This window comes from Pelodiscus sinensis, chromosome 3 (genome assembly GCF_052426305.1).
Source record: "Pelodiscus sinensis isolate ZL-2025 chromosome 3, ASM5242630v1, whole genome shotgun sequence".
Lineage (NCBI taxonomy): Eukaryota > Metazoa > Chordata > Testudines > Trionychidae > Pelodiscus > Pelodiscus sinensis.
Window position 1 is genome coordinate 101,641,608 of NC_143054.1, and position 72,089 is coordinate 101,713,696.

General features: G+C 42.2%; 1 long non-coding RNA gene across 1 annotated transcript; it reads left to right on the plus strand.

Annotated features, from left to right (window-relative positions):
• Positions 1-15,589: 15,589 nt before the first annotated feature.
• LOC102443371 (uncharacterized) lies at positions 15,590-54,594 on the plus strand. The gene is made up of 4 exons (XR_331306.5): positions 15,590-15,755; positions 17,903-18,499; positions 18,771-18,902; positions 49,201-54,594. It is a non-coding gene; the product is annotated as an uncharacterized LOC102443371 (long non-coding RNA).
• Positions 54,595-72,089: the final 17,495 nt, after the last annotated feature.

The following is a 72,089-nucleotide window of genomic DNA, read 5'->3' on the forward strand; positions in this document are numbered from 1 at the left end:
TGGGAAATACCTGCTGGCATGCCCAAGATACTTGTTAATAGGTAGCTGTGTCCCCAGAGGGTGGGGCTATATCCCCAGCAGGCTGAGGACTGGATTATTCCTATTTGAGTATGTATCTTAATGGAGGCACTGTGAGTTGCTGGAAGCCCCTATCTGTTGGTTTCATCTTTAAGTCACTTATCATTTAATGCTGAGGACTGAACTATGTAGACTCCTTTTGTTACCTGGAACAACAATTTGCCAAGTTGGTTGGCTCATCACACGACTCTATAGCTCAAGCTCATCTAAGGAAGTGAGTTTGCCCACAAAAGCTCATATCACTATATATATTTTTGTTTTTCTCTAAAGTGACACGGGACTACTTGTTTTTAAAGTTATAGACTAACATGACTGCCCCTCTGAGACACTATGGTCATGACACACTCCTAAGCAAGTAATAGCATTCTAGCGTACTTAATTCTTTTAGTTAAATGGTTTTGCTTATGTTACCCCAACAGATGGAACCAAACCTGGGAAGTTTAGTGCATTAGCCTCTACAGCTTAAGCCATAAAGCCAACTGCAGCTTAACTAAGGCTGAAGAGCACACTCATTTTTTTTCTCTCTTGGCCTAAGTGCCACTATATGGGTCAGTGAAGCACACATAGTAGGTGCGTGGTTATATTTGTAAAGCACTTCAGTTGTCATTCCCAAATCCTTTCACTTTGTGGCAGCCCTGCCAATCACACACTTGCACAAATGAAGCACATCACTTTCTAGTCTGTGCCTCATCTTAACAAACTGTAGATTGGGTATAATAAATATTGCTCAGTATAGTACATTTTTAATGGTTTCAAATGTACAGAATTATGGGGAATAGCAGTGAAATGGGTCTGATATGGTTAAAATTTAGACACACAAATCCAAACAATTTAAGGCTCTCGGCCCCCGTCCCTGAGGATAAATGCTTGACTTGAAAGTCAGAAGGGACAATGATGATCATCTAGTCTGAATTCCTAAAGATTGCAAGCTCCAGAACCTCACCCAAGCCATATAGCCTGCCTGAAGTATTGTTTTGTTAGTATTTCCATGAGTGTTTTTCCATATGCCTCCCTGCATAATACTCTTGTGCAAAAAGGGATTTTTGCGCAAAATGGAAACATCCACACTGCTTGTTTTTGCACAAAAACCCCTTGCACAAAAACGGATTGGAAGAGATTATGCAAATGAAGCATGAGAAAATGCTAATCCATGCTTCATTTGCATTGACTCTTCTGACAAAAGTCATAGTGTAGACGTAGCCTGCCAGTAGACCCTCATTTTCCATTGCTCTACACCTTATATAGTCACTTTCATCAAGCTGTTTCATCAGAATATTAGTGTTCTACACTGTTTGCATGGGAGTGAACAACACTACAAATTGTAGGGCAATAGAGAATCATATCCAGGATGGCTGGGTCCATTCTTTACATACATACTACTGTGATGGGGCAGCCCTGCTCGGGGCGGGGACGCCCTCCCAAGCTGCACTGTATAGCGGGAGGCCGCGCGCCACCCGGCTCTGCCCGGGGTGTTCGGCGGCAGCGCGGAGCACGCCTGCCTTAAGCGCACCGGCTGATGTCATCCGGGCACCGTGGAGACGGGAGTCGCGCCGCCCGGACAACGGAGGGACGCCCCGGTGCGAGGGGCGGGGCCGCTGAGAGACGCTGGGGTTGCGACCCCGGCGCCAACTTTAAAATGGCCCCGGCAGCACCGAGAGGGGGAGGAGTGAAGGAGCCGAGAGGGTCGCCCCGGTCGAGATGAGGAGCGGCAGCAGCGCTCAGCCCGGTGAGCGGTTTGTTCCAGGCAGCTGGGTGCCGGGGTATGCCGGAGCCGGAGGGGAAGGAAGCAGCCCAGGGCAGAGTCAGGCTTGACTGGTGGGCTGATGTGTTAAGGGGTCGCACCCCGTCAGCCGGGCTCGGGTCAAACTGAACCTGAACCCTTAGGGCCCTGGGCTGGGGCCAGTGAGAGTGGGCGGGCCCGGGCCCCCCTTCCCCTCCCGCCTTGCCAGGGAGAGGGAAAACGAAGATAAATGCTTAAAAGAGGGGAAACTGAAGGACTCGGAGCTCTAGGACAGGAGAGAGCCCCTGGGACAAACACCGCGGGGCGGCCCGGGGCGTCACAACTACCGAAAGGAGTCACTTGTTTAGGATTAACAAACAAGGTGATTTCAATGGCTACCCACTTAAACTTTCAGGGATACATTTATCCAATGGGTAAAGAAAGCAAAACTGTCATGAATACAAGTGTGATTAACCTGTGTAGGATTGTTCATATTGGCAGTGTTCTCATGGTAATTTTGAAAAGCCTTTTGTCTTGTTCATATAGTTGTTAATTGTCAAAAAAATCTGAATGTTCATGAATAATTACTTCTGTTTATAAAGCCCAGGTTATCCAATTATGGGACAGAAACAGCGCCATATGTCTGAAGTGAGTAGCTATACTGCATGACTACTGACTAGTGAATAACTCATAAACATTAGTTCATGAATAAGCCATAGACCAACTCTACTTTGGGTTTAGTTCCTAGGGAACCACTTACAGAGAATTCAGTATTATCCTACTTTATTTACATTTTTCTTCCCTTCTTGTAACTATATTCAAAGATCAGAGAAAATCTCCCCATCCATCCTACTCATTTTTAAGAAACAAAAATAACTTTACTAGTAGTTCCAAATGATTGTGGTTACACTGTAAGCAGTAAAGTTTTTCATGAAACATGCACAATTATACTTTTTTAATAAGGAAAATTTGTGCTCATTCTTATTTGGACATGAATGTGGAACGTGGAAGCTCTATTACACCAATTGCTATAACTAAACACTATGAAATCTGGTTTTCACAAGTTCTCAGTTAAAAAAGGGGAAAAAGGGTTAAAGCAACAAATCTCTCTGTCCAAAATCTTTCAGCTGATAGTGTGGTGTTCTTTGCAAAATATTATTTTCCCAGGAATGCTTGGCTGGATGTAGCAAGTGTCTTACTGGAGGTTCTTACTTTTTAACCGAGTTTTACAGAGACCATGTTAGCTGAGACCCAAGAAATTCATGTGAACTTCCTAAACCCTGATTTGCACTAGGGATGTAAGCAACTAGCAAAAACTTATCAGATAGTCAACTAGTCCCTTGACTAGCCGCTTCCCTCCCTTGCTGTATATAAGAGGGAGCAAGGGGGCACAGGAGGCAGTGCTGGGGGGAGCTGGCTTAAAAGCCAGTTCCCCCCAGCACCATCTCTCTGTGAGGGCAGGGGAGGCAGGGGGTTAAAAAGGACTGGGCACTAGCCGGATATCAGCTGATTGCTGTCTCATGCCCAGTCCCAGATGCTGCGCCTCTGCTTTTTAAATGTATTTAAAAATCAGAAGTGCTGTGAGGGGACCTGGTGTGATCAGGGAATCAGCTGGCCTGTCTAGCACTGGGTCTCCCTGCTGAGTTTCATCCTCTTAAATGTATTAAGAGCCTGACAGGTCCCTGTCTCTGCCACCAGCCTTTTAACTGTATTAAGAGCAGTTAAACCGTGCTGCGGCTCCTCTGCTTATCAACTAGTTTATGGAAAATCCATCAACTAGTTGATTAAATGAAATTTAACATCCCTAGTTTACATCTAAAAGTTTTGCCAACACAGCTATGTTGGTATCCCTAAGGTTGCATCCACACTGAACCCTTACCTCGAAATAAGCTACGCAATTGGAGCTACACAAATTGCATAGCTTATTTCGAGTTAATTTAGAAATAGCTGTCTACACAGTGCCAAATTTTGAAATAGAGTGCTATTCTAAAACATCCCTTAATCCTTGTCGAACATGGTTTACAGGGATGTAGAAATAGCGTGCCCGTTATTTCAAAAGCTATTTTGAAATAACGGGTGCACTGTCAATATGCGAAAACGCTATTTCAGAATTCCGGAAGTATCCCGAAATAGTGCTGCTGTCTAGATGCACCCTAAGGGTACGTCTGCACTTGCCCCCTACTTCGAAGTAAGGAGGCAAATGAAGGTGACTGAAGTTGCAAATCAAGCGCAGGATTTAAATATCCTCTTGCAATGAGGAATACAGTTAATTCGAAGTACGGGGTTTTCCCTCGGAGTACCACGTCTACATGCGGTGAGTTAATTCGGGCTAGTCAACTTCCAACATGGCGACTGGACGCGACTATGCTAATCAAGCACGGGATATTTAAATCTGCACTTGATTTGCAACTTGGTCACCTTCATTTGCCTCCCTACTTCGAAGTAGGAGGCAAGTGGAGACATACCCTAACTGACATAGCTGTACTGGTAAAAAACACAGTGTATGCATTTATACCAGCAAATCAGTCCTTTTGCTCATTAGCAGCAAAACATTAAAAAAAAAATCCTTTCACTGATATAAGCTGCATCTCTAGTAGCAGAGTTTATTCACCGACAAACCATTTGGCAAACCATTTCTATTGTAGGCAAAACACAGGGGTGAATTTCTGAAAACCCATGCTAGAACCCAAAACTCTCTCTCAGCCTTAATGCTCCATCTGTAAATGTGTGCAATCCATAGATAGAGAGCTAGGAATCCTCTTTCCAACCCACTGGAATTCTATGAAAATTGATGCCCTAAAAACTGCTCTCCCCCACGCTCTCAAAAACAGATGCTGCAAGTATTTGTGGGACATTATGTTTCAGCTCTGGCAATTTCCACTTCTAAGAATAAAGTAAAGAATTCATTATTTATTTAAACAAGGCCCTTGTGCTATGGTTCAGTGGTTGCTGGACAGCCGTGTGATCTGTCTTGTGTAATGCCCTCGCCTCCGCCTTTCCCTATTTGGAGAAGGGAAAAAAAATTGTACTAGCTTGAAACATACTTTTACAGCTCACTGTTTCCTGTTGTGCTCTTTCGTTCTGTCTATTATGGTCCATTAGATAAACATGGTGTTCAACAGTCACTCAGTTGTTGATATGTACAGCCACACTGATAATATGCTCTATGTTTAGAAGGGAATTGGTGCATCATGCAGCATGTGGGATGTGTGTGTGTGTGTGTGTGCTTTTTCCTCAACAAAAGAGGATTTATAACACAAAGTCGCTCTGTCCTTGCAGGGAGTAGAAGGTTCTTTGAGCATTGTTTTTTTATTTTTTGTGGGGGGGATTTTTTCCACGTTACTTTTGAAATTGCTTTCTTTGGATTACTTTTGTAGGCAGCTGGGCAAAAGTGAAGTCAGGTGCAAATCCTAAATCCTCCTTCCTTCCGCAGGAGATAGTAATTTAAGTATCAGAAGGAGGGAATCTGTTGGTTGAATGCATTTGTTTCAAGCACAATCTAGTCTGTTAAAGTTTCTGTCTATATATGGTAGATCAGCACTTTCAGAAGTAAACTGGCTACATCGAGTGATGCTTTCAAAAGCACCTAAGTGAATTAGGAGCCCAATTTCCATTTTGAAATGGGACTTCGGCACTTAGGGGGCTAAGGCTTATTGACTTTTCACTAACTTAAAGCTTCTAAGTATCTCTTTTAAACAGGGCACTTGGACTCCTCACATGGGTTTGAAAATGTTACCTAAAACCTGTAAGTCATATTCAATGTAGTGTTGATATAGGCTCTTCAACTTTCTGGCTGAAATCATTAATGCAATATTTGCATAATTGTATATGGAAAATAAGTGAGCACAAACTGGCAATATGAATTGGGAGACATAAGGAACTCTAGTAAACTAAGGGGGACTGGCTTTCTTACTTTTTAGTTTCACTGGTATTTTCTACTTTATTACACAAAATAGGATGTAGAAGAGATCATTAAATCAAAAATTATCAGAAAATAGGCAAGATGTCCCATTGTTAATCAAGAGGAAGACTGAAGCTTTTTCTGCTTGTCCTGTGTCAGGAACAAGGAAGAGAACTCACGGAAGAAACTGTGATTCAGAATCACAATTTCTTCTCTGGCTCCCCTTCTTACTTCAGGGGAAACTGTTTATCAGACAGATAATCCTCCTTACATATGCTGGCTCACCTACCCTAGAATGAAATAAGTAAACATGACTGTCAGCTCTTACTGTGTAGTGAGCACAGGTAGTGTGCAATGTTCCCTCGTTTTTTCCCCATGCATTTAAGGAATACATTTTGTTATGTGCACCAAGGCATGTGCAGATGTGTACCATCAATGCTGCCAGTTGTGGGAGTTCTGTTTATCAGCTAAGTGGCAATTGGAATCTCTCCTAGGTGGCCACCCAAGCACTAAACTTACAGGGAACACTGGTGGTATATGAGTACACCGTGTAGGGAGTGTGGCTGGGGCAATATTACAGTGCAAAAATATTTTTAAAATATCCAAAAATTCATCTGAAAGTATCTAAAGATTAATTGAAAAGCACCAAATGTTAATGCTGTTGCACTGGACAGCAAAAGCCATTATGGCCAATAGAAATTATGGCTGTCAATAAATGTGTGTTAATGCCTGAGATTAATGCAGAGCACAATTAATGGGTTAATTTTTTTAATGCGTTAATTACAGGCATTTCTGCAGCACTGCCCCTTTGAAATGCCACCAGTATTCCCGTAACAAAAACCATTATCACTATGAGAAGATATGTATCAGCTACATAAGAACTATTCAATTCAATCAATTTCTATTAGGGCTGTCAAAGGGGCATTTCAAAGGGGCAGCGCAGTAGAAGCCTGGGATCAGCTGGAGTCCCCAGCTGACTCAGGGCTCTGGGGAGCACTGCCTCTTTGAAAGGGGCAGCGCCTGGGGTCAGCTGTGCAGCACTGCCCCTTTGAAGCGCTGCCTTGGCATTTCAAAGGGGCAGTGCAACGCAGCCCAGAATCAGCTGCATCATTTCAAAGGGGCAGCGTACGTGATTAATTGTACAATTATTTGTGCTTAAATTATTTAATTGCATGATAAATTGTGATTAATTTTTTGAATTGCTTGACAGCCCTAATAGAAATTGATTGAATTGAATAGTTCTTATGTAGCTGATACATATCTTCTCATAGTGATAATGGTTTTTGTTACGGGAATACTGATGGAAAATGAAGATTTGATTAAATAATATTTCAAAAATTTGTTTTTTTTTCATTTTGTAGAGGTTAAATTAAACCTATTTTGATTTTTTTCTCTTTCTCTTTCAACATTTATGTATTTGATGAATATTTTAATAGAAAATGTTATCAAAATAGTTGTTTTTAGTTTACCAAACAGTGATTTTAAATAACTAACAGTTCTGATAAAGATTTTGATAAAATATATTGCAGAAAATGTAAGAAAAATGCCATCAGTATATTTATGTATCATATATTTTTGGTATTAAAGAAATATCTATTCATATGAAAAATTTAAAGTAATTCTAATGTCCAAGTTTTTGTGTGCTAATCTTCTCTTTTCATGAAAAAATGTTACTGTTTAGAAGCATTGTGTTCCACTGTGGGTGCCTTTTCCACTGTTGTTTGGGTCAGCAGAGCATTGATTGAAATGTAATGCCAGTTTGTATTTGCTTGAATTACAGCCCATGCAGAGTTCTCTTCTAAGACTCGTTATGAGGGCACTATGTTAGTAATACGTTTTCTTTCTAAATGAAGAGGTTGCACAAAACTAAGATGTTTGGAATGTTTCCTGTTAACCTTTTTTCCTGCTTTACTGTAAACAGAGCTTGTTTTGCATCCACTCCACTTTTGCTTTTAAATGACATGATTTAGAAACTTCTTAAAGAAAGAGCGTTTTGGTTCAATTAAATGTAAGGAAAGAGACCAAACATATAAAGAATGAAATTCATCTCATAGTCTATTCTGGCTTTCTCATAGATGTTTAGGCCACACATACACTGGCAGATGTAAAGCAGGGTATGTCTACACTACAGAGGTTTTTTTTGGAAAACCAGCATTTTTTTCCCAAAAAAACCCTTCAATTATATCCACACTGCAATTGTGTTCTTTCAGAAAAAAAACTGAAAGAACTGAGGGGCTTTTCTGACATTGGCAAACCTCTTACTATGAGGAAGAAGCCTTTTTCTGAAAGAGCTCTTTCGGAAAAAGGTGCATATGGACAGGGAAGAGGGAGTTCTTTTGTAAGAAGAGGAAAAAGCACAGGTGTCCTGGTGGCCACTTCACCCATAGTAATCATAGCTTACATGTGAGATAGTGTCTATTCAATATGGACACTATCTGTCGAAAAAGCATATAGCTTTTTCAATGTGCTTTGGCAGTGTGGATGCTCTCTTTCGGAAGAAGTTTTTTTGGAAGATCTCTTCTGGAAAAGTTTCTTCTAATAGAAGCCTGCAGTCTAGACATAGCTGCACTGGCCATTACAGCACTGCTCACAGAGTGCAGCAGCGAAAACTCTACTGGGTGTCCAACTGTCAGCTGCCAGTGCAGTGGCATGACCACACTTGCAGCACTTGCAGTACCTTTTGGAATGCTGCACTCTGGGCAGCTAACCCACAGAGAAACTATTCCTCTTCTGCCACTGGAGTTTGTGGGAAGGCCAAGGAGGCATCCTGGGTCCTGTCCCAATGCCTCATGGTGCATCGCTTTGTATTCCAGCAATCCCTGTACTTGCATTTGGCGCCATCTTTTAATATCTTTTGTGCTGCGTGTTCTGCCTTTTTGGTCCCAGGGAAAAGCTGTTGAAGAAAATGCTGATAGGTCTCACTAACACGTCATGCATGGCAGTCAAGTTATTCCAGAAGCTGCAAAGTGATGATGATAATAGACATTTATAGACACTAGATTTCTTGTGCCATTCATGGAGGTGCTGACCACAGTGGAATTCTGCTTTTGGACTTGAGAAACAAGCACTCAGTGGTAGGATCACATCAACATCAAAGTCTGGGCTGATGAGCTATAGCTGCAGAACTTTTGGATAAGGAAAGCCACTTTTTTGGGACTGTGGGCTGAGCTCACATCCACCCGCAGTTCAAGGACACGCTTGCTTTGAAACACAAGAATTTTTAAAATTAGAAACAGCAAAAGTAGAACACACGTGAAGCATGACACATCTGCACTTGGTGGGTGGGAGAGAAGAAAGGAGAGGAGAAAGTGGGAGGAAGGCAGGAGGTGAGACAGGAGAGGAGAAAGTGGGAGGAAGGCAGGAGGTGAGACAGGCCCTGAATGCTTTATAGATTTTTGTATGTCCAGGTTTCATATGCAGCCCTGCCATGCATGGAGGCTGCAGTTCACCAAACTGTATGAGGATGGGTGTTGAGTGAATTGGATGCCTGTCGGAGTATTCATGGATGGAAGTTGAGGGGGCGGGTGTGGAGTGCAGTGGGTGTTGCCTGGGATAGATTGGTGGCCAAATTGTGTTGGCAGTTGGAAAACAGTTTTGGGGCACCGGCAGCAAACGGGGTCCACTGGAGTAGCTGCTCTATCAGCAGTGCTAGCAGCAACTGGAGTGAGCCCATTGGGTCTCCATAAAGTTTAGGAGCCGCTCAGTGCACACTTGCCAGTTATAGCTCTGGGGGCTGATTTACTGTGCAGTAACTTGCCAGTGTAAATGTAACTTTAGTTACTTCTGTAAAATGAATTGCAACAGTTCAGCTCTATGTGAGCAGGCACAAATATTGCAGACAGTATCTTTTGAGTTACCTTAAGCTAGGCAGGAATTGCACTGTCAATTTGTGGGAAATTCTGTTATTTCAATATTTTTTTTCTGAAATGGAACAAAAAGAAAAAACCCAACAACTTGAAATTTATCTCACAAATTAGTGTCTTGACACCTTTTCCCCGTTCATTGGTGGGTCAACTGACATGTTTTCATTTTGATTCTTTCATGTAATTAAAAAATAATATAAATTTCAAAATTAAATATTGTTTAAATGTGAAAAATTGAAATGATCTGTTCCAAATATAGAAATGCTTTCCAGGTTTCTAAAAAATTGTTAAAATTTATGTGTTTTTACAAAACATTTGAATGGGCATTTTCTGATGCAAAAATCTTTGGTGGAAACTCTCTGACCACATCTTGTTCTTCCAGATTACCTCTTATAAGTTACATCTATACTTAGGTCAGGTATGTCTCCTCCAACTCAAGCTTTGTTTGAGCTAGTGCACTAAGAATAGGATGTAGGTATGGCAGTGGGAGGGGATAGCCTCCTTGATTATGATCCCATTTGAGATGTGAGGCATATGCTTGAGGTAGCTAACCCCTCCAAACACTCCTACCAACACTGTTAGTTTTAGCATGTTCTAGAAGTGGGTTGTACCCACAAAAGCTCATGATACTATTTATATATTTTTGTTAGTCTGTAAGATGCTAAGGACTGTCGTTACTTTTTAAGTTCTTTTAGTTGCAGACTAACATGGCTACCTCTCTAAGACTTTTAGCTCTATAAGAATTAACCTGGTTGTATATTTCAAATTGAGAATTACACCCCCAGCGGAAAGTGCATATATATCAATTGTATGCCAGAGCTCTGTGTGTTCTTGAGAAACAGTGAGTGTGAAATTTGGCTATGTTGGCTATACAAAAATTGCCTAACCATATCACATACATTCCTTACATACTCAATTTTATTGCTTACCCTATCTGGTATGGTAGGATTGTACACATTCTTATTTCTGTTTTGAGACTGCAAAAATTCAAGATATTTGTGATCATATAAGAATAACCCTAATTAATTTTCTTGTTTTACAGGTACATGCCTTTTCTGGAACTGTGGTGATGGTGGGGGTTGATTACAAATTCAGTTTGAATCATGGCAAGTATCTTTGCTGCAAACACACTTCTTTTATCTTCATATTGCTTAATTCCCACCTAATGAGTTGATGTTTTTATTACTTAATCCCCTCTCTTCCTGCCAGTGTTATTTTCTGTGGAATGCTTCTGACAAGTATAATTACCATCAGGAGCTCTCTCTCACTTTTTTTTATCTACTTCAGTCATTACAAAATCAGAAGATGGTCACATATTTGAACTACCCAGTCTGTAATCCTGAATAACTATCAAGTTGAGGGAGATACCATGATTCCTTGAATGTGTGGCTTGTCTTGTCCTACTGGCAAAAACACATCCGTCTGTAAAAATAATGCATGGTGAAGCTAGATGGGTCATTCATGCATCAGAAAAGTTTAGTGGTGACAGAATCAGGAATCTCTTTGCATTGTGATTGTCCATATATAGGGTTTGTGTACAAGTCCAGAATAATAACAGGGTAACTGTATACATTTTAGTTGGATGTGAACATTATGGGTGTTGGGAAGTTCAGCTCAATATGTTAGTATCTTGAAAGGAAAATATGCCCTCATTTATACACAGGTAGGTCAGTAAAATGGTATATTAATTCTGCTTTGATATTGACACTAGATTTCTTCTAGCCTTTTAGTCAGGGCACTTACAGAAATCACTTCTAATTTTATCATAATTTGCACATTATATGGATGATAACATTTACTGCACGTATAAAGTATATTTTTATGAAGACTTCACATTATGCCAATATGGAGACCTGTAAGTGAGAAGAGAGAGGAATGTGGAACATTGATGGGAGATACAGTAAAACTCCGGTGGTCTGGCATCCAGTGGTCCGGTACGCCTGATGGTCTGGCACCAACTGCAACCCGGAAGTGCTCCGGCAGCTGCTTCAAGTTGTTAGAGTAATTGATTAACTGCGGCTGGATCCACAGCCGACACGCAGTTAATGTAACTTTCTTCTCTACTGCCGGGAGGGGGAGGGGCAGGGGAAGGAAGGGGTCGGTGGGAGAGGAGGAGGGGGCAAGGGTGTGCCAAAGCAGCCACATTCAGGACGTTCTGGTCAGTTACAGTCACTCCGGCTGGATCCACAGCCGACACGCAGTTAATGTAATTTTCCTCTCTACTGCCGGGGGGGGGGGCAGGGGAAGGTAGGGGTCGGTGGGAGACCCCTCTCCCTCTCCCTCCCCCTCTCCCACCAACCCCTACCTTCCCCTGCCCCCTCCTCCCGGCAGTAGAGAGGAAAATTACATTAACTGCGTGTCGGCTGTGGATCCAGCCAGAGTGACTGTAACTGACCAGAACGTCCTGAATGCGGCTGCTTTGGCACATCCTTACCCCCTCCACCTCTCCCTCCCCCTCTCCCACCAACCCCTACCTTCCCCTGTCCCCCCTCCTCCCGGCAGTAGAGAGGAAAATTACATTAACTGCGTGTCGGCTGTGGATCCAGCCGGAGTGACTGTAACTGACCAGAACGTCCTGAATGCGGCTGCCTGCCTGTCACCGCCTCTCCTCTTCCGCTCGCAGGCTCTGCCTCCCTGCAGCAGGAGGGAGGGTTTGGCACATCCCCGCCCCCTCCTCCGCTTCTCCTTCGATGAGACCCGCCCCTGGCAGAGTTCCTCCTGATAGTCCGGTATTTCTGATAATCCGGCACCACCTGGGTCCCAAGGGTGTCGAATTATCGGAAGTCTACTGTACTAGGAAAACATGACTTAAAAATATTTTAAAAGTGTAGTGCATAGTTTGGAAGAGATTTTTCCCAGATTTCAAAAGGGAAATTTCACTCATATCAGGAACACCTTCCATAAATGTTCTGGAAAAACATAACCTCCCTTCAGCTCAGAGTACACTCATTATATTTTTGTAGCTTTGTGTGTGAGAAAGGTCTCCCAAAGTTTCTTTCTCAGGCCAGTTTGCTGAAGAGATCCAAAGCTTCTGTCCCTTTCCTAGTCTCTCCCTCAATTGGGAAAACCAGCTCCTTCTAAACTCTTCACAATCATAGGAGAGAATCACCATGTTTTTCTCCTTCCTTTGTCTCCTTTAAATGCCGTCCTTTCCCACCATTGCTTGCTGGGAGACCTACAATTTCCATGCACCAAGAGAACTACTCCTAGGCTGAGACCAGACTCAGAGGTTTTTTCGAAAAAGTAGCCTTTTTTTGAAAAAACTTCACCTGCGTCTAGACTGCAGCTGCGTTCTTTCGAAATTAAATCAAAAGAACGCGGCTTTTCTTTCGACGGCGGTAAACTTCATTGCACGAGGAAGAATGCCTTTTTTCGAAAGTGCTCTTTCGAAAAAAGGCGTTCTTGACTGCAAACAGGGCTTTTTAGAAAGAGAACATCCAGACTCACTCGCTGCTTTCTTTCGAAAAAGCGGATTGCTTTTTCGAAAGTACTGCTTGCAGTCTAGATGTGCTTTTTCGAAAGAGGCTTTTTCGAAAGATGCTTTCGAAGAAGCCTCTTTCAAAAGAGGCTTGCAGTCTAGACATAGCCGTAGAAGGCCTCTGTTCTGTGTCAAAACCAGGAACAGTCTTGCGGGACCCACATACAGTCTTAAAAAGCAAGCAGCAACCTATTGTTATACCTTGTTGTGAGACCAGATTCTGTTCTAAAACCAGTGTAAATCAGGAGTAATTTAACATAAAGCAACCAGTCATTCATCTGAAGATGTAGGCTGTGCCCACAAAAGCTCATGATACCACCTACATTTTTTTGGTTAGTCTGTAAAGGTACATCTACACAGCAACATTAACTGATGTTATTTCAAAATAACAAAATGCACATCTACACAGCAAGCCATTATTTTGAAATAATGTTGAGCTGGAGGACTTCTTACTCCGACTCCTGTAACCCTCATTTCACGAGGAGTAAAGGAAGTTGAAGGAAGAGTGTTCTTCCTTCGACTTCCTGCTATGTAGATAGCGCCAAAAGCTGAATTAAGCTATTTTGACTTTAGCTACACAATTGATGTAGCTGAAGTTGCGTAACTTAATTTGACTTTTGCCCTGCAGTGTAGACATTCCCTCTGGTGCTGCAGGACTACTCTCTGTTTTTTAAGTTTTTTTCAGTAAGTGCATATCTATGCTGTCTTACAATACGCTGCTTAGGGCATGGACAGTGGGTAGCAAAGGCAGGAGAAGGCTGTGCCTCACTAAACAGCCTGGTGTGGCTCTATTCCTGATCCCCATATTTCTGGTCTAATATGCTGTATTCCTGGTCCCCTTCTTCCTGTTTCAGTTCCTTCCCATTCTTCTATGGCTGAGAGGTTGAAGCAGGTAGGCTGTGGCCAGTGCACACAAGGCTGAGGGACAGCTGCCTGCTCTGGACTCTGGCAGGAAAGGATTGGCAAAAGGGAAGGGCTGGGACCTTCAGGCAAGGTGGGATGGGACAGAGTAGCCTCCCCTAATGATGTGTTTACCTGCTGCCAATGGCTTATTCACACCCCTGCATAAGTGAAGTTATACAGCAGTAAGTGATAGTGTGTATATAGCCCAAGTCTCAAAACTTATTCCATTTCATGGAGCACTAAACAGTTGTGGATTCCACTGACACAAGGAAATGCCACATGGTGAAGATACCTGCCTTTTCTACAGCCCATAAAGCCTCCTTCTCCTGTCGCAGAAAGCATATCAGGGTGGGAGGGAATACATTGGAATTGGGAGGGGGCAGGAAGGAGAGTGGTGCACTCCAGTATTCCTCACAAGCTAATAGAGCTAGCAGCACTGGATTCATGTAACTGAAGAGTTAGACTATATAATCTCTTTTTGTTTGCCCATTTTTCAGTTTGCATTTACAGCCTCTAAGAATGTGCTGCATTATTTCTATACCCTCACAATTTTCTGTGCTTATGCAGATATAATAGTCTCCTTCATATTTTTAAATAATTCTTGCCTTTTTTATACTATTATAATGGAAATGTATTAACAAATAAGTGTTCTTTTACCTTGGAGTTGGTCCCAGTTGATGGAGATCAGTGCAGACAGACTCCAGTGCAAGTAAGAGAAGACTTAGGAGTAGAATAAAGATTTCAGAATTGGCTAGAAGGAGATTAGCCTGAGTAAGGATGTCAGGATTGTCAAACACTATTTTTTTAAGCTGTTCAGTTAATTTTGCCATTTTTGTCAAATAATGCATTTGAGAAATCAATTATTCTGGTATTTAACCAGCTCTTATAGCTGGTCTAATTCTAGTCACCAAGTATGTTATTTGACATAGAAACAACATTTGTCAAACAAATGTATTTGATGAATTTCTCTGGTATTCACCCAGCTCTCCATTTGGCTCACAGATTTACATTTCAAGCTTCCATTCATTCATTCTTTTCATTCAACAGCAAACAAAAAGAAAAATGTATTTCCATTTTCATCAATTCAGCGTTTCCCAGGGTAAAAGTGAGGGTGGAGGGAAATAGACAAGGAGAGGAAAGAACAAGAAGTTCTTATCTCACACTTGAGCAAATCTCTTTTTGAGGACAGCAACATTTTAAATGCATGTTTAAAAAGGAAATATACCGGTGACTCGATCAGCATTTCACAGAGCCCTTTGAAGCCAGGGAATATAAGTCTTTAAAAAAGAGCATTAGCTTAATTATTATTTATTATTATTTTTTTATTACAGCAGCACTCAGAATCAGGATCCTACTCAGCCTGAATGCTGTACAAAAATGGTAGATAGTCAGCTTATGGTTTAAGAATGCCATCTCTAGAATGAATGCTTTAGGGCCAGTTACTGGCAAATTTCTCTTCTTTATCTCAGATTGATATGGGCCAGAGGCAAAAAGTCTCTCCACTTAACCTTGTTCAGAGCTTCCCCCACCAAGTTTCCTTAACTGCTAACTCTACAACAAACCCTCATGGATACTGCTGCATGCACACATCTAACTGCCTAGTCAGACAGCTGATAGATCATCTGCATTTCTGTCCCATTTAAGAGGAAGCTGGAACTGTTTAAGCCTGTAACTAGATGACTGAAAGACCATATCAGTCAGATTCAGTTCTCAGCAATGCCTTTTAAAAGGGGATTAAAGAAATCCAGATTGACTAAATCCTCAGAAAATGCTGAACAAAATATCCATCAGTAGGAAGGAGACACCTATAGGGTATGTATTGGCTGGCAATCTTTTAAAGAGAAACAAGTAACATATTGTTTGTGTTGTTTATAGCTACTACCCTTGAATGCACCCCTCCCACAGTGATGGCTGCTTTCAAAGGAAGAGAATTGCAAGAGTATATTTAGATGATAGTGATCAGATTCCATCTCTCCTGTTAACTCTACAGTCCAACATTTTGTGCTAATTGTTTTTTCTATAGAAATGTTAAACGTGGTTACTGTGTATGCGCAACCCCTTCTATTCAGCCAGGAATGTAAACATTCAATAGCTCTCGCCAAGTATATTTTGTAAAGCATTTGGCTGTCAAGGACAGTAGTTACAAGCACAGTTGTTGTTTGTTTGTTTTTTTAATCACTGGTTTTGGACATAGAGCATTGGCTTACGTAGCTTGTCCTATGTCAAATGATGCCATCCAAGTAATTACATGATATGATATAGTGTCACACAAATAACATCTCAGGATAGTCTAAGAATGAAATTATATATATTAATGGATCATCTTTTCTGAAGGTTCAGATATTAGTCGCATTCTGCAACTCATTTACAGTAGTTTTTTTACATTAAAAATATTACAGGCAAAGTATGAAGTGCTCAGAAGTTACAATAATGGCTTGTGATAACTACAAATCACAAACCATTATTGTAACTTCTGAGCACTTCATACTCCATCCGTAATATATTTATTCTCTCAATATCCCTGTGAAGTAATAAAGTATCATCCTACTTTAGAGATGGAGAATTGAGGCTCAGAGAAGTAAGTGACTTACTAAAGGTCATGCAAGAGGTCTTTGGGAGATTAGAGCTCAACTCACCCAAAGCTAGGTTAGTGCCCGTATTACTGGACTATCCTTCTGAAATGTAAAATTAAATACAGCAGATATACCTTCTTCTTTCTGTTATATATTAAAAGAGGAGAAGGCTTCATTATGATGTAAAATAGGATGGCTTTGTTTCTATCTCAATAATATATTTTCTCTATAAGCTTTACTATGGGGGAAACGTATTCATTGTCATTTTTGTTCTCTCTCTCCTTCATAATGTGCCTGTCTGACTCTCTTCCACTTCTGTATCTCATTACACAAATCTTGATTGCCTAATCTTATTAGCAATACTTCATAATACAAAATAGTGCAAAACCATGTATATTCTTGGCTTATATATTTTGTGTTGGGACTAAAAAGGAATCTGGACTGATACTTCTTTCTCACTTGAAAAAAATTAGGTTTAGGCCAATTAACTTGATTGAAAGGCAAATAATTTGGGTATTTGGGGATTTAAACTTTACACAGCTTTATTTCCCATTGGTAAGAACTTTATCACTGTTTTCAAACAATGTATATAAGCTCAGTTGCATGAGGACATTGTATTGTGTTTAGACCCACTTAATAACTAAGGGCGTGTCTACACAGCAAAGCTTAAGTCAAAATAAGCTATGCAAATTGAGCTACACTAATTGCATAGCTTAAGTCAAAATAGCTTATTTCAAAATTGGGAGTGTCTACACAGCACTTATTTCGAAATAGAGCACTCTTCTTCTGAGTTCCTTTACTCCTCATGCAATGAGGGTTACAGGAGTCGGAGTAAGAAGTACTCCAGCTTGACAGTATTTTGATATTTTGAAATAACTGCCTGCTGTGTAGATGTGGACTAAGATATTTTGAAATAAGACTAGTTATTTCAAAATAATGTTGCTGTGTAGGCATACCCTAAATTAGCTGATACCATTCTGCTCACAACTTTGCGGTCCATATCTAGCAGATGTGGTTAAACTCTGGTCCCAATTGCACTTCATCATGGGTATTTGACATACTGCTGAACACAATTATTTTCCCAGATAAATCGCCCTAAAAAATCACAGCCAATGCAATAGTAAAAAAAATGGTGTTTAAAGTGATAAATGTCATACTGTAGACAAGTTCTTTAGAAATTTGTTTTAAGAAATAGTATTCCCCTGGAGTCCTCTGATGCTGAGCAATGGTGGATGAAGAAAAAAAAAAGGGCAGGAATATACAGTGTAACTACAAATCACAAACTGTTGCTTCATTCTGAGAAAAGCATCTGTTCTTCAGTATTCTCTTAAAAATATGTAACTTGTTTTTAAAAATAATGCAGCTTTTTTCTCCTCTTCCTTTAAGGACACTTCATTTCAATTTTAAATGAATCATTGGAGAAAACATAATCTGAAATTCATGAAACCGAGAGAGAACATAGCTGCTGTCCTTCAGCTTCCATATTAACACAGGAATGACATGCCCTCAAGGAGGTTGACTCAATTTTTTCTGAGCCATGAAGATGTATTAGAAACCCTGATGTAGTTTTTTCTCAAGAAAGAAAAAAAACCCCACCTTTCATTAGGTGACAGCAGAAGACTTTGTGTATGTTTATACTGTATTCTAAGCTCAGGCTCTGACTCAGGTTTGAGTCCAAGTCCTCATTCTGTCTACATACAAATCAGTCTAACTTGGCTCAGCAAGCACTCAGAACCTAAGTCCTAACCCCCTGTTTTGGGGATGGGGTATCAGAGCCCATGTTCTTCTCAGACTTGGGTCCAATCCCTGTCATTTTACAGTAAGGACACAGCTCAAACAGCAGACCTGAGTTAAAGGGTTTCCAGTTCAGTGTAGGAATCTCCAAAGTGGCCTGATTTGTGACTGATTTCTGGTGGTGGTCCCATACTGCCCCCAAAATGCTGAGATACAGTACTGGACATTGAAATAACTGGCAGAAATCAGGTAAGTCCAATAAACATTGTTTGCTATGTGATTTCTTGTTTGCTGTAATGTGATACTACCAGGGTTTGTTCAAGTCAAATAAGATGAGGGATACTGTAGCAGAGTTTAAATAGGGCAGAATAACTGTAAACTTGTCATAAAGAGTGATAGATTAAGGCTACTATTTATTACTAGTCACAGATGATTTTTGCAGAGATAGTTTTCACCGTATTTGCTCGTAAATTCCTCTTTCACCATTTATGTGCCATTTCTACCCTTTTCTTTCCTGCAGCTTGCTTTGGACAGTGGATCAGCTGAATATCTTAAATTCCCTGTTGAATCCTGGCATTATTATGTACTGTGTGTGTGCGGCCAATTCAGGGGTGCCTGTTATTGCTCCAGCAGCTTAACAGATGGATCTTCAGTAAGTCTCCTCTCAACCTCTCTCTTAAATATTCATGGAGCCAGCATGCAGATAGGTACAAGCATGCTCTGGAAGGTGGCAGTAAGGGTCTGTGAACTGGGGATGATGTCAGACTGGCCAGTGGAAATCTGAGGGCAGTAATGTTTTCTGCAAGAATCTATCCTTGAATGTTGAACATAGAGTGAGAGCCATATGTGCACCTGTGCTGATGAATATATCTGCAGTGCATGCTCACATAATCTATTAGTAGGCATGTAGCACATAGAATGTTAATGTGGGGAAACAAGAAAAGCAGGAAATACTTTGGATTAAGTTTAAACATGAATTTTAAAAATAAGTTAAAACCTCTTTATTTTAATTCACTATAAAGTTGATGGAAAGAAAATAATAAAGTAGTGCTTTTCTTAAAATACTAGATACAATAAGCCTCCCATTTTCAGAATATACTATAAATATTAATAAACATTTGTTACATAATATCTTTTGAATCCTCTGTTTTTATGGGATGCCTAGCACACAGTTAATTGTTTTTTATCAATATTACATAGTCCCATCTTTGGAACTATAGACATATATTTGGGGTCATCTTCTAGGGCAGGGCTACTCAACTTTGGAAGCCCCTGGGGCCACAGTGATACTCACAGCACATGCTGAGGGCCACAACTTAAGTGTGGTTGAATATACATGCAAATATATGCAAATAGCTTTGTTCACACTGACAGGCATGAATACAAAGCACTTCCCACAATACTCTGGCACTCCTGGGACCTCCTCCCTGGGGGCTAGAAACGTCGACACGCTGTACCTGTCAGTTCTAGACAGCCCATCCGCTTGTATCTTTTAATGCTCACCCTGCCTGGGAGATGCCTTGCTATTATGAAGTATGTTCCCAGTGCAAGCCATGTTCAAAGGATTCACCCACAGGCTTCATGTTGAGTAGCCCTGTCTTATGGCATCAGGATGTAAATGTGTATAAGTGTCGAGGAGTCCTGTGGCACCTTATAGACTAACAGATTTATTGGAGCATAAGCTTTCGTGGGCAAAGACCCACTTCGTCAGATTTGCAGATTCAGACTAACACAGCTACCCCTCTGATATGTGTATAAGGGCTCCCTTTTTCTGCTGTATTGTAGATCTCCATTCCAGATTTATTTATTTGTTTACTTATTTATTACTGTGTCGAAAAAAGCTGTTGAGACATACCTAAGTTTGGCCAAGATGAAGGGAAGATTAGGAAAGTCATCCTCTCTCTCCAAACAGCAGGCTTATCATAGGTCTCATAAAAACTCTTCTGAAGAGTAAATTTTGGTTATTTGGGATGGACCAGATTGCATCAAGATTGCATTCTGTTGTACTGTCAATATACGGTATATTCTTCTGGATCACAGGACATATATTTCACATGCATTTCATACAAATCTCTTGCCATGTGTTATATAAGAAATTGCTTTTTTAAAATGGGGAAGTAAATGAACATATCTTTGACTTTGTTCCATTATTCTCTGTAAGAGTTATGATTGCATGGATTTATTTTCAGTCTATTGCAAGCTAGTACTGTGGATGCTTTTCCTATTTTTAGCCTCTACTAAAACAGAATGTATTTTATTGGTGAAATAGATGTTTTTTGAATAAGGAACATGATGAAATAGTCAAAATGTATGATCACATGATATATGAAATAGCTGTATTCATGAATGAAATAATGAGTACCATTAATAAATCTTGACACTCCTCAAATGATCAGAAAAAGATGTTACACATTTTCAAATTCTCAGACATAGTGAAGTCCTTGGATGATTGTACAAACATTTTACGCTGCTTTGAATGGCACTCAGATATGATATAGATATTTGTCAGATTGTGAATAGCTAGACAGCCTTTCTCTGCATCAGATCCTAGGCTTTTACTTTTGTAACATCATATAATAAACCACAAGAAATGCAACGCATTTATTGTTGCATGAAGTACTCCACTTAATCTAAGCATAGACCAAGATGATCTCTTCTCATTGCTTAATACTGATTTTTTTAAAAAAAGATTATGCTCATGTTAATGAAATAAATTGTTCTTCTTGGTTGACTTACTGCCAATATTCACATTTGAAAATTGCATATGTTGAACCAATATTTTTAAAGCACTTTTGTCTGAATGATGAGCCCAAAATACCTGACCCAGCACACAAATCAGAGTAGTGCCACACCCTAATGTGCATGTGCACTAGGTGTTGTGCATGAAAGTTGGAAGAATGCAGAAGAATATTTTTAAAAATAGGCATGTGCTTATTGTGACTGTGCTTTACCTCCTTGAACATTACTGCTGCTTCTGTAATAAGATGAGATGGGATGGCGGTGAGAGTTAAAAAGGCAAACAAATAGAAACAAAGTTTTCTTTTTGTGCTTCCCAGAGAATCTGTGCTGTGCTACTGATTGTTGAGACATTCTGTGGAACTCACATGGCCACAAGGATGAGAGGAGTAAAGGTTGAGTTAAGGAATGACTAGACAATTGGTCTTTGTGTTTAATAGGTATGATTTAATTGGATCTCTAATTTCAGGGGTTTTCACTATTGCTAAGGAAGACGATTATTGGTTGAATCTGTCATGTCAGAACATATGAATAGGTGGCACTTTTTTATGCCTTGCAATCTAATGATTAGAGCAGGGAACCAGGAATAAGTGTTTGGTTTTGTTCCTTATTCTCTATGACCGTAATCATTTCTTAACTTTTCTGTGCTTCATTTTTCCCATTTGTTATGATCAATTTTGCTAGAATGTTTCCCATCCATGTGCAAAGAACAGGTCTATTTGTAACTTAGTCACAACCATCAGTTTGACAATGACTTTGTCCATGGGCATCCAGTATGTAAGGTGGGGGAAGGCTTTGTCTTCCCAAACCACCCCGTATAGTCCCGCCCACATTCCACCTCCAGAATGACTGCTTCATGGGACAGCATGCCCTGCGTCCTCCCTCCCCTGAGGCTGAGCGGGGCTCAGGCCGGGCTGCACAGCACACCGTCCTCTGGGGCTGGAGAGGCTGTGGTGAGTGAGTGCATTCTCCCCACCCCTTCCTGTGGTTGGAAGGGGGGCACGGGTGCACTGTCTTGCCTCCCAGGATCTGGGGAAGGCGTGGGGCCTAGCAGAAGGGGTGGGGCTGGAGGTTGGGCTCAAGGCTTGCCTCGCCCAGCCCTGCCTTCACTGCCCACCCTGGATTTGCTCCTTATATGCTAGCCATTATGGGCATGTCCACACTACTGAGTTATTTCAAAATAACAAGGTGAGCATCCACACAGCAAATCCATTATTTCAAAATTATTTCGAAATAATGGGCTTGCTAAAGCACAATAATAACCTTTCACTCTATCGGTGGCCACTCTGTTCACATTCTACCATGATGTGGCACCTGCTGAGCCTGGTGTTGTATCACTGTTTGGTGGAGTCTAGGTGTCCCGTGTACAGCTTCATTAGCCAGGGGAGGAAGGGGTAGGCTACATCACCCATATGCAAATAGGCATGTCCACATCCCCATGGTGCAGTGGATACAGATTCACCTAACTCAAAGGTGCTTTGGACAAACTGTCTCATGTAACCTATCAACCTTCATGTCATAATCCACCGGATTTGTTTTTCTTATTTCGGCATAGGTATCATCCTTGTGTATAAAATTTGACATATGGAATATGGAATGCTTTATGGTTTTAAATGTGCAAAGGAAAGTCATGAAGGGTGTTTCCAATGCTGGGATGTCTCAATGTCTGGGCAGCCGTATGTAAATAGCCTTTTGTCCTTAAGTCTTAAGAGTAGTTGATCTTTGGAAGTCACATGGCCTCCCCTAACTGCTAGGGACTGGCCACGTAACTTCTCATAAAAAAGTTGGAATCTTTAAAACAATAGGAAACTAGCAGGTCTTTTGTCTTTGCCTGGGGCACTCCCAAGAAAGGGATCCAAAGTCCTCAGGGTGAGGAGCTGCCCTGGTTTTGAAGGATTAGCAGAAAAAGGAACAGTTTTAGAGTGAGTTTGTAATAAGTTTGTACTGAGGTTTTAGTGTTAGAATGAGCTAAATGTTTTCTTTTATTTTAAGTTTGTAATCTACTTTGTTGTGCTTGTTCTCGCTTATTACCACTTAATTCCTACTGCTTGTACTTAATAAGATCACTTTTGTTTACTATCAAGCCTAGTGTAAATAACTGCTACCTGAAGGAGCCACCAGTGTGTACATTCCCCCTTTCATTGTTGAAGGGTGCTTTCCTAATAATTCATGTGGGGTTCTGATCCCATTTGAGGAGTTGTATTCCAGGAGGCTGGGCCCCAAATTGCATTTTCCTTGGACCTGAAGAATTTTAGTGTCTGTACTGCTTCTTGGGGTGGGAGGCAGCAATCTCAGCTGTGTTCCTTGGTTGTGGGAGACCAGGAATCTGGCCCAGCATGACAGAGTGGTGAGAAGTCTCAGAGAGCAGGAAGACGAGTGGCATTTGCCTTGTCAGCACTCTGGGAGGCACCCCCAAAGGGTGCGTACCCTGTCATAAAGTGCCAACGTCATCCTCTGGAAAAAGCTGGAGTTCCAGAATATGCGGGTGTCGTGTGTCTTCCCTGACCACCCGACATTAATGTCCGTGAAGTGGTCCACGAGGCCCTGCTGGACCATTGAAAAGTACTCCTTTCTATTTATATAGTTGGAGGCCTGGTGGTCAGGGGCCAGGATGCGGATGTGGGTGTCATCAATCTCCGCCACCCATCCCCCGCAATTGGGGAAGCCTATGGTGGCAAAGCTGGTGATGATGGGGTTGACGTTGCCCAGGGTGATGACCCTCCACAGCAGGGTGGTGTTGATGGCCCTCACCACTTGTAAAACACAGATTCACAGGAACACAGATTCACAGGGTTGCAGGAGCCTTTGGGAGGTCCCAGAGCCCAAGTCCTTTCCCACAGCAGGAGCAACCCCAACTACCCGAGCAGGGCTTTGTGATTCCAGGACTGCAAAACCTCTAGTGATGGAGATTCCAGCACTTTCCTAGAGAACCCATTGCAGTAGATTGCCCCCCTGGGACAATAGTAAGAGTCATGAGCATGGTCCTGACGGTCAATCTCCCCACCCCAACCTGGTTCCCGACCAAGTGCTAGCTTTCCGGCTTGGCGAGCTTCCAAAGTGCAATGGCCACATGCTTCTGGAGGAGGATTGCATGTTGCAGATGGGTGTCCTGTTGCTGGAGAGCCAGGGCGAGCCACTCGCAAAGCTCCAGGAAGGTATTTTTCCACATGCGGAAGTTCTGGAGCTACTGCTGGTCATCCCACTGCTCCATGACGATCCAGTCAGAACTGGTGTCCCCATGCCAGAAATGCAGGTCCACAGTGTCCTGGTGAGGTTGGGAGGGATGTGGGGTAGGAGTGCCTGAGTCAGGCTGAGGAGGTGCCCAAATCTGAACTGGCCATCTTGGTTCTGCAGTGTCATGAAGGCAGCCTACATTAACTGCACCAGGAGGTGCAGCAAGTGGTCTAAGAGTCTGGCACTGCTGTGCAGCAGGTCTGGCTCCATGGCAGGATTGCTGTAATGTCTGGAAGGGTAACCAGAGCGTGCAATGTAAGTTTGCTGTCCCTCAAGAAGGTAGGCAATGGAGAAGGGTATGAGACATGACTGTAGTGGGAGCCCTTTTTAAGCATAAGCCTCAGATAGCATCAGGAAGCGGTTTCAGGAAGTGACTGCTGTCCTCATGCCCTGCCCAGAGAGCTTCCAGGCACCATCTTAAATGTGATTCAGGCTCCAATGAGTGTGAATGAGCTATTTCAATCTGTGCTATTTCAATGAGGATTTGTAGTGTGGATGTGTTATTTCAAAATAGTTGTTTTGGGAGTTATTTCGAAATAACCTTGTAGTGTAGACATAGCTTAAGGGCCTAATTTTGAGAAACAGGATGCCGTGATTTGTCATTTTGAAAATTGTCCCATTTTGACACTTTTGAAAATGTTCATCATTTTTTCAAGTTGGAAAATGTATCAGAATTGATCTATTCCCACCAGCAGCTTAGTTTTCAATGAACCAACATTTTTCCCAACAAGCTTTAGTTTCAGTATTACTTTATTGACATTTGTCATAATAATATTAGTTTAGTGCACAGAATGAGTGAAAGGTGCATGACAAAAGATATGGAGTTCATAGTGTTTTCAGATAAGCACTCAAAGGTTCTCATTTCCATTTTGGATGGAACTGTTACAAAAATAGCTTGTCTTTTGATAATATGGTATATCTCTTTCTAGCTTTCCATCACACTAGAAATTTAAGAGGTAAATGTGTGTAAAGACAAGGAGGGAGAAGAAAAAAAATGTTTGTAAAGCTCTCAGAAGCTTAGGTATAAGTTTGAATTCTGGGTGAAGGGTCTTAATTTATCTGGACCCATTTCACCCATCTTTATATGAAACTGTCTCAACAATAATGACAAATACTTTTGTTTGAGTAGGGTGAAACATAACACAGACCCTAACAAGCATGTTGGTAAAGCCAGGTGGGGGGAGAGGGGGAAGAGGGATGAACATTATGATTTTAATTATTAACATTAAAATACCCAGAAGCATCAGAATTGGATGCTTATGTCAGTTCTCTTTGAAATAGCAGACTTAGAAAGACTATTCACATTCCAGTCAGGAAGACTGTTTTGGTCCTTCTGAAGAATACACATTAAGCAGTCAAATGGCAATACTGTCCATATGTTTCCAGATGCAAAGAAAAGCACTTTTCTTCATGCTCTTGTGCTTTACTAAATAGTACCCTGCACTGCTGTAAAATAGCTTTCATTGTTATCTTTTCAAAGGAGTCATTTTTCACCTTGTTTGGGTTTTATCTAGGTGTAGACTGCTTGTTATTTTCTTCAGTCTTACAGCTCAACAGCATCAGCAGGCTTGGCTGAGGTTTGTATCTTTTCAGAGAGCTCATCAATAGTTTATATAATGCTGTGTCAGGGCCTGGGGCTGGACAGGAATTTGTCAAGAGCCCAAAGTACAGCAGAGAAGCCTTCTTGAAGGGTTTCAGCTTCTTTTAGAGAGTTTCTTCTCTCCAAAGTAATACACAACTGGTGTGTAGCCTTGCTGTGACTGGTGCTGCTTGTGCTTATCAGTTGTCTCACTATTACCTTGTGCTCCACACATCAGTTAGACCAGTGGTGGGCAATGTTTGGAGTTCTATGTGTGTCCCACAAGACATTTTATTTACTGTTTCCCATGTGCAGGGTTGACAGATTCCACTAGTTTCTATTCACAGTTTTTTTTCCAGCTGGTATGATCAAAGTGATATGCAGGTGAAGCAAGGATACATAAAGTGAGGTGGATGTTGATTGTACACAATACTCACTGTAAGAGATGTGCACTCCTTCTGCATCCAATCAAAGCACTGCAACGGTTCAGTTGGCATCTCCCACAAATTCTAGTTACACAAGGGCAATTAGCAAAACTACCCTATCCTAAGAGGCCATCTTGGTTACAAGAGTCTTGTGACCCACTGAGATAGAGGGCCATACTCAATAGCTTAGGTTGCCCATTGCTGAATTAAACTATAAGCTCTTTGAGGGAGGGATCAACTTCTCATTATGTGTGTATAGCATCTGGCACAATGGGGGCCTACTCCCTGAATTATCCTAACACAAATAATAAAACCATTTAAGTCTCTGGCCACATCACCTTTAAGCAGCTTAACAATCTTTAAATACTAACTAGGGCTGGTCAAAGTCTTCATTCCATCCAAGTTAGCCTTTGCTTCTGTTTGTGAATCCATAAACAGACTTTGATTTCTAAAAATGCCTTAACTATTAAAAATTATTCAACACACACAATTTGTGTGAAATTTTTTCAGCTTGTTTACTTCATCTCATTGCGGTGTATGACCCATCACTTAAGCCACATGGTGTGTTTCATGCCTCTCTTGGGTAACTGAAACTTTTTAGAGCAGAAAATAACCAACAGTGAGTACCTTTGTTCACACGCAAATAGAAACATTCACATGAAGGATAGCCACTCCCCAATATTCATGTACACAAAAAATGTTTTCACACTAATAATGAAAAAAGGAGCATGACCATAGCTAAAACAAACAGCTGTTCAGAATTCAAATGAGTGTTTGTGAAGACTGCTTTGCAGTATTTGTACAGCTCTAGTCCAAACAACCAAATGCTGTATAAACACCCCCAACAAAACAATATATACAGAGATGCGCTTAGACTCCAGAGCTCCCTGTATTGGTTTCTAGTCAGTACATGTCTGTGTTCCCTCCCTGAAAGCAGCACACTTCCTTTTTAATGCTCCTAGTTTAACTGGGTTCAGCTGCAGCTGGTTATCTCAGGAGCACTTAAAAACCTATGGTGGCATGTTTTTGTCACCATATAATGTTTTGTTTAAGAAGAAAAAACTCTATTTCAGATAACAATGTTTCTTCAAGTTCTAACTCTGATACAAATACACACAATTTAGAGAACGATCTGTAACATCGCCCTCTGGTGTCTCCCAGTGTCACACTCAATTAAGGAAGGAATTTCCAAGTGGGACTCTGAACAGCATTCCTAAGAATTAACCTTTGTGAGGTTTCCTTTGATGTGGATCCCCTGCAAAAGGGAAGCCATGTCTAGGCAAGGCACTAAGCCATGACTTGGTTTCTGTGAGTTTAGTGTTAGGATAAGTCTCAAGTGTCTCATCTTCATTGAAAAATTTAAAAAACAGCAAATCTAGTAGCACCTTAAAGACTAACAAAACATGTAGATGGTATCATGACCTTTGGTGGGCGCAACCCACTTCTTCAGATGACCGGAGTGTTGGAAGTCTAGATCCAAGAATAAATAAGGGAAAGAGGAAGGGGGAGAGAAGAAAAAAAATGGAGGGGAGGAAGAAAAAAGAGACTGTGAGTAGATAAGCTTCAGAGGGATAGCCGAGTTAGTCTGCAACAGGAAAGACTTAAAAAACAACAAATAGTCTAGTAGCACCTTAAAGACTAAATAGTTACAAGAAGCTACTAAGAACCATTAGTTTGCATTAGGAAAGGAAGATGACCAACACCAGATTCTACACAGACATCAAGAACCATTAGCACCTTCGTTGGTTGGTTGATAATGTGCGAGCCATTCAATATCAAGATTACCATTCGATATCAAGATACCAGTTGCAGTAGAATTAAACTTGTGAATGAGATTAAGTTCTAACCCTTCTCTGTGCATTTGGCTTGTGGAATTGGTCTGAAACAAAACAGCGACTTGGAGATCCATTAATGAGTGTCCAGGAAGATTAAAGTGTTCTCCAACAGGTTTTTGTGCGTTGTCTTTTCAGATATCTGATTTGTGTCCATTAATTCTTTCCCATAGAGACTGTCCAGTTTGGCTGATATACATCACAGTGGGAGCATTGCTGGCATTTAATGGCATAGATCACATTAGTGGATGTGCAGTTAAATGAGCCTCTGATTTGGTGGCTGATGTGGTTGGGTCCAGTGATGAAATTGCTTGTGTAGATATATGTGCAGAGTTGGCACCGGAGGTGATGGCAGGGGTGGGTTCCTGGATGCTTATGATGGAGGTGTGTTGCGTGGTTACCAGAAAGAATTTGTTTCAGGTTAGGGAGTTATCTGTAAGCAAGAATTGGTCTTTTCCCCAAGGCTAATTCATTGGCTTGCATTATTTGAATTGGTTTGCTAACCAATTCTTCATTGGTTTGCATTGTTGCTGAAATGGCTTCACAGATGATCACCAAGTAGTGATATTCCTTGGCTTCCTGTGTGGGGAGGGGAGTGGGAGACTGAACCAGCACAGCGTGATACCCTGGGAGGGCAGACTGACAGAAGTACTGCTTTTAGGAGGGCTCTTGAAAATCTGACTTTTGTACTTCTGGGAACAGTCTCTAAAATGACCCCATGTGATGTCAAGACTGCAGGAGTAGGGCCTAAGGAGCCTTCATATCTTAAGAGGAGATCTTCAAAGGAAGAGAGGGAACTTCCTCTCCCATGGATTACAGTGAAATGTCATTTTCTTTCACCCAATCAAGATGTGCTTTCTGCTGAGATATGGGAATGGCAGATGATATCTGGGAGATTGGACCTCTGTAGTAGAACTGTGTTCAGAGATGTACAGCCTAAATTGAAGTTGACACCCATCTCTGCAATTGTGGATATGAGTTGTTACTTCCCCCAACCAGAAAGCCTTGGCTCTTTAGCTCAAGCTGTAGCAATGTAGTTTGACAAAGAGATGGGTAAAGCCCATTCACCATTAGGTTACATACACATGTTAAGAAGTCTCAGAAGGCAGATGCTTCTTCCAGACTGTTAGAACTAAGTTTTTAAGACTATTTGTGGTAGATAACACTGCTGCAGTGGGTGTCTATCAAGGGAGCAGGAGCTCCTTTGTGTATTCTGTCAGGTGAATATATAGTCTCTGGCATGTTACTGGGGAGGGTACCTGAGTTGAGCTATTGTTTGATCCAATATCGTTTCAAAGATGCAAGTGAGTACCCGTTTATAGAGACGTGTTGTGGTATTGTTCCTGTTATAGAAGTGTCTTTATGGTCAGCAATCTCAAAGATCTTTTGGAAATGTCAGTCTTTTCATTAAACAGCAAACAGTAGTGGGCATATTACTTTTTATGAGACTATTTATGTGGCATACTGTAGATCCACAGGAAACCTCTTCGATGCTACTGTGAATCTATATCACAGCATAATGGTATTGATTGAGCTATTACAATATGTGCTGCAAATGTGCATCATACATATTGGTTTGACATTTAGAGAATACTTCTTACCTGACGTGGTTTCATGGCAGTTGTGATCATCTGAGACATGTGAACTCACAGATTTAAATGAGAATTGGTGTCAGGCCATTGTAATCAAAATATCTTTGGAACCTGAAAATAAGGGTTTCAGTGCATACCTTAAGCAGTGGTTCTCAAACTTTTCTTGAAAATTGCCAAGGGTTCAGAGGATCACTTAATGATCTTTCCAAAGGTTGGTTGCACCCTTACCTAAGTATGGAAAAGTGCTTTGGATAAAAGTGCTATATAACCCCCCCTAATAATAAATAAGGTTTTTTTTTCTTCTACAGGTAAAAGCATTCAACTTATAGTTTAATAGCAGGAGGGGTCTTTCCCCCCCCCCAACAGGCACTGAGCAGAGACTGGGAAGGAGGGCTGTACCTCCCAAGCAGCCACAGTTCTAGAGCTGGGGAAAGTAGCCTCCATCTCTGGCCACCATGTATATTTCAAATTCCCCCCTCCCCTCAAGCTCTTCTCACCCCATTCCCTCCCCACCTACCTCCTATTCTCTCTACCACACCCCACTGCCACCTCCCACTTACCTACTATTCTCCTCAAGGTCACCACCTCACCTTACATGTGAGGGTCCAGAGTCTAGCCACCTAATTAAAAGAGCCAGGCCTGCAAGCCACTAATTAGATTGGTAGCTCTTCATTTTCTAGTGAGCAGCCGCCTAGGTGTGCACCTTGGAGGGAACTATCTGCAGATCATCTGAATAGAGCTTTCAGACCACTGGTAGTCCACAGAGTACAGTTTGAGAACGTCTTCCTTAAGGCTTACTTTTTCCCTTAGCCTTTCCTTGATGACGTGGGTTAAAAGAGTGAGAGCTGGCTAAGGGATCAGAATGTTGTGTGTGGTAGATTGAGAGAATATAAGTACCTGTATTAATGTTGATTCAAGATAAAGCTCTGTATATATATAAACATCTACAATTGTAGATAAGCTTTTCTGTTATTGGAATAAATAAATGAATCCAGGCAAAAACTTTCAGGGTTCAATGGTATAATGTTAGGTCAGAGGCAGAACTGTACTGTTTCAAAGTTGCATTGAGAAACGTAAGGCAGGCAAAATAAATATGGTGTATCAATTTAGGCAATAACAGTAATTCCCAGGTTCTTATTAATCTGATGGCAAGTCCCATAACCACTGAAATTCAAGTTAATGTTCTAAAAACCTATGCCCATTTTGAAATTTCTATGAGGCTATATACTCTCTTTTTCTCTGAAGTACTTAGCATCAGCAAATCAGCTTCTTAGATTGATGAGAACTGGGATGAATTCATTTGCTAAGATTAGGAAAATGATGTGGGTTTTTTTAACCAACCCCCCTCACCTACCTTTTGTATAAAAGAAAGCCAAAAGAATGCCAGGCTTGTTAACATTGTGAGAGTATAGCAAACATGATTTGTTTTCACTGCCTAGCAAATGACTTTTTTTCTGTTAATTTGGCTTGCTGTAACCTGAAGAAGCCTTTGAATACACCTGACCATGGCACAATTTGCTTTCTACCAATAGAGGCATTTTATGTTCAGCTAATATTATGGATTTGATTTAAAACTCAGAAGAGAGAGACATTAAAAGTTAGGGTTGAAAACCTTTAGCTCAGATCTTCAGCTGGAGTCATTCTGTTGATATAAGCCCTCCTCCTTTACTTACTCATTTTTGAGTGGGTATTGTAGGGAATTCCAAAGAGGATAGGCAAATCTGTGAGGATTCAGGCTAAAACCCTCATGCAGTTTTTCATGAGCTTCAGGGGGGCCACAATTTCACCTTCAGTCTCTACACTGACTTATTCTGGACCATGTGTGAGTTCATGAACAAGTTTTTGGGTGGTTTAATTGTTTACACATTTCTTCAGAACTCCATGCTCTTGTTTGTGAGAAAAGCCACAAAGTAATATGCTCAATTGCCTTGAATAAATCCAATTCCTAGAAAAAGTTCCATTGACTCTTGGCAGCTATTTTCCATCTCCAGTTTCTTGGTAGCATTTAAAGTAAACTCATGTTAGTGCTTTCTGAGGACAAATATTCATGCGAAGAGGGTGGTAAACGAGTGTTCTTTGTGCCCTTTAACAATGTATCTAAGCAATTAATCTTTTTATTGTGTGCTGAGGAGTATATCAAGGGAAGCAGCACTTCAGTGACATCACTGGCAGGTTACTGTATGTGCAAAATGAAATCATATGGTAAGGTGTGCCCTGAGGGAGAGTCAGATTCCATAATTAGACTGAGTGCTCCTAGGAAACTATGCCTTATCGAAAGAGCATTTGCAGGACCTAATTGTGGTATGTTTTTGCATCAGTGCTGTGGTGCTGCCTCACTTATAGCCTGAAAATAGCAGTAATTGTGTGTGATGATTGAGTCACTTCCTAAATTTAGTATCCTGAGCCCCATATGAATTCAATGACTAACACATACTTGACTGTGTCATCCCTCTTATCTATGTCTGGATTCTTAAAAAAGATCTCTCTGTGCTTTCAGTTTTGTAAATCAAATAAATTGCCATAATGTGAGTGTCAGATTAGCAATAGTCATTGTTCCCAGACAGACAACAGGCAGGTGTAGAGAGAGCTTCCAATCCCAGTGTAGTCCGGCTAGAACCCTTCTGACTGGCACCATCTCTGTTATTTCAGGCTGTAACAGAAATTGCATTTATTAAACTCTTTGTCAGGTAGGTTTGTGCAATATAAAATGGTCATTAGGGCAATAGCTTGAGGCTTGCACTCTCATTTCTTTTGTAACCTACGCGAGAAACAGAGTTCTGTGGAAATGGAAGACGAGTAGTACTTGTGCTCCTGCATTTCCTGATCCTTGCCTCCCAGGAGATTAGACTCCTTTGCCTTTGAATATTTGTCCATGGTCCATGCCTGTCTTTGTTTGAGAGGACACTATTTAAGCTGTCCTTAGGCTATGATGCTGTCATGTTAACTGGAATTGCTTCAGAAAGGATGAGATGGCTATTGATTTCATTCACTTGAAAGCAAAATAAACAACGGTTGTTGTTTTTAAAATAGGGCAAAAGGATCTAAAATCCTTCTGTCACTCAGGGAGTCCACTCTCTTGATGATGAATTATCAGTATTTTCAGTATTATCACTGTCACACCCAAAGCAACCCACAGTACTTGTGTTCATATTAAACCCTTTTATTTAATGTATTTTGGACTGCTTTTCAATCCTGAACCAGCTAATCGTTCGTCCTGTTTCAAGTCAGAATCTGAATATTATTTACCATCTGCCTCCAAGGGAAGCACTTGCCAAGTCTCTTAATTTGCTATAATTGGCAGGTTTTCAGTGTACATAATTTATACTGGGGGGAGGAGGGGTGAGGGGTGGGGGGGAAGAAGCAATCCTGAAAAAAAGAAGATTAATTAAACCAGTTCTTCTGGGCCCCTAAAAATGTTCCAATAGGATGACTTTAAGGCCTTAAGGTCTTCTCTGTGTATATGCTGTCACAGCTGATCCCATTAAAAATGTATGTTGGGTTGGTCCCTTGTGCCTCTGTGCTGGTCAGAAAGACATTGCTGGCACCTGAGTAACATTGCACAATACATAGTGAATTAAACAACAATACACAGTGAATTAAACAACTTCTGCCTTTTGTTATTAGAAACACTTAGCCTACAATATAATGTATGGATACCTACATGTAGGCAATTCTGTAACTGATATGAGAGGAAACATTAGGAAAAAATCTTACAGTTGTACAGAATACAAAACAGAGCCAGTGAAAGACTATGAATGGATTCACAGACACAGCACATGGTTTCTAAGCATGATTTACACCTTTTTCTCTTACTTACCTACTCCTTACAACACCTGTTTCAATAAGCACCTGGCATAGTGTAGTGACTCCTTATGTTGGCAGTTTTGACTCTTTCATGACAACAGTTTTTTTTTCCCTCCATCCTTCTCCTGCTGCTTTACCACAATCTTTTAAAAAATTCCCTTTTCAATGGCAGCTGTCACTTCTACATCTGGTCTGTGGAGTTAAGGGATGGAAAGTTTATTTCAGACCAAGATGCTTCTCTCTAAATTGGGTTTGTGAAAAAAACAGAAAAGTGAACACAAATGACCACTACCCCCTTTTCCCAGAACATGGTAGGCCTTCATTGGCCTAGGAAGTGGGAGGCCAGCTGCTCACAGATGGCAGAACAATACTAGTGCACTTATCACTCACTGCATATTTATTTACATAACAAACCTGTCTTTTAGTCTTTAAAAGCAAGATTTAAGTAAGCCATGTGAAAATAGAGGATGTGTGTGTTATATTTGTGCTTCTGCATTTCCCTGTCCAACATAGTGTGTGCCTTCCAGCCCTGCTTTTAGAGCTCTCTTTTCTTGCATAACTCATTTTGTTTTCCCTATTGCTTTCCAGCTCGGCTTTCCCTTGATATATTTTTTACCCACTCCCTTTTCTTATCCCCCCTCACCCTTCCTAATTTTCCCTTCTTCCACTCACGCCCCTCCCCTATTTATTTTGGTCCTAGACATCCAACACTCCCGTCATCTAAAGAAGTGGGCTGTGCCCATGAAAGCTCATGATACCACCTACATGTTTTGTTAGTCTATAAAGTGCTATCAGACTATTCATTGTTTTTTCAGTTTACCTGTACAGACTAACTCGGCTACCCCCTGAAGCTTCATTTTGCGATGGTTAGAGTTGCATCTCTTCCAAACATGGTTAGGATTACTACAACCATGTTAAGCCACACTGAAAACATAACCCAAATAAAGAAAAAGTTCTAACACAACTTTTACTTCTCCTAAAATCCTTTAAATAAAAGCCCCAGTCATTTGTTTACCTTAGGAGAAAGCAGCCTTTGGGTGCATCTAGACTACATTCCTCTTTTGAAAGAGGAATGTAAATGAAGGAAATCGCATACAGTCGCTTTTATGAAAAAGGTTTTTTCAGAAAAAAAAGCGACATTTAAATGCTGATCTTTTGAAAAAACAAACAAACCCTTTTTCGAAAGAATCCTGTAAACCTCATTCTTTCAGGAATAAGGGTTCTTTTGAAAAAGGGTTTTTTCCCCCCAAAAGAACCATGTCTAGACTGCTTTTTTTTCCGAAAAAACCTTTTTTGAAAAAGCAATCTGATGCAATTATGCAAATGAAGCATGAGATTTGTAAATCTGTGCTTCATTTGCATTTTCGATTTCCTTTATTTACATTCCTCTTTCAAAAGAGGAATGTAGTCTAGACACACCCTTTCTAACTTCACTGAATGACTGTTTTTATAGTGAATCTGTTGGAAAGACCTGGGCACCCCAAAAGTATCCCAGCATGATCATGAAGCAATTCATAAGGAAGTAATAGACTTGAAAGAGAATCGTCTGAACTGTCATTCATGCTTACATTTGACACTTTACACCTAGGGCTTAACAAGGACGCTAATTACCTTACCCATTACAAAGATAGCTTCCCCAATTATCACCTCTAATATAATTAGCTCACAGACATTTACCTTCCCCCTTCATCCCCCTTCTGTTCTGAAATTTGATTTGTCCTTTTCATATGTGTTCATTTTTTTGATTGTATCCTTTGGTATATATAGTTATGCTCATTTTCTTCCACAATTTGATCTGAGGAAGTGGGTCTGGCCCACGAAAGCTCATCACCTAATAAACCATCTTGTTAGCCTTTAAAGTGCTACATAGTCTGTTTTTTTGTTTCAGAAGGAAGTATGAGACAAGATAATAGGAAAAGTGTGAACTATATCCGATAGGATGCTATGAATTTAAAATTCTCACTCCACAATAGAGAGACAACTACTAGAATTGCTCTGAAGTAGAATTCTTGGTGAATCTCTTCAAACTTAATCTTGGAGAAAAAAGATGCTTTGTTAGTGCAGAAGAGAGATTCTCAGAGATAAATTTAGTGATCGGCATGATATAAACATGTAGGTTACTGCTAGATCTGGCCTAAACTAGGAGTTCAGGTCGAACGTACCCACAGTAGGTCGATTTTCTAAACAATGAGTCCACACCATCTAGCCTGTTCCATTGACTTTAAGGGCTGTTAAAGTTGATTTCAGTACTCCTGCTTTTCATGAGGAAAAAAGGTAAATTGATCATGCATCATTGACTTTAGGGTAGTGCAGATGCAGCACTGTGATAATTAATGTTTTTAACCTCTGAGATGTATCCCATAGTGCCCTGCAGTCACTGATCTAGCCAGGACTTTCAACTCCACTGCTCTCTAGGTGCATAAGAAAAGCCCTAGGAAAATCTGAATTTCATTTACTGTGTGGCCAGCAGACCTCAGAGCAGGGAGCACTCCTCAGCAGCACACCTGACCATGAATGCCCAGGGTCGCAAACAAGCACCAGTTATGTGGGGAGAGGAATCTTCTCACTGAACTATGAAGCAGCAAAATAAATGCTGATATCTATGCCAAGATCTATAAGGGCTTGGAGGAGAAAAGATACGCTAAGGACGTCCTGTAGAGCCACCAGAAAATAAATGATCTGAGGCAATCATACCAGATGACAAAGGAGGCAAATGGATGGTCTGGGTCATCGCTGAAAACATGCTGCTGTTATGAGCAGCTGCATGGAATCCTGGGGGGAACCTAACCAGTTTCCTAAGCCAGTCCATGAATTTCTCCCAATACACAGCCCCAGGCAGCAGCGTGGAGGACGGTGTGGATGCAGAAGAGGAGGAGAATTTTCAGGGAGCATAACCCAGAATGCAAAGGGGCAGCAGGACCTGTGGGATAGCTACCCACAGTGCATCACTCCTAGGGTATGTCTACACTACCACCCTAGTTCGAACTAGGGTGGTAATGTAGGCAACCAGAGTTGCAAATGAAGCCTGGGATTTGAATTTCCCGGGCTTCATTTGCATCTCGTCGGGCGCCGCCATTTTTAAATGTCCGCTAGTGCTACACGCAGCACGGACTAGGTAGTTCAGACTAGGCTTCCTAGTCTGAACTACTGTTACTCCTCCTACTAGGGACGCACTATGTCAAACTAAGTCAAATTTGTATTGGGGACATCCACATTCAACTTTACAAAAATGAGTGCTGCAAAATTGACCTTTATACATTTAATTGTATAATTCAGTGTAAACAAGGCCCTAGATTAGACATAGCAGTGTTGTGAAGTACAGCAAAACAGGAGAAAAGTACAATCTATCCTTTTGCCCGCAGAGCTAAGGAGAAGGAATCTCCTTCACAATGAGATTGTTGCAAATATTCTGAGACATGTAGCCATTCAGTTGCTGCAGAGAAGGAAAGATGTTGGGAAGCTCATCAGTCCTCCAAATCAGAGGCAAGTTCTGCTCTGACTTTCCACTGTGAGGCTATTCTAATTTCACAGAATTAGTATCTTTCCTGTACAATGAGGCTTCATGAAACACATTCAGGCCTGGGAAATAACTTGAGCTGAGACTGATGATTTCCCTCTACTGCTGGGCATGGGACCAGTTACTCAAGTGCTCTAGAATATGTCACACTGCACTACTACTCTCTTGCAGTTGAAACATACTCATTTGGAGCCAATATATTAATAATTGATTTACATCAGAGATGTCCTTTTTTTGCCAAGGATATTTTGTAGATCACTTGGGGTATGTATTGCATGCCCAACTTCTAATGTTAAATGAAAAATTAATGGGTGCCTCTAAGCATCTGTCTATACAGAGCTTGGGCTACTGCATGGCTGAATATCAATATTAAATATACACTAAGAGTAAAATACCCTTTTTTGCCTGTTTGTGGACTAACTGCACCTGGAATTAATAAAATCTGTATGCAATACTGAAGTCACTGAGAAGTATTCACAAGCAAAGAGGTAGGTCTAGTCCTAGGAAAATGGACATGAGTCTGGAGGAAAAAGTGAGAATTTTGTTTAGTGGCTCTGTAATGGGATGCATCAAACCCAAACTGAGCCACCATTGGAGGCCCTACTTAGAGGGCTAATTCCCCAGTCCAATTGCTTCCCCTGTTGGTAGGCTGGAAGGTCATAGGACTCTTTGATTGTTTTGTTGTCCTAGCTAGGAGACTGTGAGGCTCCAGACTGCATGACTATTGGACCCGCAGAGCCCATGGATTACTTGAGACTGGCCTCACCCTGGACTGATGGGGCACCCAAGCATGACCTACCGAGCCCCAGACTCAACAAAGGGTCTCATAGAATGAACATTTTTGTCAGAGAAAATTTACATAAAGCACTGATGTCATTATAATTGTGTTTCTCCCATCCTTCCTGCCCTCATATTCTTATCTTCCTACCCATTGGAGCATTGCTAACTCTCATGAAAGTACTGAAATTTTGGCAGCTGCTGTAAGCAGTCTTGTAATGAAAAGAAAAGCTCCATGTTATTTTGATGAAGCTAAATGTGTATATGTCAGTGAGACAGAACTTTCCCCACAATCATCTGTAATCCAGGGGAAGTTGAACGAAACTACAAATATGGAAACCATAATACCAAGTCCTAGCTTTCTCACTGAGTTCATATTTCTGTGCCATTTGCAGTGTCTGTGTCACAAGCATACCACCATATTTTAAACCTGATTGTAAGCTTCTTCGAGCAGGAAGGCAGTCACAGTTCAGGACAACTGCATTCCATGGTCCTTGGAGGACACTCACTGGTGGTGCTTAGCTCTTCAGTTGTCACCTTTCTTGAGCAGCGACCTGTGTGCATTTCAATCCTGACTGGTATTTTTGCAGGCTGCATAGTTCCTTGCCTACATTGATATTCCCTGCAAGACGGACCACCTAAAAGGCAAACATCTGCACACTGTTTTCTCTCTGAAGGCTGTGAACAGTATAATGATACCAAGTTGCCACACATCTCTTTATATAGCACATTTATTCTTAAGGTGAAAACATTACAGAGACAACACATTGAAAAGATTAAAAGAACTTACATTCATGCTATGAAGCTAACCCATTCTCAGGCTTTGGTAGATGTCAGTCTTCCAAAACCCACAAATGTGCTTTCTTTGTGGTTACAAGCTATTAACTGCCTTAGATTCAGAACTAGAAGAACCAGGAATAATTCAGCCTTTGTTCCTGGCCTCATGTAACAGATGCTCAGCAGACAATGGCTTCCCAGGATATAGATACAAAAGGCAGAGTTTTTGCATAACCAGAGATGGGGAATGTGCATTCACCTCCACCAAGATATTCCCCAGGAAAGACACTTAACACTATTTGTTGCAGGAGCCCAATCTTGTCTAGCATTTTGTTCAGTATAGTCTTTTGAACCCCCGGGTCTCAGATCCATCACATCTACCCATTAGAGAGGTTACATAGAATCCTGACCTATTAATACATAAATCATTCATTTCCCAAAGATACTTAAACTTAATTCAATAAGGTTTCCAAAGGATATTGCAGGAAATTGCCATATCTATCACAGAGGCAGTGTTGTAATTTTATTCCAAGTCTTGTGATATTGGTGTTTTTCTTAAATCCTTAGCTACTAACGTACTGTTGCAGTATGAGAACATAAACTTTTGTTTTCAAAAAGTTTCTAGTCTCATTGTAAATAAAAGTTTTAAAAATGTGAACTCACACTAAAGAGTAAATTAAAAGAACGCAAAATGTATTATCTTTTCAAAGTCTTTTGATATTTTTTGTTCTTGTGAGGTTGACAATACTCTTCAACCTTCAAATATTTTTAAGAACAGATTTTAGTATCCCTGACAGCAGCATCATAAGCATTTGAACATCCTATTTTAAATTCATTTAAATATATTAACTATGGATCCAGATATGTCTGGAAGACAGATGCCCATTTCAGCAAGCTTTCTGCAGGCCCAGTTTCAGTATTTACTTCTGTCTTGGCATTAGAGGAATATGCATTTAGTCTCCGGAGTGAGGTTGAAAATTATAGGCTTGAAACTGCATTTTCCTGGTGTTACAGGTTGCTTACAGGATTTTCCAAAGACTGAGATCTTGGAAAGAGCTGCCTGTGGAAAGGGAACTTATGTATGAGCTTAGGTGGTTCTGTGTGGTAGAAACATATTATGGTGCTGTAACTGCACTCCTATAGTTAAGATTGCATCATGATTTCTGTTTAAATGTTGACTTTTCTAAGCCCTCTAATATCTGAATTCTAAGCCAAATTCTTTTGAAATTTCATGTGCTTCAAGAGAATGCATAGTTGAGTTATTGACTCAAATTTGGGATTGTTAGATAATGGTTGCAGAGGTATAAGCCTTGAAAAAGTCACCATTTCCCTGCAAAGTTTCTAAGATTTTAGGATGTCTTTTGTCTTGTGTTTGGCCAGAGCACTAGATCAAACTATTGACGTAACATGGGTCAAAACAGTCTGTCTGTCAAGTTTTACCCAAGGAAGTGCACAGTACCCACTAAATCTTTGGGAGATCCACATTGAGAACTGTATTTAAGAAAACATAACATTTTTACAGTGCATGTGCAACAGTACAGAAAAAGAGCTTTTGTGGATGACAGGGTCAAGCTTTTGAACTTACACAAAGTTCTTGTTGACTTGAAGAAGAACTCTATGTAAGATCAAACTTTGTCAATTTCACCATCAGAAGTTTGACTAGTCAAAGATATTACCTCCCGCCAGGCCTGCTGATGAAGGTGGGAAGAGGAAGCAATTGCCCTGGGGCCTGGTAATTTAATCAAACTGTAAATTCTTGATGTGATGGACCACTTCAAGCCACAGGTGTGGAAAAACCACTGTCACCTCTAGTACTAGCACCTATGCTTGCTGAAATATCTTCTTTATATTTGTGAACAGATTTTATAAAGTGCTCAGCTCCTATTTAAACACCAAAATTAACACTCTGTGACCAAATCTTCCGATAATCTGACCACATTTTCTCACAATGGGAGCTACAGGTTGCTGAGTACTCTGGAAAATCTGATCTTTATTAATTACCTAAATGGGAGTTGAGATCTTTGGGAAACTTGGCCCTTGATGTTGGAATGATTGGGTTGGTGCAAAAGTGCATCAGCTAATAATGCTGCACTATTTAATATTGTCAGAGCAGTGCCTCTGACATATCAGTAAAGTTTTGTCCTGTGAATTATAGTTCAGGTTGACCCTCTCTAGTTTGGCATCCTCAGGATCTGACTGATGCTGAACCAGAGAATTTACCGAACCATGGGAGGTCAATATTGTCTAGTAACTTTACCAACATTTCTACTGCTTCCTGGGCTCTTAGGGGTAAATTAGAGCTAAATAACAGCACTGAACACTGAGCACTCTGACTGGTGACTGTACTTTATGGGAGTGCTGGAACCTTGCCACCCCCATGATAAGTGGACATCCAGCTTACTAAAATCATGTTGGACTACAGATGTTGAGAATGCCAGACTAGAAAGGTTCAACCTGTATTATTATTTTCCAAATGGACTCTCAAGTGACTCTCAATTACTATTCCAAAGATTATCTGCAAGGTCATGGGAATCTTTGCTGATTAAATAAAGACTAATTTCATTGGAAAATATTGCTTTCATTTTTTTCGTTTCATGTATTCATGGAATACTATTACAGATGCTTGAATGTTTACAAGACATTTTCTTCAGCAATTGTTTCATTTCTGTCTCCCCAATGTCCATTAATGAACATAAGTGCTTTTAGTAGAGTTCCAAAAAGGAGGGAGAATGCTATTGTTCCAAACAATAGCTTTTTGCTGAACTCCAAAATACTAGTATTTGTTTCAGCTGAGAGTGCACTCCTGGAGGATTGTATTTCTGCAATACTTAGTAGGATCCAGAGTGACAAAAACTCTGATGGACAGCCTACTGAAGGGGGTTTGGTTCAGTGGGATAGTGATACAATTGAAAACATTGAAGTAAAGCTGTTTGAAATGTTTTTAGATATTTACAAATCATAGAATCATAGCAGTTTAGGATTCGAACAAACTTCAGGAGGCCATCTAGTCCAATTCCTTGCTCAAAGCAGGACCAGTCCCAACTAAAAATTTCTATCCAGGGCTTTGTCAAGCCTCACCTTAAAAACCTCTCAAGATAGCAATTCTGCATCACCCTAGGCAACCTATTTCAGTGCTTCCCTACCCTCTTAGGGTACATCCACACTTCAACACTATTTCGGGATACTAGAGTATCCCAAAATAGCTATCCAGTGTCTTCACAGCAAACTCATTTTGAACTTGCTATTCCAACATTTCTGTAAACTTCATTCTACCAGGAGTAAGGGACATTTCAGAATAATGCTTTATTTTGAAATTTGGTGCTGTGTAAACAAAGCAATGTTTTTATTCTCCCCTCTACTCATATGTCCAAGTTTCCACTTCTTGAAAGCTTCCTTTTTGTGTTTAAAGATTTCTCTGGTAAGCCAAGCTGGTTGCCAGCCATATTTGCTATTCTTTCTGCACATTGGAATGGTTTCTTCATATGACCTTAATAAGACTTCTTTAAAATATAGCCAGCTTTCCTGTACTCCTTTCCCCATCTTATTAGCCTCCAGGAACCTGACCATCAGTTCTGTGAATCAAAATCTGCTTTTCTGAAGTCCAAGGTCTGTAATGGTCATCCATTTTGAACTTCAGTGGGAGAAAAAAGTCCAGCACAAAAATTTTACAAGGTTTTTTAATTTGTTTGCCATTTTCTGACCACGTCTTCGCAGATGATTTAAATTTTGGGGGAAATTAAAAAGTGAGTTTTTTTCTTTCTTTATATCTGTTCCTATCAGGCACACATCATAATAGCATCTGTACTGCCTCCCTGCTCCTCTTCCTTTTCCCTTCACCCCCCCAAAAAGAACTATACAAGATAGTGTCTAAGGCAGTGTGTTCACTCCGGGGAAGATAGACACTGCTACGCTTGATCTTCCAAAGTTTGTTTTAGTGGGTCTAGTTAAGACCTGAAAAATCAAATTCAGAGGGCGCTCCCATTGGCAGTTAGTACTCCTGCTTCTGTGAGGAGTAAGTGAAGCCTATGGGAGCATTTACGCTCATCAGCATCCCGCTGTAGGGTCGGCAGAGAAACTCGAATCAAGGTATATTGACTTCAGCTATGTAATAAATGTAGCTGTAGCTGTGCATCTTGATTTGACCTTCCCCATTAGTGTAGACCTGGCCTAAGTGTACTATATTACTTCTTCCTTACCAAGCTGCTAGAATTATTTCCCCCCTTTTCTTTTGGCATGTATGTGTGACTGACCTCCTCTTCCCTCCGTCTTCTTTTTTTTAATTTGTTGCTCCTGCTTTGTGCAGATGCAGAGCTGAAAAAGTAAATCTTACATTTCATTCTGAATGGGTTCTGTGGTCATCTTTACTTAGGGAGTTACCTTCTCTTGGGCCAGCTCTTTGAATATTGTCCCTTGCTTTAAGAGTTTATTCCTTAAACTTGACAGTTTCATTGTTCCTGTGAAATGCAACTATCAAAGGATGTTTAGGTCCCAGAGCAAGAGCTGGTCTTTTAGATAACTTGATCTAGTACAGTGGAGGGCCTTAAAGGTAAGGACTGTTATCCTGAAATTCATCAACTATTCTAATTGAATACACAATATGCAATAGACATATTTTATTCCACAAGTAGTCTTGTTAGTTGTAATAAACTTCTTGTCCCACTCAGTAGGAGCAAGGGTATCCACATCTGGCCTGTTTTGGGTTATTGTATTCGGGACAGTATTATTAGTTATTCACATTGGACTAAAATGTTAAGATCCTGATAAATGTAACAAAAGCAAAACATCCCTAGGAACCATATGGGAAAACCTCATAGATATAATCAATGTTGTCTTATTAGGAAACTCAGGGAGCTGGGTTAGCTTGAATTCTCTGCAGATTCCTTCTCTGGGCTTTTCCTCCATTAAAATGGTTCTCCATAATATTAAATAATAAATATATAGCCACCACATTTTTAGTAATTATTTCTGCAGTGATACAGTGGGGACTTTAGTGCAGTGCTGTGTTTTAAAGAGTCATTGGAGATGAAAATTCATTACTGTGCAGATCCCCTATGCTTTGGGCTGTGTCCAGACTCAAGGGTTTTTTCGAAAAAAGTAGCCTTTTTTCAAAAAAACTTCACCTGCGTCTAGACTACAGCTGCGTTCTTTTGAAATTAAATCGAAAGAACGTGACTTTTCTCTCGACGGCGGAAAACCTCATTTCACGAGGAAGAACGCCTTTTTTCGAAAGTGCTCTTTCAAAAAAAGGCGTTCTTGAATGCAAACAGGGCTTTTTCGAAAGAGAGCATCCAGACTGCCTGGTGCTTTCTTTCAAAAAAGCGGCTTGCTTTTTCGAAAGTACTGCTTGCAGTCTAGATGCTCTTTTTCAAAAGAGGCTTGCAGTCTAGACGTAGCCTTGGTGTGCAAATACATTGTACTTACCAAAAATGCAGTCCATGGAAAGTGCCAGTTAAAGGGAGAGCCACTCTCAGAAATAAAAGGCCACATGGTCCAGCACTGACAGAGAGGGTGTGAACTTGTCTCCTGTACAGTCTATGCCTACTTTTTTCCAAATGCAAGGAAATTATCCTCGTTTCCAATTCCCTCAGACAGCAATAGCCAAGCCAAGTTGGCTCTAGCCAGCACTTGTTTGTATAATGTAATTCTGTGGTAATGAGCTTGTGACAACTTGAGGAAAAGAGTCTTAAACATCCTGAAAACAATTCCAAACATGACTAAATGCAAGAAGGAGACTTCTAATAACTACCTCATTGGAATCAAGAGCCCAAGACAAATACAAACATCATTTATTTTCTGCTTGGGGAATATACTAACGACTCCCCTTCTTTCTCCTTCTAAATATGAGTGTAGATAACAGCGTGTGTCTGTGTATCTATTATCGATACAACTTTCTTCTCCTAATGAAGTATACTCGATACACAAACTTGTAGCTTTGTCTTTAGTGGATAAAGCAAGAGTTCAAGTCTGAGCCAATACTCAGTGTGACTGCAGGAAATGGAATGGGATGAAAGGTGAGTGTTTTGCTTTTTACATGTAGCTGCTAAGACATTCTTTAGTTTTTCAGTTGCTACCCCAGAACTTTTAACCACAAAATCTTTTCAATCTGTCCCAGGAGGCCTACTAATAACAGTACTTCCAACTCTAAGCTTTAAAAAAATCATGAGTCCCCCCCCAAAGATTGCCTTAAAATCATGTGATTAAAAAAAGTAATATTTTTTCTTTGACTTCTGATTTCTGAGTTTTTTAGGTGCAATTAAAGAAAACAGGGGGGAGGGGAAAGGAAAGTGACATTTACCTGAGCTCACATGATTCCAGGAGCTGGATTTGTAAGAAAAAAACAAAATGTCATGACACATGCATTTAAATTGAAAGATTGGCAATACTGCAATTACATATAGATTTCAAATATAGAATTTTAAATGATTAAATTGAAATAGTATATTAAAGGATAAAAGCCTAAATAATCAAAATGAAATACACCATATTAATCAATTCTGCATATTCCCTACTGGAAAATCCACCCTCCCCTAAAACCTAAAGAAGGGCTCTGTGTAATATTACCTTGTCCCACCTTGTCTCTCTAATATCCTGGGACTAACATGGCTAGAATTGCACTGCAAACTGTTCTACTTGTGCCTATGGATGTCTATTCCCTAGCACTTCCTTGGCCCACATACCAAGGAAGGATTGTTGCCATTGTTTTGTGTTGTGATTTCATTTAGATTAAAATATTGAAGGGGCAAGGACACTTTTTATAACCTTAGTGTGGTGCTAGGCACAACTATGCCACTATACCCATAATAATATATTGACTGTCTATGAACTACTCATCCCTCCCTCCCCCCATCTCTCTCTTTCTCTCTCTCTCTCTCGCTCGCTCCTGCTTAAAGCTAAAGTCTCTGCATCTGAAGCTTTCTCTAAACTACCTCTGTCACCTAAAGTTTAATGCCTGCTGGGAATGCATACCAGCAGTTTCCTCCAAGGAGAATGTTAATACATTTGTGTAAACTAGCAAGCTGAGAAGCTCTTTGAATATGCAGCTGCTTCTCCTCACATCAGTAATGTCCAAAGAGCTAGGTTTATCTGCACCTGTCTACTGTACTGAAATTCTCTCTTGGCTGGGGAAGTGCCAGACCAAGTCTGCGGCTAAACACAAGTTTGTCCTGTAGCAGTGCATGGTGATGATCTTGCTCCACCAACAGGCAGCTTGCTACTGGGAATAAGACGTTCAGGCTATGTCTACACAGCAGTGTCATTTCAAAATAACTGACATTATTCCGAGATAATAAAATCCACATCTATACCACAAACAGTTATTTTGATATAATGTCAAAATAATGTCGAGATGGAAGACTTCTTACTTCAACTCCTGTACCCCATATTTTATGAGGAATAAGGGACGCTGGAAGAAGAGTGTTCTTCCTGCAACTTCCTGCTGTGTAGACACTGCCAAAAGTCAGAATAAGTTTTTTTGACTGAGGCTATGTCTACACTACAGAGTTTTTTCAGAAAAAGAGCTCTTTCGGAAAAAGGTGTGTGGACAGGGAAGAGGGAGTTCTTTCGAAAGAAGAGGAAAGAGAAAAAAGCACAGGTGCCCTACTGGCCACTCCGTCATTAGTAATCACAGCTTACATGCTGGATAGCATCCATTCAGTGTAGACACTATCTTTTGAAAAAGCAGATCACTTTTTCAATGTGCTTTGACGGTGTGTACGCTCTTTTTTGGAAGAAGTTTTCTTGGAAGGTCTCTTCTGGAAAAGCTTCTTCCGAAAGAAGCCTGCAGTCTAGACTTAGCCTGAAACTACGTAATTGATGTAGCTGAAGTTACTTCAGTATATTAATTCAACTTCTGCCCCGCAGTGTAGACATGTCCTCAGTTGTTCAAGCATGTTGTCAAAACTAGGCTGAAAGTCTCTTTTATTCTAGATTAGAGTATCCATCAGTATAGTTATTGTAATAGATAAGGCCTATATATGACAAAGGGAGAGAGATCTCTGGTTACATTTATCCACAGTACATACCGTATCATTCTCCACTGTTCAAAGGCTTTGTTAACAGAGGGCCATATTGACTGGAATACTCCAAGCCTCAATTGTGAATTTCCCTTAACATAATTGGTATGCATCTATTTTTAATGGTTATTTAAAAATGCATGTCTAAACCACATTATAAAAAAACATTTGTAGTATATTTTTAAAAATTTTCATTTACCCAAGAGAGGTCACTGGTCATTCTTAAGGATAGCTTTGATAGCGTCAGGTCAGTAAATAATGAAGAGGATAGTTGTCTCGTACAGCACCCCAACCGAGAGGCACAGAGATCACTGACAAAGGAGAGTAAAATTTGCTCTAAAGCCTTAGCTGAGAGTCAGCTGTCTCTTAGCTCATACTGCAGCAGCTCATGACTTTAGCCTCTAAGGTCCCAGATTTAATCCCACCTGTTGATGACCTGAGTCCATTGGCTTTACACATGGCTTGTATAATGTTAGTGTACAATGATGTTTAATTATATTTAAATCTCAGGCTTCATTTGCAAGTTTGAATGCCTACATTAGCCCCCCTAGTTTGAACTAGGGTGACTAGTATAGACATACCCTCAGAGTGTAAACGCATGGATAGATGTGCTTAATTTTAAAAACAAACAAACAAACATAATCCCCACAGCTGAGAAAAATCCAGGCTTGATTTAAAGTTCTTTAGGGCAGAAACTGTGGCTTCCTTTAGGTATGGAAGAATAATAATTGTAGATCTCAGGTGCTTAATAATCTTGGCTACCATCATCTCCTCTGGGGGTACGTCTTCTACACAGTACCCTAAACTCGACATAAGATATGCAATTTGCAATATGTAAATTGCATATCTTATTTTGAATCTATTTTGAAATAGCTTATTTTGAAATTTGGCACGTCTACACAGTGCCAAATTTAGAAATAATGTGCTATTTCAAGATAGTCCTTAACCCTAATGGAACAAGGGCTACCAGGATGCCAAAACAGCACACCCGTTATTTAAAAAAGTATGTTAAGACGTGTGGTACCCCAAAATAGCCTGGAGTAACCCGAAGTAGCTGCGCAACATAGATGTACCCTAGGATAGCCAAAAGTAACTAGTTGTTTACTTTTCCCCAAAGATCTAATATAGTGGTTATTTAGCTGTTTGACTATTGCTGAATCCTCTTTTGGGAGAGGGGGCACACAAGGCACAAAACATCTCTACAGGCAGTCTCCGACTTACGCAGATCCGACTTACGTCGGATCCGCACTTACGAATGGGGCTTTTCTCGCCCCGGAGCTCATGGGCGGCGGGTCGCCACCCGTGTCCTCCGGGGTGAGAAAAGCTTCTCCCGGTCTCCCTGGTCTGCTGGGGGGGTCCAGCAAAGCCGCTGGACCCCCCCAGCAGACCAGGGACACCCGAGCAAAGCCGCCCAGGCGGCGGGAGTCCCGCTGCCTGGGCGGCTTTGCTCATTTGCCCCGGAGCAAAGTCGCTCAGGCAGCGGGACTCCCGCCGCCTGGGCGGCTTTGCTCCTGTCCCCCTGGTCTGCTGGGGGGGTCCAGCGGCTTTGCTGGACCCCCCCAGCAGACCAGGGAGACCGGGAGAAGCTTTTCTCATCCCGGAGGACACGGGTGGCAGGGAGACGGGGAGCAAAGCCTTGGAGCACGCCCGCAGCGGGACAGCCCGGGCGTGCTTGGGCTGTCCCGCTGCGGGAGTGCTCCAAGACTTTGCTCCTGTCCCCCTGGTCTGCTGGGGGGGGGAGCAGCTAGTGCCCCCCCCAGCAGACCAGGCTTTTCTTGCCTACCCCTGGGGTAGAGCAGCTGGGGGCTGCCGGGTTGGTCCCGCAGCGCCGCTCCGGACCAACCCGGCAGCACCCCAGCTGCTCTGCCCCAGGCGTTCTGATTCAGCTGCTGCTGGTCACTTTCAGCAGCGGCTGAATCAGGACGCCTGAGGCAGAGCAGCTGGGGTGCTGCTGGGTTGCTCCAGTAGCGCCGAGGAGCCGCGCTACTGGAGCAACCCAGCAGCACCCCAGCTGCTCTTCCCCAGGCGTCCCCAAGTCAGCCGCTGCTGAAACTGACCAGCGGCTGACTACAGGAAGCCCGAGGCAGAGTTGCTCTGCCCCAGGCTTCCTGGAATCAGCCGCTGATCAGTTTCAGCAGCAGCTGACTTGGGGACGCCTGGGTTTCTTAAGTTGAATCTGTATGTAAGTCAGAACTGGCATCCAGATTCAGCTGCAGTTGAAACTGATCAGTTTCAGCAGCGGCTGACGCCAGTTCCGACTTACATACAGATTCAACTTAAGAACAAACCTACAGTCCCTATCTTGTACGTAACCCGGGGACTGCCTGTAATTATCCCAGGCACATCCTAACACTTTTAAATGTTTTCAAACAAATAAACCAAGCAACTAACCAACCACCCAACCAACCAGCATAGCAGATGTGCTGAGAGATTAGGAGTGAAAGGGTTAATTCTTGCTTTTGGAACATAAAGAGATGAAAATTCAGTTTTAGCCCTCAGGCCTTTATCAAGATGAGTGCAGAACAGAGCCTTGACTCTTTGATAGAGGCCTTAGAGTTGGGGTTCTCTTTTGTCTCTGTTGCAAAAATAGTTACAGCTGCATTTAAATTTGACATGACATGAAACATTATACATATATATTGTTAAGCCCTTTTTGTCTCAACAGCTGTGCATTTAGGGCTCACAACTGGACTGCTGCAGTGCACAGCCCTGCTGAATGGAAAAGAAAGGCACTGATTCTGGAAGACTGGAGCAACTTGGAGCATTGGATCCTGGTTTGTAAGATAGACAATAGTACATTTTGTTTTGATCGCAAATTTTTTTTTCTTCTTCATTCTTTGAAATAAGCTTTGCCGAGCCCTCCTTCTAAACAGTTATCTGTATATATCGGACAATAAGAAGATGAGCATGTACCCAGGCTCCAACCTTGTGAGGACTTAGCATACATCTACACCTCAAGGGAAGGTGTAATTGTAATGTGTGTAGCGGTGTTCCCTCTCATTTCTTCCATATATGTGTGGAACAAATTTTGTTATGTGCACCAAAGTATGCATGGATATGCACCACCAGTAGAAACACATGCTGCTGGCTCTGGGAACTGTGGACACTTTGCTAATCAGCTGAGCGGCATTTGAACCTCTCCTGGGTGGCCGCCCGAGTGCTCACCTTACAGAAAACACTGGTGTATGAGTCCTAGCTAGTGTGGGTAACACTCATGGGTGAAAGCATGGCAGCAGAGATCATAGAAGTGGGTGCAGATAGCAATTGTAATAAAGATGTGGCAAGACGGATTTAGGTTCTAGATATCAACCATAGTATGTACTTGCTAGATGAAAGTTAATAAAGGCTTGCTTTCATGTACTGCAGTCACAACTTAAATTGCTGTGTAGATTTACCCATATGCCCATGATCAGGGCTCACCAAGTGACAGCGAACCCTGCTCGCCGGCCGTGCGGTTCTGCGGTCTGCGCATGCGCAGACCGGGCTGCGCCAGCTTTGCAACTTGTAATCTACTCGCCACGGGTGAGTAGATGACATAATTTGTTGAGCCCTGCCCATGATGTTAAAAAGATTACTTGCAGAGGGTAAAATTAATCATCTGTAAATTACTGCAGTATCGGGGCTCTGGTGAACTATGAGCCAAAATAGAGGAAGAGAGGGGGGCACATTTAAAAATTGTCATTGATATTCAGGTTTTAGTGTTTATTCTCTGGAAACTTTCAAGAATTTCTTCAGTTCAGGGTTGAAAATCCAAACTGGTAGATTATTAGTAAACTGAAATCTGATTGGGTTTTTACTGGGTGAGGTAAGATTTTGTATTGAGCCAACTTATTAGCCAAAAGCAAACTACACAGTTGAAACAACACCCTACTCTCACTACTGTCAGTGGATATTCTCCATCAGTGTATTAAAGCAGAGTAAAATGAAGGATAATGTCTAGCTCTCCCTCCCCCAAGGTAACTATCTTTTTGCAGAGATCTTCAAAAATGGTTGTTTTTTTTTAATTCAATTCTCTTCCTTTACTTGGAATGTCAGGTCCCCTTTGTTAATACACTGCAGCATCCTGGTTACTACTTGCAAAATTTAAATGGCAAATTATGAAGGAAAAAATTCTCTTGTGTGCTCCCGGATGACCCAATGTGCTATCCTAAGGGAAGGATTATCTGACTTTATCATTTGCTGGCTTTCTCTGCTCTCATCTTAGAACTCACAGTGCTGCTTTCTTTCCTACTCTTTTCATTCTTACAGTGATCCCTCACCCCAGTGACACGATGATGTAGACTATGTAAAGATATAGAAATGCCAAAAGGAGGAAGGAAGTTCTGGGAAGCTGTATAATTACTAATTTTGATATTGGGGAGGAGGGCAACCAAACTGTTTCCCATTTCCTATAGTTAAAGATTTGAGACTCAGTTCCTCCATTATTTTGTTTATTTTTAATGTATTTTAGTCTACATAGAGTATAATCTATTGCTTTTATTTCTATATCTTGGGCCAAATTCATATGTGGTATGGGCTAGGTAGATGAATATTAGACACTCTAAGTTTTATACCAAGTATAATAAGGGAATCAAAATTAAGTGACCAGGACATTGCATATTAAGAAGAAAAAATAACGTCTATATTGTGTAATGACCTGAATAGCCACCAAAAGATTTCAACAACTCATGGTACTCATACTGGTGAACTATGTATACCTGATTTTTGTGTGTACATGTATATATGGGTAATACTCTAAGTTAGATCGTGCATTTCTTAAGGCAGATACTCTGTTTTCTTATGTTTGCAAGTCACCAAACAAGTTGTCAAAGATCAATAAATAATTTACAAGTAGATGTCCCCTACTTCCCGTATAAGTTGCGTAATTACTGTGTGGATCTGCATATCTGAAGGCCATCTAAGAACAATTTTTTGAATAAATAATTGAGTGTCTTTTAATCTAGTGGTCTCCAAACTTTTTAAACCACTAGATCACTTTTTAAATTTAAATGCAATGTGGATCTGTGGGCAGAAGAGGAATTCCTCCACGACCCCTGGTCCTGTGGCTGGCTGACCAGAGACATCCATCCTAGACCCTGGAACAGATCCAGGCCAAGATTAAGGAGCTGCACCTGGACTACATCAGGGACACTGAGGGCAAGGGGGCAGGAGTCAACACCTGCCTCCACTATGACCGCTTGCATGCCATCCTGGGGGAGACAGTGGTCCAAGGGCCCTTGCTGGTGGTCAACACTGGACTGTGCACCTTGGTGGTCAGGCCGCCTGACCTGGAGGAGGAGGGTGACCTGACCACTAGTTCCAAGGGTGATGAAGTGGACTGCCCCATCACCCTCCACCTAGAGCCAGTGCCCAGCCTCTGGAATGTCCGAGGCCAGCGATGGATCCTCCGGTGAGTATTGTGCTTCTCACTCACAAGGGTTGGGGAGACAGATGCCTGGGGGGAGGGGAGGGAGCATCAGTCAGGCAGTTCGAGCTTCACACTGTGCAGCAGTACGCAGCATATGCAACCTCGTGCAGACTGACTGTGTGGCACATGTATGCAGCAGGCAGCTCTAGGACACGCTTGGGACCCTGCTGCTCACACATGTCCTGCCTGGGGGAGGGAAAGGGAAGCAGCCAAGCCCCAAGGGCGCAGGCCACACCGCACACATCCCGAAGGGTGCCGCACACAGACAGCACACGACCATGCCTTCCCATGTGACACAGCAGCTGCTCCTGTGAAAAGCTCAGCGAGCCAGCCCTGTGAGCGCGGCCCCCACAGAGTCCCTTGGCTGTTCCCAGCCCCTCTGCTGCCCCGAGGGAAGCCCCCTACTATGGCCATGCACTGCCCTGAGCTACTTGTCCAAGGGCTGGGGGGAGGAGGAGCAGGGAAGTGGGTAGCCAGGGCCTCTGGGCCACATAGTCTTGCTGCAGGGACAATACACTCCCCAGTAGGCCTGGCTGCAGCTCCGAGGAAATCAATGACAGTAGACTGAGAACCCAGACCTCGTCTGCCACACTTGCTCCCATGCAATGTGGGGATGTGTACTCAAACATGACTACAGCATCAATGGTGTATGCTCACAGACAGTGACAAGAGTAGAAGCCATGTGCTCTACCTTGGGGAGGGAGTGTACGCAGTGCAGGCAGATGGACACAGCATGCCAAGTGGCTAGGACACAGACAAAGGTCTTCATTCACAGTGATATCTCCCAAGGGTTGCAGCCCATGGAGGATCACTTCACTCCCCCAGGATTTTGAGCTAGTCTGCGTGATCACACACACAGGGGACTGATTGGGCCCAAGCAACAGTTGTGGTGTAGTGTAACGTGAGGCTCATGGAGGAGGGACTCAGGGACACTGTGGGCAGGGCTGACTGCATCACCGTTTTCTGTGTTCTGTGCTCCTGGGACCAGTCAGGAGCAAGGGACCCTTCAGCTCTACGGCGGAGGCACCGACAACCCCGGCACCAGTCCGGTGGGCCAGGCAGCGCGACCAGCTCCTCCAGCATCACGTCCAGGCCGTAGAGTGGATGGACAACACGGTTAGCAGCAAGCTGCGGGCTGACATGGAGTGGTGGCAGCAGAAATGGGGCCAGTTCCTCCAGCGCTGCGACTGCATGTGAAACACCATCTCCATCCTCACATCTCTCATCGGACATGCTGTGCACTATGGCATGGCCTTGCCCCACACTGCTGCTCTCCCTGCTGTGCCCATGCCCCCTCCTGCCACCCCTCCTGCTGCACCCCGTCCTGTCCACCTCCCCATGATGCCTGCCCCAACCCGGCCTGAAGGGCGCCAAAGCCTCTGCACCCACAAAGGCACAGGCAGGAGCTGCTCCTCCCAGCAATAACTCCCCCTCCCAGTTGAAAGCCCCCTCCCACTGCCCACTCTTCTTCCCTATTGTAAATAAAAATACAGTTTATTCTTGGTTAAACAAAAAACTGTTTTGTGTTTATTGGGAGGTGAGGGAAGGGAAGGGTTGGGAATAGGAGATAGATGTGGATGCCAGACAGAAGCGACCCTAGTGTGGGGCCTGGGAGAACATCTCCTTGACGGCCTCTCGTAATCGTATCCCATCGTGGTGTGCCTGCCAGATGGCAGCTGTCCAGGGCTGCTTGAATGCCCAGCCCTCGCCTGCCATCCATCTCAGGACGAAGCCTCTCTCTTCTGCTCCACTATGTTGTGCAGCACACAACATACTGCGACAACCTCTGCGATGTTCGCTTGCTCATGTTGAGATGGGTGAGTAGACAATGGAATCTCGCCTTCAGCCGTCCAAAGGTGCACTCCACCTGGTTGCGGGCCTGGTTTAGGTTCTGGTTGAATGTTTCCCAGCTGGGGTCCATGTGTCCAGTGTACGGTCACATCAGCGATGGTGTGAGGGGGTAGGCTGCGCCCCCCACGATGCACAGTGGCATGCAGACATCCCCAACTGTCAATTCCTGCTGGGGGAAGAAAGTGCCTGTCTCCATCCTGCGAAACAGGCTGGTATTTCAGAGGATGTGGGCATCATGTGCCCTGCCTGACCACCCCACTTAGATGTCCATGAAGCAGCCATAGTAGTCCATGAGGGCTTGGAGCACCATCAAAAAGTACCCCTTCTGATTGATGAAGTGGGCCATTCGATGCTCTGGTGCCCAGATGGGTATGTGGGTCCCATCCATGGCTCCCCTGCAGTTGGGGAACCCCAGGGCAGTGAAGCCAGCCACAATTGCGTCCATGTCCCACAGGCGGATGACCCTCTTGAGCAGAATGTCGTTGATGGCTCAGACAACCTGCAGAAAGGCACAGACAAACACAGGGAACACACAGAATGAGGCAGGGTGGGTGCATGAGCTCTTGGGGGGTGCCTGCTCCCTGTGATGCCCTCTCCCCCCCAAACATGCCAGAGCCCTCTCGCCCCAGAGCCCCCCTCCCATACCAACAGGCCTATGTGAGGGAGGGACGGCACAAGCCCCTGGGTGATGGGGTTTCCCCCACCCCTCCATCCCTCTCCTGGCTGGAGTCTTCCCTTCCCCTGCCCCCCCCCCCCGAGGGCCGTACCTGCATCAAGATGGCTGTGGACCTGCCCACCCCGAACTGGTGTGCCACCGAGCAGTAGCTGTTTGAGGTGGCCAGCTTCCACAGGGCACTGGTGACTCTCTTGTTGATGGGGATGGCGGGCCGCAGCTGGGTGTTGTGTCTGAGGAGCACAGGGATGAGTCAGTCACACAGCTCCACGAACGTCTGCTTCTGCATCCTGAAATTATGGAGCCACTGCTGGTCATCCCATTGCTCCAGGACCAGCTGGTCCCACCAGTCGGAACTGGTTTTGAGTCTCCAGTATCGCCTCTCCACAGTCGGGTAGGATGCCATAGCAAAGCCGCCGCATTCAGGGAGAGGGAGTCCAAAGTGAGCTCTGCATCGAGCTCGTGCAGGAGTAGTAAGGCAGCGTAGAGTAGCAGCTGCACACACTCCAAAATGGCCGTGTGGGGCCAGAACAGCCACAGGGCCATCCTTGGCTCCATGGCACAGCAAGCAGAAGGCAAAAGTCCCCAAAAGCACTAGGTCACAAGCTGTGGTGCCCAATGAGGCAGAGAGCAACCACAACAGACACTGCTACAGCTCTCAGTCCCTACCAGAGGTCCCAAAGCATGCAGCAGCAGAGAAACGGCTGTCCAGGGAGATCCCTTTAAGCACATGTCTCAGAGGAGCTCCAGCCCCTGCCCCCGGAAGGTCCTGGTGCTCTTTTGCCCTGTCTGAAATGGCTGGGGGGGTGGGGGGAGTCTTTGTGCAAGAGTTTCCTGCTAGTGTAGATGCTCTCTTGCACAAAAGTGCTTCACTTTTGCGATGCGCTTTGACCAGTGTGGACACGCTCTTGCACAAGAACTTTTGCACAAGAACTCTTGCTCAAAATAGTTCTTGCACAAGAAGCAGGGATTTCCCTACACCCCGTATGTGGGTGTATATCCCCCCTGAATTTCCCCAACACCGCACCCCACTAGTTTTGTGAACTAGTTACATGCCAATTTAGTGATTGTTTGGAAATTTGTATTGAAATTGAAACATTAATACACACTTTAAAAGCATATACAGTGTATGATAAGAAATGTGTATCCGAAAAAGCATAATAAATTTGAAAAGTATGAACATAGACTAGCTTCCTTATACAGCTGGGCTGTGTCTACACTGGCACCACTTTCCGGAAAAGGGATGCTAATGAGACCAGTCGGAATTGCAAATGCCCCGAGGGATTTAAATATCCCCCGCGGCATTTGCATGAACATGGCTGTCGCTTTTTTCCGGCTCGGGGTTTTGCCGGAGAAAAGCTCCAGTCTAGACTGGATCTTGCGGAAAATAAGCCCTTTTCTGGAAGATCCCTTATTCCTTGAAAGTAGGAATAAGGGATCTTCCGGAAAAGGGCTTATTTTCCGCAAGATCCCGTCTAGACTGGCGCTTTTCTCCGGCAAAACCCCGAGCCGGAAAAAAGCGGCAGCCATGTTCATGCAAATGCCGCGGGGGATATTTAAATCCCCCACGGCATTTGCAATTTCGACTGGTCTCATTAGCATCCCTTTTCCGGAAAGGTGTGCCAATGTAGACACAGCACTGTTGTTTTTTATGACCATGTCAGTGCATTCATTTTGATGATGTTGGCCAACCTAATAACTTCAAATTATGATTTGTAAGCAAAGTCAAAATGAGCTCTCCCTGACAGCTAATGATGAGCTGGGGGCTGGGGGGAAAGGCTTCAGGACCAGATTGTATTTACATTCACATCTAATCTACCTAGGTATCCAGCAAACAGAGCTGTGTTGCCCAAGTGATAGATTTTGGGTGGGGCAAGTTACAAATCACTTGAATGCAGGGGGAGAGGGGGGGCGAGGGGAGGAATGAAATGTTGTTGTTCTTATTGTATGAGCAAAGGACAGTAGAACTGTACTTAACCTGTACTGATTGAGGGCATCAAGAAAGAGGGTAGGGATAGCTGTGTGTTTTGCTTGATGGTCTGTCTGAATCACAAGTACTATTTGACCTGCCCCTCTCCACTGTTTAAAGACAGAGCTGATTAGGCTTCATATATAGTCTTTTGTTTTGTTAAGTGAACACTACAGCTGAAATCACTGATAATCAGGTCTAAGTGCTTAGTCCTGCTGTGGAGACTGTGTTCCTGTGGGTACAGTGTTTTTGTGTAAGAGACAGCCCAGAGTGCACTAGCAGCAAGGTTCCCCCACTGGGAGCTCAGCTGAAATCACTGAGAGCTGGGTGGAACCTCAGGAGACCAACTCGCAGAGATCACAGTGGCAGGTAGCACCAGAAGGTGACGGTGCAGGGCCATTGGCAACAGAGTGATGGAGTGAACAGTGGCACAATGAACAACAGTGGCCAGAGCAAACACTGAGCAGCTGGAGGAACAAGCAAGGTGCCTTCTTGCCCCCCACCTGGGAGGTGTACTCACGTGAAAGCACCTCTGAACTCTGAGTCTCCACTGACCAAGGACAACATCGGTGAGTTGGATAAGGTGGAGGGAAAAATGAGGGACACGTTAAATAAACATTTGTTTGTTGGACTATATTTTAGTGACTTTGCTCCAGAATGTTAGATTTGTGACTGGGAATGGAAACTTATATAAATGTGTTTCCTAGTAGGCCAAGATTTTTAAAATGCATTATTTGCCAAGGTTAACATCTCCCATTGTTGGTATCTTGAGAGGTCATTATGTTGGGGAGTTTCTGTACTAAACATTTTTATTATTATAATTAATTTTTACATAAGAATGGTCATACTGGGTCAGACCAGTGGTCCATATAGCCCAGAATCCTGTCTTCCAACAGTGGTCAAGGCCACGTGCTTCATAGGGAATGAACAGAACAGGTAATCAAGTGATCCAGCCCCTGTTGCCCATTCCCAGCTTCTGGCAACAGGCTAGGGACACTCAGGGCATGGTATTACATCCCTCCCCATCCTGGCTAATAGCCACTGATGGACCTATTCTCCAGAAATGTATCTAGTGCTTTTTTCAAATCCTGTTATAGTTTTGGTCTTCACAGTATCCCCTGGCAAAGAATTCCATGGGTTGACTTTATGTTGAGTGAAGAAGTACTTCCTTTTGGTTTTTTTAAAAACATGCTGCCTATTAATTTCATTGGGTGACTGCTAGTTCTTGTGTTATGTGAAGGATTCAATAACTTTTCTTTATTCACTTTCTTCACACCAGTCAAGATTTTATAGACCCCCTATCATAATCCCCCTTTAGTCGTCTCTTTCCTAAGCTGAAAATTCCCAGACATCCTGTTTCATATCCCTAATCATTTTAGTTGTCCATTTCTGTACCTTTTGCAATTCCACAACAGCGACTTCTAGCGTCTACTCAACCTCTACGTACCTTTTACAGATGCCTGTCCTATAAAACACCAACAGTTGAGTGGAGTGAGGCACTATCAGCAATGGGGCTGCCATGTGTTCAGGACAGAATAGAGAATTTGAACACAGAGTGGAATATCATACGACGAATGAATGAAGATTTGACTTCAACTTCTTTTTTTATCATCACTAGTGTCTCGACCGGATCTTTGTGCTATGTCTTCTGGGATGAAAGAAGTAGGAATTCATCTCTTGCTACTCCCAGTCACAACAGCTACAGTTGAGCGTTCTTTTTCATCATTGAATAGAATTTTGTGTTCTGAAAGAAGTCACCTTCTGCCTGATCACATGAATGAACTAAAGAGCATATCAATTGAAGGAATGGAAGTACTGGACACACGAGAAGCCACCGAAGAAAAACGCATTGCATTCAAGAAGTTTATTAACAGAGCTGTGCAAAATTATAAGAAGAAACCAAGAAGGATGTAGACGTAGTGCTTCATAGAAGGCTTGAGTAGCCAACTTTAATTTGTGTGATTTTAAAACATGAGTTAAATCTAATAAAATGGTCATGAAACATTTTTCAGTTTTTACTGTGGTGCCATACAGCCCACCTTCACCCTCATGGTCTCACCCCCTCATCAGCCCTGACTCCCCCCTCCCCGTAAATTCGAACCCCCCCTCCCCAATTTCAATTCCTGGGGAAAACACTGACAAGAAGCTTGCAATATAGACATAGCCCTCTGATTTCCAGGTAGTACCAGAAACAGAAATGTGGATAAGGTAAAAAAAAGAGAAAATTCTTACAACGACTTTTCTTAACATCAGAATGAAAATGCCAAAATACTACAGGGAAAGTCAATTCTCTTAGAACAATCAGAGAGACTGATTTGAGGAAAAGACCAATGGTGCCTCTCATTGGAGAAGATTAGGGTACTTAGCACCCACCATTCCAGTGGTCACCAACCAGTCAATTGTGATCGATTGGTTGATCACGGAGGCACTGCCAGTTGATCTCAGTGCAGTGTTTCCAGCCTTCGCTTGCTCACCCCCATCTGCAATGAGGAGCCTGTGCTGCTGCTACAACCTTCCACCTCTCACAAAATTGGAGCCAAAGCCGGCTTCCTGCAGCGGGGTGGGCGGGGGGGGGGGGGGGGGGGAGGGGGAGGGGGAGGGGGAGAAGGAGAAGGAGAAGTCCCACAACTCCATGCCAGATCAAGCTTCTCAGGAAGCACACATGTGTTGCTCCTCCCCTCCCCACAGCAACGAGCATGTTTTCTTGTTTTGCCTTACTACGCCCGTGCACCAAGTTAGCAGGGAATAGGGGGAGCAGGCGGGATGGACAGTTTGAGATGGCAGTGGAGGATCCAGAGCAGCTGGATTTCTTAAAGAACCACACATGTTCTTCTTCCAGCATTGCCTGCATATCCTTCCCGAGAGATATTTGGCCCTGGAAACTCGGTGCCAGCCGAGCCGCTCCTGCACCCTGGCCAGACATCCACCAGCACCCTGCTCATGTCCCCTCTCCCCTGGACAGATCCCAACCAGCAGCCTGCTCCTGCCCTCTCCCCCTAGTTGGATACCCACTAGCACCCTGCCCCTTCTCCCCTGGCCAGACGCCTACCCACAGCTTGCTCCTGTACCCTATTTCCCACCCAGATTCTGCACCCTCCTATCCCTATCCCACTCACTGACAGCTCTATCCTGCACACTGGATCCCTCATTATTGGTCCCACCCCAGAACCTAAGGGGGCTCACAAAATTCACTAACCCTGGAATCCCAGAAGAGTTAATCTGTCCTGAGGCCTTGAACCTCAGTCCTACCTACCTCCTCCTCCCACACTCCGATGGGGCTGGAGTGCCAGGGGAATGAAGTGTCTCAGCTGGGGCCACATCAGTGAGGGGTGGGGTTTTTCATCTCACTAGTGTGGTCCCAGACTAACTTTTCTGTACATCAGCAGCCTTCCTGGCCCAAAAAATGTTCCCCACCCCTCCCATAAATAAAGACAAGGTTGAAACGTTTTGTGTTGGACATAATATTTTGTTTAAAACTGAAGCCTGGCCAACAAGCCCCGAATTGGGGCTAAACCCCCATCTGGCCACAGCATCATAGCACCTCTGCACTCCCCTCACACCCCAACCCTAAGCCAATCATACATCTGAACCCCCTGCCCTAAGTCCCTCAAAGATCCCAACCTAAACACCTGCACTCCAATATCCACATGTCTGTGGCTTGCTCAGCACCACAACCCTCCACCTGACCCCAACACTTCCCAGCCTGGAGCCCCTTCCCTGAGCCAGCATCTCCTTCTCCACCTCCTCCTGCATCCAGATTCCCTCCCAGGGTACGTCTAGACTACACCTATCTGTCAACAGAGAGCTGTAGATTAGTCACGTTGAAATTGCTAATGAAGCAGGAATTTAAATATCCCGTGCTTCATTAGCATAAACATGGCTGCTGCTTTTTTTTAAACTGAGCTTTTTCGAAAAAATGGCAGACTAGATGTGGATCTGTCAAAAAATAAACCCTTTTTCGAAAGATCCTGTAAACCTCATGAGGTTTATTTTTTGACAGCTCCACGTGTAGACTGCTGTTTTTTTTCGAAAAAGCTCCGTTTTGAAAAAAAAAGCGGTGGCTATATTTATGCTAATGAAGCGAGGGATATTTAAATTCCTGCTTCATTAGCAATTTTGACATGCCTAATCTTCATCTCTCTGTCAACAGAGAGGTGTAGTCTAGACACAGCCCCGGAGCCTGCACCTCCTGGGTCAATCCAATGACAATGAGTAAGGGCTGGGGATAGCAAGTGATAGAGAGGAGGGGAATGGAGAGGGTGGGGCCTCAAAAAAGCTCTTGGGAAAGGAATGGGATAGATCTTGGCTTGCCCTGACATTTAAAAATTGGTCATGGGTGTAAACAGGTTGGAGACCACTGCTTATTCAAAGAGGAAAAGAGAAAAAGGGGCCTGTTGTGTAGTTTTTCAAGGCAGGAGGGTATGGGGGAAACAAAGTTTTCTGAAGATATCAGACAGATGGCAATCTGGGTGAGATGGCCCTCCTAAAATTGTCAGTAGGGGGAAGCCAATGTCTTTTGAGGGAAAGGTTTTGCTTTGCAAGGGAGGAATAGGGCAACTACTTTGATGTCCTGGGTAATAGATTAGCTTCAGATAAACATCAAAATGCAACAAAGCAATTTTCCCTGTATCACATAACCCGGCTAGATTCTGGTCCTGGGGGAGCCAAGTCTAACAATGAGAAGATAATTTATGCTTTATACTAATCCATTCCTTGGTCTCTGTTGAGAGTCTCAGCAAACTGTCAGTTACTGCTAGGTATAATAGTCACTTTTGTGATGAGGACATATGCTCAGTAGGAACAGGATCAAGACCAATTCATTTCACAAAGAACACTGAAGTGGCCTGTCACCACAATCACTGCCAGTTTAGGCTAGATTTGAATTTTCCTTTTGGTGGCACTGATGCTAGTGTGGTATAAAGGACAGGTAGTGTCTGTATCTTCATTCTGAAATTCCTAACTTTAGGCACTTTAACTGCAGTTTAGCACTCAAAACAGCAAAGGAAATGCCATAGTAAACTCTCTTTCCATCCACTTCTTTTTCTTTTTGTACATCATTTTTCAACGCCTAGCACATTAAGGATATGCCTACACTAGGAAATCATTTCAAAAGAACTAAATTTGAAATAGTAACTCCCAAAATATCTATTTGAAACAAGCATTTTTCCCTGAGGAAAGAAGGAGTACAGATTTTTAAATAATCAGCCCATTATTTCAAAATAACTAGGTTGGTAGTGTGGACGCTCTGCTCATTATTTCAAAGTAAGGGGGGTTATTTTGAAATAATTCCCTAGTATAGACAAGGATTCCCTAGTATAGACAAGTATAGAGTGTTACATGATAATAAAAACTTCCCCACCCACTCACCTTTTTCAGCCAAGAGGAGTGAGAAATATTGGCATGGACTATCCATGGACTATCCAATATTATCTTCCCCATCTGAGCACTGCTAATATTTTTGTATTTTATTTTGGTTGGCACTAGACTGCTTGCCCACTGTGCTGCTGCAAAGGCAGGTGTTTATGATTCTCTCAGTCCTTAGAGAACTCAGATTTGCTCAGTAGCACAAATATGTTTGCAGTACATAAATATTATTCCACTTTAGCAGCTCATGCTCCAATGATACTTATGCTTTTGCTTGCCACCTGCCTCTTATTTGTGTAATTTGTACTTACAGTATTCATATTTACTTCCCAGACTATACTTATTTGTTCTGGACTTTTAAAAAATTCAAATTGCTTGGCAACGCTTTTTAAGACAACCCTTCCTCCCCCCAATTAAACATACAGCAGAACAGTATTGATTTCACAACAGAGGTACAAACCTCAAAACCAGAATAAAGCAAAGTAGATTGAGTAGAAAATGTAGGATAACACATATTGGCATGGATATTCTAGAAAAAATAATTGTAATAGTTCCAGTACAAATGTATATAAGATCTTTTTGATTTTGTGGAAAGTTTAAGAGGATGAGTGAATTACTGCAGATTTGATGGCATGAAATTAAATCTGAAGACAATAGAAACAGGACTGTTATAAACCAAGGGCTGTAGGATGCCCTTCCACGCTAGCCTCTGATTTCTATTTTGATTTTGACCATCAGAGGAGCAGCCAAGGAGTGTGGCCTTGCTGAGAAATTGGTGCCTCAGGACAGAGGTATGAAGATCTGAACATTTGAGGTGTGTCTACACTAAGGACTTAACTCTAAATAAGCTGCTCAAATTGAGCTACGTCTGCTGTGCTTGTCTCTCCAAGCCCTGCTCCTTCATTGTTCCAGACCAGACCCTGGACTGCACCTACACTCTGTGTTGTTTCCATCCTATTCATATGTTGTTCCTGCCTCAGAACCAGCCCTGATCCTGCCTTCCCTGACTCCTGGTAATCCGACTGCAATCCTCGGCTTTGACTCTTGACTCTGACTTCACCTCAAACTTGAATTTGGACTCTGACTTCAGTGTCAACCCTCAGTTGGGATTCCTGATTTTTTACTCTAACTTCTATCTCTAGTCTTTGGTGTTTGGACTCAGATCTCTAGGCCTGATTGCCTATGAGCCAATCTGCTGAAGTAGGAACAATTAGCAACATCCAATTGCAGAGTTCCCTGGAGATACCTCCCTGAAGTGTCCACTCCCTTTCACTGGACACTCACAAAAGTTAAGAGAATCTGTCAGCCTGTTAGGTTAGCAAAAAAGTCGCTCTCCACTTGTAATATGCAGCACTGAAATGGCTTTGTAATGAAATAAGGATGAGTTTATTAATAAAAACAGTTATGTAAGAGATAACAAGCAAGAATCTATGAGACATATATGGTTACACATAAAACAAAAAGCAAAACATACTATCTAGTGACTAAATTAAAACTTAATTTTAGTAAGTTAAAATCTTTTGTCTAAGCAGGTTTCTCTCTTACTTCAAGTTTCCAGCAGTTCTTGTCTTTCAGGCCAAGAGAGTATGGGCTTTCATAAGCTCAAAGTGATTCTGTTCTCTATGTCCCTCCAATGACAGATAACGATAATGTTTTTAAGAACATAAGAACAGCCATACTGGGTCTGACCGATTGTCCATTTAGGCCAGTTTGCTGATAGTAGCTGGTACTAGATGCTTCAGAAGGAATGAACAGAATATATAAATTTGTCAAATTATCAATCCCCTGTCATCCAGTCCTAGCTTCTGGCAGTGAGAGAGTTAACTCACATAATGTTACCCAAAATCTATTGTCTCTGAAGAGCTACAAGAGTTCCTGGGTGCAGATTCTGTTCCCTGATGTAATTGTTCAGTGATCTTCTCCTTGACTTGTTTAACTTGATGATTTTGTTTACCTTAATATGTAAATGTACTTCTATTGTTCTCTGGCTTACAAAGATTGACTTTATAGCTTAAATGTATAATCTTCTTTCCAAACCAAACTTGTTTATCTAGACTGCCCTCAAAACACATTTTAGGAACATGTTTCCAGTTTACATGCATCAAGGATTTTGGGGCAATGCGTGTATCTGGTGTGTTGTGAGTTGGAATATGATGGGTCCTCTTTCAGTTGGCATTAATGGTCTCCCATGGGGAAACACATTTTTTGGCTCTTGCAAGGCTGAGGATAAGGAGAAGAAGAAATGGATGATTGCTTCAGTCCTCCAATCCATCTCTGGTCAAGAAATGGTTTTTACAGCAGCTTACTTTGTTGTACTCTATAGGGGTATGTCTACACTGCCACCCTAATTCGAACTAGGGTGGCTAATATAGGCATTTGAACTTGCAAATGAAGCTTGGGATTTAAATATCCTGGGCTTCATTTGCATGTTCCCGGGCGCCGCAATTTTTAAATGCCTCGTAGTTCGAACTACCTGCCCGCGGCTACACGCGGCACGGACTAGGTAGTTCGAATTAAAGCTCCTAATTCAAACTACTGTTATTCCTCCTGCAAGGAGGTTTAATGGTAGTTTGAATTAGGTGCTTTAATTCGAACTACCTAGTCCATGCCGTATGTAGCTGCGGGCAGGTAGTTTGAACTATGGGGCATTTAAAAATGGCGGCGCCCGGGAACATGCAAATGAAGCCCAGGATATTTAAATCCCAAGCTTCATTTGCAAGTTCAAATGCCTACATTAGCAGTGTAGACATGCCCTAGGATACTAGCCTATCCCTTAGTTTACCCTACCGTACTATTTTCTGAACTAAATCTCCAGAACCAGAATTCCTTGGAACTTCTGTGTAAGGCCATTTCAGGAGACTGAGAAGAGCAGTGATGGGAGCAAGCTCCTTTATTAATGTATGTAAAAGAGGTTTTAGAGCTAGACAATTTGAGGCCATATACTTAGATGACATAAATTGACATGGATCCACTAACTTCAGTAGAACTACTCTGATTTATCACAGGCTGAAGATCTGGATGACTGCCTTACATTGAGTCACATCTGGGCAGGATTATTTTCCATATTCTCTAGTGATTTTTCTTCTTTCTCCTTACAGAAATTCTGAGCGTTTAAAATCTGAGTTAGAATAATCAAAATTCCAAATCAACAGAGGTCTCTTTCAAACATTGATTTACTCTCAGAGGGTCAGTCCTGAACACATTCATTACAGATACACTCCACAAGTGCATGAAAACACATCAATCACTGAGCTGTTTATGTTGGGATCACAATTGAAATTGAACAATATAATTCAATAAAATTACTGGTCTTTTTATTTATTCATTTAAGCTATAGTTGCCCACGCCTATAAATAGAACTGCTGAAAGCTTCTGCTCTCATTATTTTTTCACTGTTTCATGGCTGATCTATTTGAACTTCTCTGATTATTCTTAATGCCTGCAAAATGATTTTATTACTCTGAAATAATTAAGAGAAAATGATCACAAAGAGGGGTGTATGAAAGAAAATATTGGATCAAAGCAAATCCTGGGGAGATTGATGGTATTATTAATTTTTTAAATTGAAAATGTGCACACACAAAAGCCCAGAATAATAGATCAAAATTAGATGCTCTTATGTTTTAAAATGTATGGGCTATCTTTGTCCCTGGTTTCTATGAAGTAATAGTAGCAGGACTTCGGGTTGGAAGTAGGCCATACAGAAGGGTGTTGCATTTGGGCCAGCCCAGTTCAAAAAACCCAACATCCCAGGAGGAAGACCCACAATTTAGGGTGTGGTCTTCTTGATTCCTCTTCCTAAAAGTTTGTCATGCTAACTGCGGGGCTTGAATCCCCAGCCTCTTGTGCACCAGAATAGATTCAACCTGCATCCCAAAAGGGGAAGAAACTAAGCAATGTGTCCACTACTGTTGTGTGTGTTTATTGAGGTAGGTAGGTAATGGAGGCTTCCTGTTAAATGGAGTGGGGGCTAAGAGGAGGAGAAAAACATGCTGTGTTCACAGAGAGGCTTGCAATAAATGGTTCATATACTTCAGGACTTGTAGTCAGTACAAAACTGCTCAGACTCGCCCCCACCACGTGGAATCATATATATAGTAGCCCAGTGTCTGAGAATCTGTAAAGCCGAAATGCTGTCTGTTCCCTCTGGGGGGCGCTGTTGCCTGAAATGCTGTCTGTTCCCTCTAGGGGGCGCTGTTGCCTGAAATGCTGTCTGTTCCCTCTGAGCAGCGCTGTTCCTGAAATGCTGGCTGTTCCCTCTGGGCAGCCCATGCTGCATGGGGAGTTCGAGGCCCAAACGGCCACTTGCGCCGCTTGCTCCCCCACGGTGGCGCATCTGAGTGGCACAGAAGTCAGCTGAGTGCCACGGTGGGGGGCAGGGGGGTGGGGCGGTGACGTGAGGCATGACAGCGGCTCCAGGCCCCGCCCCCTGGCTGTGAATGTCACCACCCCGCTCCCCTTCGCCTCCCGCCGTGGCGCTGCTCAGCCAGGCCGCCACATGGGAGCAAGCAGCACAAGTGACCATTTGGGCTCCGTGCCCCCCATTCAGCATGGGGAGTGCGGAGCCCAAACGGCCATTTGGGCTAGGCAGTCCCATGAGTGAGAGGCAGGAGCGGGAGGAGAAGAGAAACAGAGAGACACAGAGAGAGGCAGGAGTCGGTGGAGAGCTGAGAGAGAGACAGGGGGAGGCAGTAGGGGGAGGAGAGAGAGAGACGGAGTGAGAGACTGGAGGCTCAGGAGAGAAGACCGACGTGGAGGAGAGACTTGAAAATCCCATTTTATGACGGGCTAATTGGCTAGTTAGAACAAGAGCAGTAAACATCACACTAGTATGCTCATAGAGTTCATGATTTGTCTTGGATTATGGGTTCTACCTGTATCTGCAAATTTGGCAGCATTGCCCGAAGTGACTGAAATCTTACTCACCTCAGAACCTAGAGCCTGCTGGTTGGTTAGAAAAGCCATTTTAGGGATTCCCCTAGGCTACGTCTACACTGCAGCGCTATTTTGGGGGTACTGGAGGTATCCTGAAATAGCTATTCCGTGTCTTTTGAGCACACCCATTATTTCAAAATATAATGTGCTTGCTATTCCAACGTCCCTTAAACATCATTCCATAAGGAGAAAGGGACGTTTCGGAATAGCGCTTTATTTATAAATAAGTGCTGTGTAGACAGCACCAAATTTCGAAATAAGCTATTTTTAAATTGATGCAAATGTGGCTCAAATTGCACAGCTTATTTTGAGCTATGGGTGCAGTGTAAATGCACCCTCAGATAGCATCCACCTCTGGGGTTCCTCCATGTGTAATTCAGGTTGAAACTTTTTTATTCTCCCCTTCTTCTAGAGAAACTCTGGGGAGAGTAATGAAAAAGCAGTCTGTGCTGGCTGGGGCCACTGTGAATGCCTGAATTCTTTTGGCACAGACTGGCCCTGAATGGCATTGGTCGTCTTATATACAGCTTCAGCACTAGGAAGCATATCTAACTGTATCTATTTAATTCATAAGAAAAAAAGACTATTCATACAAGTAAGTATGAATTATGTGGGATTATTAGCAAGTACAAAATATAGGTGCATACAGAGGAAAGTAGTTTGCAATTGGGTCAAAATGTTCAGTTGTTCAACACCAGAAGACACCTTTCTTTATATGCATCAGACTGCAATTTTATAGCTTTACCGTGTCCATCCCCACCTTGTTGCCTTGCCTAGCTAAAAGGAGATCAAGGATTATTGCTGATGTTCGATTTTTTTCTGAACAACAAGGCCATGGGCCACCCACCATCTTGCACATGCCAGTGGGACCCCTATCATTGCATGCATGATATGGGGTTCGTATTATACCAGCTAGCATCACTCCATCTCAAGGACACCTTCCCCAGCTGTATCACACAAAGGGCCTCCTGTCCCAGGGCTTTTGTGGGTCTGGGGGTTTAGATCTGGTATTCTATGACTCAGGTTATATGGCTTCTTTGCCGCCATTGTAAGGTCACAGGGCAACCCTGAACTGTATTGTCTACCTGAGGTGCAATGCATAAGCTATGGTCCTCTGCAATGCCCATATGGTTGACCATAGCTTCATGACACAATGGAATGTAACAGTTACTCTCTCTATTTACCAAAACTCTTCTCTAGTTATAAAATCCACAAAAATATGTTTTAAATATTGTCCTGCTTTAAAACAAACATTAGAATTATGAACTGACACCCTATAGACATAATTTTTAAAAATCAACTTTAAAAAGGGATGGAAAAATCTTTGATTTTTGCTTGGAATACTTATCCTGTGTGCAGAATATTGAATGAAGGTTCTAAAATTAAGTGGAACTCTGGAGCGGCATCATTTTGGACTTTGAAACTTCCCAAGAGTTTGAATCTAGGTCTAAAGGAAACTTTTTTTTGTTTGTTTGCTTTTTTACTTCCTTGCAATCCAGTTTCTTCAAGTCACATACACATTTTTCTATTTTTACTTTCCAATCTGGGCCTCTTTCCAAATGTGAAGCTGTGGAATTCCTGCACTCCCACGTTTGTGAAACCCAGACTGAACCCAAAGGTTTGGCTGGTTTCAACTTTCTTTTCCGCCACACCATGCTATTTTTAAAAAAGTTCAATCTAATTCTGAGACAAGTTAGAAGAAACTTTAAAAAGATCCTTTGGATTGGTAATGAAATATGACTGAGAGGAGAGCCCGTAGAGTTATGATTTGTCTTGGATCAGAGCCTAATTCATCATATAATCCAATTTATACTAGGATCCAACATCAGGTAGGATTGGTGTATCCTCCCTGCAGTCTATTAGGCTACATCTAGACTGCAAGCCTCTTTCAAAAAAGAGTGTCTAGACTGTAACCAGTACTTTCGAAAAAGCAAGCCGTTTTTTCAAAAGAGAGCACCCAGGCAGTCTGGATGCTCTCTTTCGAAAAAGCACAGTTTGCATTATATAACGCCTTTTTTCTAAAGAGCACTTTCGAAAAAAGGCATTATTCCTTGTGAAATGAGGAGTACCACCATCGAAAGAAAAGCTGCGTTCTTTCAATTTAATTTCAAAAGAACGCGGCTGTAGTCTAGATGCAGGTGAAGTTTTTTTGAAAAAAGGCTACTTTTTTCGAAAAAACTCTGCAGTCTAGACACAGCCTTAGAGTGAGGGAATGTATTGTTTTATTTATTGACTATTGAAAAGTTCCACTTTTCAATACATTGTATATTGAAAAGTTCCACTTTTTTATATTTTATTCACCGGAAAAATATATTGTCAGTGCTCAGGCTTGAAACTGACTTATTTGATCTACAAGCCAAGTGAGTGTGGGGGAGGGGAGAAACCAAGAGGAACATTACATTCCCCTCCTTCCATTAGTTTGTTTGACACAGAACTTGTACTTTACTTGTTATCTGCCTTTCTGGTAAGATCAGAATGTGCTTGAATTGCTCTGAAGGTTAAATGTTTCTCATGCTCATTTCTTTACCCTAGATCTTGCCTGTTATACCCTTTGTCTATTCTTACAGCATATAATACCACCTGATATTTCCTGCCTTTCCAGGTTCTTACATCACAGCATCCTGGTGGTATCTGGGAGCCTGAATTTTCTATCTAAAGCTGCTGCATATAGTGTACTTGTCAATGTATGGTTATGCTGTAATCAGTTGCAAAGTCTTTTGAAACATTTCTTATGAATTTCTGTGTGTTATACAAAAAATCAACCTGGCGTCTGCTGCACTACTTAGGGGAGTACTGTTGTATCATGAGTACTTAAAAATTACCTTTGTTATTTACAGTCCAGTGACCCTGCAAAATGAGGAAATTTGCTTTTCTTCTATTTTCTACTCTATCCTACATTTGCACATAAGTCTTTGGAAAGGTATAAGTGGTTTAATGACTTAAACATCTTTATTAATACTACTATTGTAACTGTTTATTATTTGTGTTACTGTACAGCCTAGTAGTTTTAGTCAGGAACCCGACTGTTCTAGCTGCTATACAAACAGAACAAAGATCATGTTTTAACTATGGCCAAATCTGCACCAGTACAATTCTATTGCTATGAGTTGTGTTACTGAGAGCAGAATTTCACCCATAGATTCTTTGGAAGGTTGACTCAGCCCTTCATGTTTCTGAGGTAAATAATTGGATTGCCAAGATCTTTGTAAGGGAAGAAGTATTTCAGAGAAAACTTTAAAAGGTCTTTATGGAGAGTAAAGATTCCATTGTGCAGGTTTTTTTTTCAAACTACAGGAGATTGCCTTGGTGTTCTTCACCAAAATATCCCTTTCCCCATAGTCATTTTGATCACTGTTCAGAAGGGTAAGTTACCATATTGCACTGTAGAACTATTTCAATGATGCCAAAACATTAAACAGTATTGGGATGAAGCCCATCATTGATATATGAAACATTATTATGTTTGTTCTGAAGCTGCCTAGGAGCTTCATATTGTCTGTATTAACATGGTATTGTATATGTCTGTATGAGATGATCCTGGAGTGAATATAGAGCTATAGCAGGCTTGCAGTGCATCCAAAATCTGTGAACAAATACTATAACAAGCTTTGTGTGCAGAGCTTTTATGCAGGATCATTTTAAGTTCACAGACATTCACAGTGAGAGAGAACTGAACCATAAACTATTGTGCTGCATAGCTGAGGGGGAAATAAAGAAATCCTCTCTGTTGTTTTTAGAGAGATTCAATTAAATTCTTTTTTTTAGTGAAAGATTTCTAGACCTCTTATAAATAGAAGGGTGCATCTCAGCTTGATTACTTCAAAACAGCTTCCTGCAACCACCCACTAGGAAGATGAGCAATTAACATAATCACAGCAATAAGTCAAAGTCACTTGCTGTTAGAACTTGGGCTGCAACTTTTCCTTATTGGATTTGTTGCTGGGATAACAGAAAAAGAACAGTATAATACACATTTATATAGCTAAAAACAAATTGCCATGCAACTCTTCCTTTCTACAAGAAAGTGAAAACAATACCACAAAATGGTTCAACAACTCTGCAAAGCACCAGAGTTAAGGTGGAGGTTCCCTTTTATATTAAGTGCAGTTATGTAGATAGAACTCTTGCCAACAAACTATAAAGCAAAAAGTCTGACTATGAGTCAATCTCAAGAGAAGATTCTGTCTCATTTTCTGCCAGAAAAAAATTGAGAACCCAAAAATTATAGTCAGGAAAATGTTATATAAACATTGTTTTATTTGTCCTTTAAAAGAATGATCTAGCCCCCTTTTGGATAATAAAAATGTAACAGGAATTTTGAATAGAAACTGGTGAGTTCTGAAAATACTCCTTCTCTATTTCATGTTCTCTTTAGGATGTTGGATATTACATATGTACCCACTGGGCCCCCACTGTAATCTGGTGGTGCCTAATGATAGAACCTTCTCCAAGCAGTGTCTATTAGGGCACATCTACACTGCATGGCTATTTTGGGATACCTCTGGAATCCCAAAATAGCTACCCTGCATTTACACAAGCTGCCCATTATTTCAAAATATTTTTCGAAATAATGGATGTGCTATTTTGCCATCCTGATAAAACCTTATTGCACAAGGAATAAGGAATGGCTCAAAATAGCGCATAGCACAAATTGCATATCTTATTTCGAGTTTAGAGTGCTGTATAGACACACCCTTAGAGTGCTCTCACTCACCCTTTCACCCACATCTCGGCATCTCCAATCACGCTGAGGCTACGTCTAGTCTGCAGGCTTCTTTCGGAAGAAGCTTTTCCGGAAGAGATCTTCTGAAGAAACTTTTTCGGAAAGAGTGCGTCCACACTGCCAAAGCGCATCGAAAAAGTGATCTGCTTTTTCGAAAGATAGCGTCCACACTGAATGGACGCTACCTCACATGTAAGCTGTGATTACTATGGATGGAGTGGCCAGTAGGGCACCTGTGTTTTTTCCTCTTTCCTCTTCTTTCGAAAGAACTCCCTCTTTCCCGTCCACACACACCTTTTGGAAAAAGGTTTCATCCGTGTAGAAAGAGGATTGCCAAAACCAGAAAACCCCCTCTGTTCTTTCAATTTTCTTTCAAAAGAACACGATTGTAGTGTGGACATAATTGAAGTTTTTTTCTGAAAAACGGCCGTTTTTCCAAAAAAATTCTAGTGTAGACGTACCCTGAGAGGCTATATCAGGGGAAGTATTGCCCTCTGTCACCTCAGTTTCTTCCAACTGTTTGCTGTTAATGGAAGTAAACTGTTCTGGTTTGTCTATATCCTTGTGTTTATTCTCCATTGTTAGTATTTTTTGTTTAGTGAGAAGTATTTTTTGTTTAGTTTAGGAAGTTT